Genomic DNA, 72089 nt, shown 5'->3' with positions numbered 1-72089 from the left:
AGTGTTTGGTCTTCTAATTCTTTGCGGTGGATGGAGGGAACCAGGCGCTTGATGGTGTGCCATGAGACCATGGAGATGGAGGACCCAGAGTCCACCTCCATGTCGCATGGCTGGTCTTCAATCCACACCGTCACGTATACCTTTCTGGCGTCTCTTGTGGAGGAATGGCCGACGATGACGGTCTGGTGTGTTTCCTCCCTTTGCCTTGCCTCGTTGAGCCGCCTGTTCCGACCCTCTTGGCTCCAGAGGCTCTCCGTTTGGCGGTCTTGGTATCTGGTGGGGGTGTTCTCTTGCCTGCGAGGGCTGCCATCTTGTCGCCGCGGGCTGTAGTGTTTTTTATTTCTGCATACCTTGGCGATGTGCCCCCGTTTCTCACACTGTTGGCAAATGGCATCGAGGAACCGGCAGTCCGAACGGGGGTGATCGCCTCCGCAGCCGGCGCACTGGAACCTTGACTTACGACCTTGGGTTTCCCGTCGCCCTCGTGCGGCTTGCAAACGGTGTATTTCCTCCTCCTCGTCCTCGGTTCCTGAGAAGGAGTCGATGTCGCCGTGGTGTGTGGTTGCATCCCGGTGGTCGATCTCGGGTCGCTTTTCGGGGTTTGGTGTCGTCTCGCCGGTTGCTGCTCGTGGCGTGATGCTCGATTGCCGCATCCGAGCTGCTGATTTCTTGGCCGCTTCAGCCGCGGCTACCTCCGTGAGTGCATTGGCAAGGGAGATGTCGCCCTTCGCCATGATGCGGCTCTGGAGAATGGGGTCTCGGAGTCCCAGGACGACGCGGTCTCGCAGGGCCTCATCCAGGTCGGCGAACTCGCACAGGCCGCCCAAATCTCATAGTGCCGCTATGAAGTCGCCAAGCCCCTCACCCTCGCGCTGGTCCCGCCTGTAGAATTCGTGCCGCCGGATGAGGATGGGCACGACGGGGGCATAGTGGCTTCGTAGCAGGGGCTCGAGGTCGCCCCACTCCATGGTCTTGACGTCCTCCGGCTTGGCCAAGGCTTTGGCCATCTTAAATACTGCCGGCCCGCAGTGTGCGAGGAATACGGCCCGTTTCTTGTGACCGTTGGCATCTTTAAGATTGCTACACTCGAGGAACATCTGGAACCTATCGGTATAGGATTCCCAGTCCTCGGTAGCGGGATTGAAGGGTGCGGGTGGCGAGTTGATGCCGGCCATTCTGCTTGCTGTTGTGTGCCGCCTCGCCACGTGCAGGGTGGTCTCTTTGTCTCACGATCCCACCTTCGTCGCCAGTGTTAGATCTGAGGTGGATCGGGTCGAAGGAGACGCGAGACCATTCTAGTGAGTTCAGCTCTTTATTTAGAATAGGAATAGTCTGGAGAATACAAGCCGCGGCAGCCCTTCATATAGGGCTGGCTCGCGGCTCGGCGGCCAATGGCAGCGCTTTGAATCTCCGCGATCGGCACAGCCAATCGCGGTAGATTCTTAGCGCTCCAATCACGGCCGGAGTTTCGACCAATCAGGTCGCTGTCCGTCTGGACCAATCAGTTGCGAGGGTTTGGAGTATGCTAATACAGCACACCAGCATTGCTGGTTCAAATCCTACCTGGGTCATGAAGCTTACTGATTGACATAAAACCAGTTATATCTCAGCCAAACTTTGCTTATATTGCCTGGGTTTATATGCTACAATAAACTACAGCGTACTTTCCTTGGGCTTGTCATGATATGTTATGTAAAGCCTCATAACGTGCTATGTCATGTTAAAACATAATTAAACAAACCATGATTAGTCTAATGCAAACCCATTCAGAATTATTATAGGGTGTTGGTAAAATAACCATTTTCTTCAAAGGAGAAAGGTCTAAACTCACATGGAATAACTAATAATTAAGAATATGTTCTGTAATGTGATCTAAATTCAAACAGTACAGTGGTGGGATTCAAATTGTTTTGCAACCGGTTCTGTGGGTGTGGCTTGGTGGGCGTGGCAGGGGAAGGTTACTGCATAATCCCCATTCCCTTCCTACCCCTCTAACCTGCTTTCCAGCTTCGTTCTCCTGTGCAGGGCAACAAAAGAAGACCCAGCCAATCAGCTGGGACTCGAGAGGCAGAGAATAGATGGGAGCGGGGCCAATCAGAGGTGGTATTTGCCGGTTCTTGGAACGACTCAAAATTTCCGCTACCGGTTCTCCAGAACTGGTCAGAACCTGCTGAATACCACCTCTGAAACAGTAGTATTATATTGAGAATAATCCACAGAATTGCCAAGAAAATCTTCAACAAACCTTGATGTCAATTGTATGTGTTGGTCTCTTTTCTCTTATTTTATAAACACAACCCTTCAGTTTTTTTCTACTGCATTTCTCTGTATTTTTCCAATAGATTTCTTTTCTGCTTTTGCACCATAATAAAGTAGAAAAGTCCTTTATTGTAATATACCTGTTACCATAGTAACTAGCTATACATTGCTTCCAGAACATAAAGCCTGATGCCTGCAGTTTGTTGCTCTACTAAGTCTTTTGAAAGTACTGGGTTACAAGTGCTTAAGTCGATATAAAGCAGAATTGATAGACACTCAGAGGTGAAATTTTGCGTAATTGGTCACATAACAGAAGGACACTTCTGTTACTATAAGTGCTATAGCTTTTTCTCAGTCATGGAAATGCATGTCTATGTTAGCCTCAAAATTCAATACGTTTATCACAATTACATCTTTTTTCTTTATTTGTTCACTAGAAGAAATACAGAAGAGACAAAACATGATAGGGTTCCTGAAAACATTTTGTACATTCACCATTACACTCAGAATAGCACAAAATAATAGAGGTTTCAAAAGACTGTTGTTAGGGTAATTTGCCCTCCCTTCCTATAACTCATTAAAGAGGTGTGAAGTTGTAACAGCAACCAATTCAGAAACAAGATAATTGCACAAGCATTTGTCATTGTAAAATTTAACTCCCCTTCTGTTGTTACTTTTCCAATAATAGCTATGTCTGTACAGTACACTAAGTCAAAATTAAACAAAACACATTTGCTACCCTCATGTTATTTTAATTGTATCAACTGTGGTTTATTCAATAAGCCACGTGTAACTAAATTATAGCTTAGCATGACATATGAATCCGCTTGTTTCTAGCTGTCTGTGTTCTACATTTATTATCTTATATTTGCTTTTTATTATAAAGGAAATACATAACCTTATATTTTTAATAATTTCAGACATCATAGCTTCCTGAAACTAAGAACAAGCATGCCAAATGCTGGGGCCCATCACAGTGAGAACATTTGCAATATTTGTGACAAATTGCAGGTCTAATGCTGATGCCAGGATTTTCAATCAACCAGAATAGAGCTGGAGGGACCTTGGACGTCGTCTAGTCCAACTTCCTGTTCAAATGGGAGTCCCTATACCAGGGGTGTCAAAATCGCAGCCCAGAAACATCACACACTGGCCACGCCCACCCCCAGTTTAGCAAAGGGGAAAAAGTCATGACGACATGACACTGCAAATTTGACACCCCTGCCCTATACTATTCCAGACAAGTGATGGTTCAGTCTCTTCTTAAAAACCTCCAGTGACGAAGCACTTTAGAAGCAACTCCTAAAGACAAGCTATTCCACAGATTAATTGTTAGGAAATTTCAGGTTGATTCTCTTCTTGATTAATTTCCATTTTTTTTGGTTCTGCCCCTCAAATACTGGAATACTGCTATCATGTCACCCGTCCTTCTTTTCTCAAGAATAGCCATACCCAATTCCTGCAACCATTCTTCATATAATTTAGTCTCCAGGCCTTTAATCAGCTTGCTTTTCTCTGCACTTTTACCAAAGATTCAATATATTTTTTGTAACGTGGTGACCAAAACTGGGTGCAGTATTCCAGGTGCGGTCTTACTATGGTTTTATAAGGAGAATGGAGCTTCTGGGAGTTTGGGTTATCCTCCCAAACTGGCACAACTTCTTTCCAATAAATCTGCTAATGATTCCTAACTGGCCAAATGGGAATTCATAATGTTCACAGCCTGGGTTTTTAGAAAATCATATATCTGGGAATGTCTCTTTAATTTTAACCAAAAATACACCTGCCTTTTGTGAAAATTTTCTTAAAGCTTGTACCATCTTTGTACACATCACCAGGTTCATACACTTTGCTTAACCAGGGTTTATTAACTAAGCCACAATTGAATAAACTCGCACAACACTACCGTGACTATACATCCTTTATTATATAGGCTAGTCCTTTATTTTAGAAAGCTTTACTTTGTACTTTAGAAAGCTAAATCTTTTAGATTTAATTTTGGAGTTTTTTACCTTTTACAATAAAAATGGTATAATATAGCCTTTTGCATTCCTGTGAAAAATATGGCAATTGAATTGTCTTTTAAAAATAAATTTACATATACTTTTTGATTTTAAATAATTATATTAGAATATGCATTTTTGCAATTTTCCTAGTTTGTAAAGCAAAGGCATAGATTTTCTGGATTGGGGGGCCTTGTTCAGAGTCACTCATGCCTTGGTCAGTTCCAGTTTGGACTACTCAAACACCCTCTATATGGATTGCCTTGAAGACCACCCAAAGTTATAACTGGTTCAGAATGCAACGGCGTGCAGAGTGATGGGTGCTCCTAGGTTTACCCATGTTAGACCCAGTTGTGCAAGCTCAAGTGGCTCCCAGTTTCCTTCTGGGTGAAATTCAAGGTCCTGGTTATTATTTTTAAAGCCCTATATGGATCAGGCTATCTGTGGAATCATCTCTCCGTAAGCACATTTACTGATCCTACCAGATCAGACAGGGTGAGCACACTTCGTGTCCCTCCCCTTCAACATTGCCATCTTATGGGACCTAGGAAGTATTCCTTTTCTGTGGCAGGCCCCTATCTTTTTAGCCTTCTGAAAAACACTTGATCTGGCTCCCCACCCCCACGGATTGGGATAGGGTGAAATTGATAGAGGACTTAGCGGTGCACTGCATTTGAAAATTTAATGATTGTGCAACCCAGAATTTGGTACAGTATGTACAGAACCATAAGCCAAACAAAAGACATTATAGCTCTGAGCAGAGGTCAAACTCCTGCAAATAATTATCTTTGGGTCACAATACTTGGTAAGTGCTGAAGTTGCTTCCTAGCAAAACTAGGGCACTGTTCACTATAATGACAAAAAGATTGGGCCACCAGGAGGTATTACAGAGGAATAGTATGGCTGCAGTGATATAATATAGGCCAGTGATGGCTAACCTTTTCCACATTGCGTGCCAAAAGTGTGCGTGCATGCCTGCACCCATGATCAATGCGCATGCAACTCCCCCCACCCTGTGCACCGCAGTGACTCCCGTACCCTGTATGCCTCTGCCCATGCAGATGCAGCTCCCGCGCATGTGTCTCCCCAGGCGCATGTGCAGCAGATACCCGACAATCAGCTGGCTGGTGGGGGGCATGCACATGCGCAGTGGGGCTCTTCCGGGCAACCTCTCGCGTGCCGGCAGAAGTGGCTCTGCATGCCACTTCTGGCACATGTGCCATAGGTTCGCCATCATGGATATAGGTTGACATGGCAGGTTGCCTGACAAATACAGGGCCTCATTAGTTGAACTGTGCATTAATATCTCAATGCCTCTTGCACTTAACAGTATAACTATTCAACCTTGCACTTAGTGGTGCGGATTGCTGCTGAGGCAGCGCTGGCTTTGTAGGCAATGGAAAGGTGAGGCTTGGCTAGAGGAAACAGTTTGGGCCTACTTGAGGAAAGGAAATAGATGGTCAAGGAGGAAGATTGTGTCTGAATGTTGCTTTGCTGGGTGAAAAAGGGATGAACTTTGCAGGGAAAAGAGAAGGGGAAACGATTAAGAAAAAACCCAAAGGAGATCTCTGCTCAGCAAGGAGAAGAAAGCCAGTTTTGGCCAGCTAGCTCTTAATGACATAGGCCTCCTAGCTCATACCAACCTAGATCAAATCAAATCAAACATTTATTGTCAATGCACAACATGCGTACAATGAAATAGAAATACAGTAGATACAATATATTGAAGAAACAATATTATGAACCTGGTGATAAAACCAAATATTAAATGAAATGGGTGCTCTGTAATTCTGTTTTGGAACTCTGTTTTCACAGTACAATATTTTAATATAATACATTTAATATGTTTAATAGCATACTTGGGTAGTCAAAGTTTTTGACTTGATATATCATTATATGGAAATATTTCTGCATTGTTGTCCTTGGGCGAATTACTCCTGACAATTTCAATTTGAAATCCCTGGTCTATGGATCCAATCCTGAGACATTTGTTCCTAACCAGAATGAAGCCCAAATGACAGTATGTTATATCTCCCCACCAATTCTATCCTTTTGTATTTGTGTCACCTTGTTCACAAGTGCAAAAGGGGTATAGTTTGATTATGTTACAATGCATATTTCATCACCTCCTTCCTCCCCATGATTTTGCCTTTATAAGTATCTGGGTGTGTATTTTGCCAACCGGTAATATTTTATCCAACTTTTGATTGTTGGTATTGGGGAAATCCCTTGAGAATAACATAGATGAATCAAGAGATTATTTAACAAATCAGTCCAGAGTTCTCAGTCAATGCACAAATGAGCAGGCTGAAATGTCGGGGACATTATGTAAAGACTCAGCTTTCTGGATAAATGTATGTTGCTGGAAAAGGTGGAAGTAAACTGGATAAAGCAACAGAAAGTGGATGGATTCAGTTAACAAAGCCACTGGGTGATAAGATTTGAAGTGCAATTTTGGGACAGGTCATCCTGGGGAATAATCTAAGCAGTTGCTAAAAACTGACCCCAATTTGATGGCCCATAATCAATATTTTCTTCATTTGAAAAAGTACAAGTTATTTTTTAAAATCACCAGCCCTTTTTTTCTTTTTCTTTTTACAGCAACACACATACACATATCTAAGTTTGCCACCTTCTGCTGAAAACTCCATCATTCACCCAAGGCAGCGAGCACCTGTGGGTCTGGGAAATTCAAATACTTTAAAATGTGGAATAGTGCATCCAAGCATTCACCCAGATAGGCCAGGTTTTATTCCAGAGTGCAAAGGATTGCAGCTTCTGGCTCCAGACTTAGTCGCGTTCAAAAGGAAGCCCCTTTCCATTCCTCGAGAGTTTCCTTCGGGATGAACGCGGCAGAAGAGCCGCCTAAATGCCGCAGAGAAGCGCGAGGACCACCTCGCGCCCCTCACACCTTTCTCCCCCTCCCCCGATTTTCCCAATGCCATGGCAACCCTCCCGAAGCCAGCGTAGCCTCCCCCTCCCCTCTCGCTTTCCTCCGGCTCTTTTTTTTTTTTCCCCCCTTTGGGTGATGATGCAACCACGCCGCTACGTGGGGATTCCGCCGGATTATCCGGCGTGCCCCGCGGCAAAATGGCGGCCTGAGCTGAGCGGGAGGGTCCGGGCCGAGAGGGGCAGCGGGCGGTGGGTGGGAGGGGGGAAAAAAAAAACAGGCAAAGTTTGCCGAAGATATGAAATGATCCGCCTCGGGCCGGAGCGACGAAGCAGGAATCCGATCCTCCGGCTCGACTGAGCGGGCGGGAGCCGCCTCCCCGTCGCCGAGAGAGCCGCAAACTCCTCAGAGTTAGATGAACTGCGTGGGTCTCCGCTGCGGGTCGGAGGCGGCTCATCCTCGCCTCAGGACCCCTGATCCCGTGGAGGTAATAATAATCAGCTCTACCCCCTCGGAGCTGCCTGCTTATGAACCGCCCGGGTGGGAGTGGAAAGGGGCGGGAACTAAGCGCCGTCTCGCCTTCGCCTCCCGGTCCCGCAGACGGTGTGGCTTTGTGGCTGGTAACCGCAAAGGCTGCAGTTGAAGTTCGCCCTCCCAGGCAAGGTACAAAATCCCGAAGCAGCCTGCGCTCACATATAGCCCGCACCGAGATTTTGGGGGGAGGCGGGGAGAGAGAACTGACGTAGCCCAATCACTGGGGTAGACTTCGTGCCAGCCTTCGTGCCAGCCGTTCAGACTTGGCGCCAGCCTTTGCCCCCGTGTCTTCCTGCGAGCGAGAGCGGCGGGCAGGGTGGTTTCTGCAGGCATTTGGGTTGGCTTTGTGAATACGCGAGGGCAGTTGGGGGTGAGGTACAATGAGGAGGACGGTACGACGAGGACGAGCGGTGTATTGCAATGCAGGTTCATTGTGGAGAAGGCTTTAGAAACGGGTAAAGGAGCAAAGGTCCTGTCACGGTGAATTATTTTTTTAAAAAATTGGGCTGCAAATCCTCGCATGGTTATCTTAACGCCGACATGTTGCAGAGGATATTTTTCTTTTTTCTTTTTACAAATTGCATTTACGTTCTGCCAAACTTTAAAGACGCTTGAAATAGCACGCTTTCCTTTCTCCATCGTTCATTGGTAGCAGTCCTCAAGGTAGATAGGGGAAGGAGAAGGAGAGCAACTGATCCAAAATCCTTCAGCGAACTTTGTAGTTTAGATTATTTTGAGCTGCGATTTCTCAGGATTAAGCTAATAATGAAACTGCATTCGTGGTGTGTAGAAAGACTGCTTACATGCATGGCCCTTAGCAAACTTCAAGCATCTGGGTTAAATATATTTTCATCTCTGGGTCCTTTGGGTTCTCTCCAGTTCTATTGTATTTGTGCTATGCAAGAATATGATTTGTTATCTTGCAGCTTGTGGGCTGTGCAAACTCAGAAAGTTGGAGTAACTTTCTGGTTCAGTTTATGAACTGATCATATGAACCCAATTGGGTTTATTCAATAAAAATCTGATTTAGTTAAACGTGAGTTCTGAACATGTAGGTTTAGTCTTACCAAAAAATAAAATTGTTTATTTCCTTTTGTGAAGTAAAAAATGAAGCAGACATAAAATAAAAGCTGTATTTGCCCAACATGTCTATTCATGGGTTACAGTACTTATATTGTCTAGGTTTACACTATGCACTGAAATACAATCCAGATAGCTATATTTACTTCATTAACTTACTTCATTAACATGAATTAGCATAGCAACAGCAATAGCACTTATATACAGTTTTGTAGTGCTTTACAACACTAAGCAGTTTATAATGTCAGCATATTGCCTCCAACAGTTTGGATCCTCATTTTACCAAGCTCAGAAGGATGGAAGGCTGAGTCAACCTTGAGCCAGTCAGGATCGAACTCCTGTCAGTGGGCAGAGTTAGCCTGAAATACTGCATTATAATCACTGCACCACCGAGGCTCCATATTATGCAGCTGCCAAACATATGTATTGTGGAAATAAATAAACCTTCTCGCAATAAAATTGAATCGAAAATAGCGTGGAATGTGGTGTGAAGTAAAATGGTGATATATCTGGATTTGGGAATATACGTCTGAATTAACTGAAAAGCCAACTTTTTTTAATTCAGAAAATAACTCATTAGCCAACATGCTGAAAATAGTCCATTCCTCTGAATGTGCTCCTTTGTTTATAATTTGACATTTAGATTCAACTTTTCTATTCATCTGCACATTGTATTTAGTTTGTCATGTATGATTTATTATTTTGCAGGATGGTTTTCTGTATATTATTGGAAAGTTAAGACTTAGGAAACTTTGATCTTGTTATTCTCTTTCACTTGCTATTTTTAAATATATATATTTGAATGAATTATGGAACACAAAGTTAAGAAAATGTGTAGCCTCAGTTATAAGTGATATATTGTTTATTTAAACTACTTGTTTTAAAGAAAAACTTAATATCTACCACCTAATTTATACATACCCTTAGAATCTGAATTTTCACACCACATATCAAAAGATATTTGTGGTGTGCTATGCTGTGAGTATATTCAGGCACTATGGATATAATACTTGAACAAACAATGACTATGCTGTATGACATAGTCATATTATTACATAGGAAATAGGTTCATTTCCACAAATAATAATATGGAAATTAGTAAACAAATGTAAACATGTATACAAAACTTGGTCACAACCAAGAGCCAAGATATAGTTAATTAATAATGGTACATATTAAGGTAAGAGTTGAAGAAAATACTATAGAAACATTCAGAGAGGAGTTTTACATAAATCTTACGTTACTTTTATTTTAATTATTATAAAAATACTTTTTCTGATGATAAACACATAAAGGCGATTTCATATCTTTTCTATTTTCAAAGAAATTCCACTTAATGAGCAAACTGTCACTTGGAAATGTTTGAAAAGGTAGGAATTAACATAGTCCGAATAATCTGAAGAGGGACTAAATCAGAACCAGTCTATCCTTTGCCAAGATTAAAAAGCACCTATAATTGGGGATATTACAGAATCTACTCTCAGCCAAGATAGCAGCAATAGATAAGGTAAGGTTCTACAAGTCTAGAACAGATGCACTTAAATTGTAGAAAACGAGAAAGTGCCTTTCTGCTTTTCTTTGGTGTATACAGTGGCTCTAATATGAAGCAACTCCCTGTTTATAAATTGCATAGTATTTGGAGATGAACTGCAGTGCAATGTGGATTGGGAATACAAATAAGGGATTTATGAAGGTGGGAGGGACATAGATTTATTTCTGAGGCAGAATTAAAGGATCAGTTCCTTAAACAGAAATATAATCTATTTCCAAAGACAAACACCATGAGTTTAATCCTGATGTTGATGAATTGAAAAACAATGATACTTTACATAGTTTCAGCTGAAAGTCACAGTGACTTAAAAATTAATTTTAGCTGTGTTAGCCATAATAAACTTAATCTATAGAGGCCAATTTATTTTACGCCAAATGAAATGTTACAAAACCATTGCTACTTTGCAAGTTTCCACATTGAATAAAATAGGAAAAAGGGGGACAGGAGAGGGAAAAATGTAATCAGTATAGATTACATTGTCCCATTTTTCTCCCCTTTCCTTCCCTTTGTTTCCTTAACTATTTTTTAATGAAGAGATATAGCAACTCATAATCTTGCATCATTTTGGAAAATTCAGGTGGCTTTATGTAGTGTGAATTGCTATATTTTACCACCCATTAATTATATATTATAATACGGGTGGCTGGAATGGGGAGATGCTTGATTCTTCATGTACCAGATACTATGAATGATACAGACTTTAGAAATATATAGCAGTAATTATGAATATAATTATTTGGGATTAATGTAATCCAAATAAAAATATGAAATTGTGAATGCTGTCTTAACCAATATGTTGTGAATAAAATAGCTGGCAAGGGAAGTTGTTGATTGAAGATATGAAAGGGGAAAAAGTCATATGAGGTTAAACTGATGGGCAATAATGTCTAATCTCGGTTTCACCGAGAGGAAATGAGAAAGGCTTATTTAGAGCTGTGGTTTTAAACTTAGACTGCATATTTATCTTTTGAGAGAGGTAAGTTGTTATACTGATAATACCAGCACATGAAAGATGCACCTTTCATGATAGTAAAGTAATCTTAGATGTGGTGATTGAGATGTTGTTCATGTTCAGTTGACTGTTGTTTCTGCTTTGCTTGAAAATAGTGCATGTAATCCAAATTAATTTCTTCATTTGAAAATTTTATATGGTTCTGTGTGAGAGCCAGTTTGGTGTAACAGTTAAGGCATCAGGCCAGAAACTGAGAGACTGTGAGTTCCAGTCTCACCTTAGCTGGTTGACTTAGTGCCAGTCCTTGTCTCTCAGCTCTAGGAAATAGGCAACAAGCTGCCATGAAAACTGAGAATTCCCCAGGGAATGGAGTATTTGGTGTTCTCTTAACTTGGCTGTTTGCTTGCGAATGTTGTGTTACCAAAGTAAGTAACATTTGCAGTGCTAGAGGAGGTGGGGTATGCTCTCTGTTTATATATAGTAGCTTAGCTAGCCCTGTCAGTATTGAAGAGGGGGTTTTCTTCTTGGTCGTTCCTTGATTAAGGTATTGTTTAATGCAGCTTTGGTATAAATTCTGGTGTTAATCCCTGTTTATCTGTGTGTTGATTGTTGGTGAGGAGTAGTTCATTTTTTTTCCTTTTTAACTTTGTTTAGGTCTCTTTTGAATAGCAATAGCAATAGTACTTAGACTTATATACCGCTTTATAGTGCTTTATAGCCCTCTCTAAGCGGTTTACAGAGTCAGCATATTGCCCCAACTATCTGGGTCCTCATTTTACCCACCTCAGAAGGATGGAAGGCTGAGTCAACCTTGAGCCTGGTGGGATTCGATCTGCCAAATTGCAGTAGGAGTTGTTTGCAGTACTGCACTCTAACCACTGCACCACCGAGGCTCGGTGAATGGTGTATAAATATTGTTTATTTCTATGTGCCTGTTGCTGGCTCATTTGTCTGAGTGCCAAGCTTATAGGATTTCCCTAGTGTTCTTGGATTTTACTTGCTCTAGATGTTCAGTTTCCCAGTTGTAACTGGTTGAGTCTGAGTTGTGAGATTAAGGAGTATTTTATTGTGTTTTCTGACTTAGTTGGTGTTCATAGTTGTGCTCTGCTAGTCTTCTGCCTATTTGTCCTACATATTGGTTGTTACAGTCTTTATATGTTGTAGACGATCCCTGGTTTTTCTTTTTTGGCTCATGGGTCTTCTGATGTATTTAAGATGTTTTGGAGGGCTTTAGTTATTTTTTTAAAATAAATTGATATATTCAAATGTACAGAATACTGAAGACAGAATCATTGGAATTCTTCCCCTTTGTCCTTTAATATGACCCTATAAATGAACGCTATAAATTATATTTTGTTCTGTTATTTATTATTTTACATAGTCATAATTTTGTCCAAGCCTTTTATGCTCAATTTGAGATCTCAATTTTTGATTATGGCAATTGATGTTTGACAGTATTTCTTTTGGATCTGGAATAAATGACATCTCTATTTTTCTACCACTTTTTATTATGTTTTATTTAAAACATAATAATAAAAACCTATTGCATAAAAAAATCTAAATTTTATCTTTTATTGGAGTGACCAAGTTTCACAATACAGGATTTAGACATTGGCACTTAATATTGCTTATTTCTTCATTTTACAAGGACTGTTTTATTCTATTGATATGCTAGTCCTTTTGTTTCATGCTTTGTATTTCTGTAGGAATTTGTAGTACAGATTCAGAGTCTGAATTTGCTTCTTCTCTTTAAGCAGAACTTGGCATGACTTGATCTCCATAGTTAACAAAAGTAAGCAATGACAGTTTTCTAGATAGATCATTTTTAAAGAGGCTGATGTCTCCTAATAAAGTAACTCAAATAAGAAATCTGTATAGGACATAGATCTAATTTTGGCTTTTTCCTTTCTTCCTCTGGAAAGGAAGAGTTCATTATACAGTGCTCTATATTTTAACTTTACAAAGGGATTTTTCCATCAGAGAAAAATTGAGAATAGTTATTAAATTGACCTACAATACACGTCATCTATAGAAGAATTAACTATAGAAATATATTGCAACTTGCCCAGTTGAAGGAAATAATACTTTCAATCAGTTTTCTTTTAACTTCTTTAATCATGAATGGTACTATTAAAAAAAAAATCTGTCTTCCATTATTATGCCGCCTCTGTATTTTATATATATATATTTTCTCCCACTATTCATATGCTCTCACATTTATGTTCCCTTTTGACGTATTATTTATCACTGCCTGTTCTTTTTAAAGACTCAAACCATTTTTTGTTCTGTGCCCATTCAGATAATCTATTCTGTGGCTGATTTGCAGATGATACTCTGGAAACACTTTAACATGCAAAGTAGAGGAAAACTTCAAGTGATTATAATTGTTTCATGGTGCAAATATATTAAAAGATAAGCTGCTTGATTGACAGAAAATTCTACTGGTTGCAAAGGTGCTATTTCAGGGTGTTGAGAAATAGGGAACAGATGCCCAAAGAGCCTCTTGTTTAATGTGTTTCCTCTTGAGGTGGCGGTAAGATTTAGAGAGATTTCTCAACTGAGGCTCTTTGTCTAGAATGGGTTCATTAAGAAGTGCCATGAACCTCAGTTTTTTTCCTGACTGAAATAATTTTGCTATCATATTGTTCATTCTGATCAATATTGATTTCACTTAACCAAATGAATAATGAAACATTAAAAAAAATTTAACTTATGATTTGTTAGCCACTACTGGTGAGGGGAATTTTTGCAGAGGTAAAATTAGATTACAACTTAATTTTTACATTAAAGGCCACCAGAGTTACTTTAAGCTCTAGGTATTTAATGCTGCTCTTTTTCTTTGTGTGCAGTGCTTAATCAGATTCAAGAGCTCAGATAATCACAGCTTGCTGAAGTTCCACTGTGGCTGTATGAAGTGACAAAAATCACCACTTGAAAGGATTTGCAGGTTGATTTATCAAAGTTCACCTTTTGAATTAAGTCTGCCACTGTCAAAAAAGCTTTGGGGATGGGTCTCCATGATGTGATAAATTCACTCTTCAGAGGTGAAGCAATTTTACCTACATTGAGTAAAGCAATCATGTTCCCCATCTTTAAGAAGCCATCAAGCTCATTTCTCTACTTGGAAGCTCTCCAGGTTCAAGCAGTAAGGAAATTCTTTTACTTACTCTCAAAGCACAGAAGCATGTGGAATTTGATCTTTCCATCCGTCTCTCCATGTCGCAGGCTTGAGTGAACTTTAGTTGGCATTTATCTTGAAACTCTGCTGTCTTGGGGGCTGAGAAAATCAGGAGAGTGCACTAGTTTGACATAATCCCTCTTTGTCTAATTTATACTAAAACAAATGCCCTAATTATGATTTGAAGGCTGTTAGATTTCTACCATGGAGACGTTGTGGGGCCATTGGGACAAAAGAAGATAATAAAGGAGGAACTCCTTTAAGTAAGTATGCAATTGAATAAAATAAGCATTATAGTACAAGGAAAAACGAAACTGGCGGTGCAGCTATCCCCTTAATTGCTGTTTTGAATCAGAAAATATCCAGTGTTTGTAGAAAGGTTGCAACCATTTTGTTGTATGTCGAGTTTGAGGACCTGAAGGATGTATATTCTTGTTCTTAGACTTTGTAACAAATGCATAATTTAATTTTTTAAATTTTTTTATTATTTTACTGCTTTTTAAAATAATGACCAAAAACATGGAAAAAAAAATAAAACACAAAAAAGCATGAATGTTTTATATGTATATCAGTGGTGAAATTCAAATTTTTTTACTACTGGTTCTGTGGGCATGGCTTGATGGGTGTGGCAGGGGAAGGATACTGTAAAATTTCCAGTCAGAGGTGGTATTTGCCGGTTCTCCGAACTACTCAAAATTTCTGCTACCGGTTCTCCAGATCTGGTCAGAACCTGCTGAATATAACCTCTGATGTATATGTATTAGAAACATATATGTACTTGAATAATAATTCAATTAGATAATTATATATAGAATTGTAACTATGTATTTTGAAATAATAATAATATACCTTTCTTTTTTTGTGGTATTTATTTTTTACTTTTTTATTTTCTTGACAAAGCATTGTTTAATTTCGTCAAGGTTATGGACATTTGAGGACGTATTTATGCAGTGAGTTCAGGGTGACTAAAGTTCTTGAAATCACAACTTGAAGCAGGGATAGGTAAGGTACTTCACCATTTTTCTGCAGCCACCAAAACCTTGATGGCGGACATGGGAAACTGAACTACAAAAATGTGTTCTAGAAATGCACCTACCAAGCTACATTTTTTTAATCGTTCTGAAATTCCTGGATTTTGAAAGGCAGCTAGAGAGCATTTGATTATGTATATGTATGAATGTGGAAAGGTACTGAATTTGTAGAAGTTTACTTTGCCTTGCATTTGCTTACCTGCGTCAAAGGGAGACAGCTAATTGGTAATTCAGTAACCTACCAAATGTATGTACAATTGCTCTTATTATTGGCTTCAGTTGCAATAGGTATAAATAGTTCTTTATTTAAAAACTTTTTTAAAGATTTGGCTATGTTTCTGCAATATCACAGTACAACAGGTAGTTAAATGATGTATACCTCAGTTCTATTAGATAGTTTTATATTTTTAATGAGAACTGATTAAAAGTTCTACCTTCCCTATTTTATCAAAAGATAATCCAAGCAAGTAATCCAGGATACTTCCAAGTCTGTTTTTCTAACACAATTGAATGGGAGATTAGTGGATTTTATATTAATGAATCTAGGGTACCAAATATTGGAGGAAGTCTTATTTATTTTTGTTTAATGTTTTGGTTTATTCCAAAATCAATTCTTGATTTTTAAAGAGTTTCTGCTACTTTGGGGTACAGGAATATCTTGTGTGAATGTTTTAAAAGTAGTCATATATTTCTTTTATACAGTGCTTTAATTTTGTCCTGCTAATCAAGGATAATTTTCCAGCTTTTCTGTAATTCAACTTGGACTCTTTCCTCATTGGCCTACAGAAAAAGTGACAATCAGGCCAGAAACATTTTAACAAGAGAGATCAGAGCAGCAAAAAGAAGCTAATCTGAAAAGTTAAGGAATTAGTTCTCAACAAATGAACCAGCAAATATGTGGAAAACTCTTAAAAACCTCACTGGCTACAGCAAACCTTCCCAGGCAGAAAGAAATCAACAACTAGCAGATGACCTGAATGTGTTTTACTGCAGGTTTGAAAGGAAACTGCAGCCACTTTTCTCCACAACCCCCATCTCAAACACACCAAACAACAGCCAAGCCTCCTACAACTGACCTCAACCCATAGGGTTCACAATCTCTGGTGATCACTGAAAAAGAAGTGCAAGATCTATTTCACAGACAAAAGCCAGGAAAAGCACCAGGGCCAGACAAGATAACTCCTTCTTGCTTAATAGTCTGTACTGACCAGTTGGCCTCCATCTTCACCCAAATCTTTAATAAATCACTAGAGATGTGCTGTGTTCCTTCTTGCTTCATGTGCTCTACTATCATCTCAGTGCCACAGAAGCCTCCATCAAGGAACTGAATGACTACAGACAGTTGCTCTAACATCAGTAGTTATGAAAATCTTTGAAAGGCTAGTGCTGTCCCACCTGAAAATCATCACGGATCCGCTTTTAGATCCCATGCAGTTTGCATACCGAGCAAATAGATCGACAGATGATGCTGTTAATATGGCTCTGCACTACATCCTACAACACCTTGAATCTCCAAATACCTACGCAAGGGTCCTCTTTGTAGACTTCAGTACAGCATTCAATACCATCATTCCAGACATTCTTCTAACTAAATTAAACCAGCTAGTGGTACCTGAACACACTTGTAAGTGGATGATAAGCTTCCTAACAGACAGGAAGCAGCAGGTGAAGCTAGGCAGAATCACACTTTTTTCATTCGAGACAATGACGAATCCGCATACAGACAGGAAGTTGTGCAATTTGCCTTGTGATGTAACCGGAACAATCTGGAACTGAACACACACAAAACTGTAGAAATGGTGGTAGACTTTAGAAGAAACCTCCCATACTACCATTTCTTACAATACTAGACAACAGTAGAGACCTTCAAATTTCTAGGTTCTATTATATCACAAGACCTAAAATGGACGCCTCACATCAAAAACGTCATCAAAAAAGCATAATAAAGAATGTTTTTTCTGCGCCAACTCAGAAAGCTCAAACTGCCCAAGGAGCTGCTGAAACAGTTCTACAGAGGAATTATTGAGTCTGTCATCTGCACCTCTATAACTGTCTGGTTTGATTCTGCAACCCAATAGGACAGACACAGACTTCAGAGGATAATTAGGACTGCAGAAAAAACAATTACTACCAACCTGCCTTCAGTCGAGGACCTGTATACTGCATGAGTCAAAAAGAGGGCTGTGAAATTATTTACAGACCCCTCACATCCCGGACATAAACTGTTTCAACTCCTTCCCTCAAAACGACGCTATAGAGCACTGCACACCAGAACAACTAGACACAAGAACAGTTTTTCCCCGAATGCCATCACTCTGCTAAACAAATAATTCCCTCAACACTGTCCAACTATTTACAAAATCTGCACTACTATTAGTATTAATCTTCTCATCACTCCTTATCGCCCATCCCCTCCGACTTGTGACTGTATGACTGTAAGTTTGTCGCTTGTATCCTTACGATTTATATGGACTGTTTCCTAGTGTGATTTGATTGCTTATTGTACCCTATGACTCATTAAGTGTTGTACCTTATGATTCTTGACGAATGTATCTTTTATGTATACAGAGAGCATTTGCACCAAGACAAATTCCTTGTGTGTCCAATCATACTTGGCCAATAAAAGAATTCTATTATATTCTATACAGTACATCTGTTTTAATAATTTCGTGTTAAGTTACACATTTACAGTTGAATTTGTAGCTGGCTGACCAAACATACTCAACATGTAGTGCTTAATGGAATTGCAACTACATGGAGGGAAATGTGCAGCAAGGCTCTGTTTTGGCCCAGTACTCTTCTATATTTTCATCAGTTATTTAGACGAGGGGATAAATGCTCTCACCAAGCTGAGAGAAATAGCCAACACTCCAGAAGAAAAGCTTAAGATACAGAAGGATCTTGACAGATTTGAACACCTGCTCTGTCAAACAAAACAAAATTTAGTGATGAGAAAAATTAGGTTCTATAGTTAGGCAAGAAAAAACAAATGCACATGTATAGGTGGTACCTTGCTCAATAGTAGTAACTGTGAGAGAGATCTTGGAATCCTAGTGGACAATCACTTAAATATAAGTCAGCAGCTTACAACTTGCCTCCAGAATTTGTAAGTGCTCCAACACTGGACGTTTTTAAGATGAGATTGGACAACCATTTGTCTGAAATGGTATAAGTTTTTCTGCTTGAGCAGGGGGTTAGACTAGAAGACCTCCAAGGTCTCTTTTAACTCTGTTATTCTAATATTCTGCCATTGTATGCATTCTAATACAAGTTTCCTCAATCCCTGTTTTTTGTAAAAAGTATCTTTTTCACTTTGCATTTTAATATTTTATGTTTATTTCATTTTTGTATGTAAAAATCAAGTGAAGTTTCATTCTAAGAGGCTTAGAACTTTAAATCCTTTGGGTCTGATCCAGAATGAAAATTTGAATTTTTAAAAAATGTTAATGCAAAGATTACATATGGAGTTCTATGTATACACACAGACATGTTTGCAATCACTTATTATCCTTGACACATATCTGGGATATGTAATCTTCTAAGTATATTTTACACATGGTTCTTTTAAATTAAACTGAAGAAGAATGACAAGAGAATAGGAAGATGTTTAACAATTGAAGATTTTTTGGTTGTAGTTTAGTCTCGCTTTACCAGTAAAAAATGAACAAGGACTTGGGAAAACAAAATTAAAATGAATTTTGTTAGGAATTGTTTATATACCAAAACAGAGTTAATCCTTTTCTGTAGAGCAGGGATCCCCAACCTTTTCGACGCCGCGCCCGGTTCCGGCATCAGCTGGGCGCCGCGGCCCGGTACGGCGTCAACTGGGCGCCGCCATCTTTTATGACGAAAAAGCGCTTCCGGTGACGTCACCGGAGCGCTTTCAAAAGATGGCGGCGCCAGCGCTTCCAGTGAGCTTTTGGGTAGAAATGGCTTTCTACCCGAAAAAGCTCACCGAAGCGTGGCGCTGCCATCTTTTTGACGAAAAGCGCTCCGGTGAGCTTTCTACCCGGAAAGCTCACCGGAAGCGCTTTTTACCAAAAAGATGGCGGCGCCCAGCAACCAGCGGCCCGGTAAGGCTTGTTCCGCTGCCCGGTACGGTCCGCGGACCGGCGGTTGGGGACCCTGCTGTAGAGTATAAAAATTTGTTTAAGTACCTAATTTTCAGGCCTCATTAAGTGTCTTTTAAGTGGAAAAGTGGAATAAATATTTGCAATAAATACATTCGCCTAAATTGACTTAAGTAGGTGACATTAAAGAGAAGTTTGTTGAAAGGGTATTGTCTTGGAGTATGACCTATAACTACAGTATTTCATTTATTGGATTACAACTTCGCTTTAATGTAACTGCGATGGTAAGTTAAGACACTGTTAATTATTACTTTAAACAAATTGAGATTAATGGTCAGAAGTTTGCATCTAGCAAAGACAATATTTTATTCTTATCATACTAAATAGGATTTACCAGTATTTGCTCCTGAAATTGCATTGAACATGTTTGGTTTGTATGTTCCTCCAGTTGTTGCTTTAACATCCTTCAGTTAGCAACAGCACTAGAACATAAGATGTTATCAAATAGTTGCTATAACTAAAGTTCCAATAGAGGAAAGTATATGTTGCTCAGGGTTGTACTCTCAAGGTTGGTGCTCTCTAGCTTGGTTATTTGTTTGCAGAAGTTTCATTACCCAACTAGGTAACATCAGTGCTTGTGAGTGTGAGATTTGCTTTCTATTTATGTACAGCAGCTTGTCTCATGTGCTTTAATATGTTCCTATAAATGAACACCATTAAAATGTATTGTGTTTTATTTATTAATTACTTTCCATGATCATATTTATTTTAACCCTTTATGCTAAATTTAAGATCACAATTTTTTGACTATGCAATTGATAATTTGAGAGTATTTTGGAGGGATAAGGAATAAATCACATGCATAACATCTCTATTCTATTTCTTTTCTTGTTTTTAATTTTTTAAAAGCTTTAAAATATTATTCACAACATTCTAAATTGCCCCTTTTGTTAAAAAGGGAATAAATATGCTTTCTTATAATATAAGTCAGTTTTCTTTTATGGTGTGGGAAGAAAAATCTAGTCTGGTTCCAAGTCAGGAGAAAGGTGCTAGAAATAAAATGGAGGCTGACTGCAAGGAAAGAAGGTTTATTTGGTTTCCAAAAACTTCAGGGACAGCAGCAATGTTTCTGGGGTGGCTGACAAAATGACTGAGTGAAAGGATGGATTTTTTTATAGGGTTCTGAGATACTCCAGGAGATTGTGCAATGTAGTGAGCCTTGTGTCTTTTGCTGTTCTAATGGTGGTGGGTAAATCCTTTTATGTCTTAAAGGTCATGTCCTGTCCTTAGAATTTGGTAGGGGGGACGCAAATTCTTAATCCCATCAGTTCCAGAGCTGTGGCTGAAGGTGTTTTGTTTATGAATAGATTGGCCCAGCCTTTCTGAATGGATACAAAATCTGTATTCCTAAAGCTTTTTAGTTTGAAGCTGTTTTCCAATGGCAGAAAGACTGGGGCTGCTTTCTGCCTTTGTTAAGGTTTTTCTCTATTTCTCCTTTGGGGAAATATTCTATCCTGCCTCTTTTTAATATTAAGAATAAAGAATATTTTAACCTGAGAGGCGGGGCTTCCTACAATGGTACCGTTTAAAGTGAGATATTGTGACTGTCTTAATTTCGTTGAATCTCTACTGCCTTGACTTATGTATTGTCCCGAATCTGAAACACCGTAAACTGAACTACTGAACTTAACTATTTAATCTCCGTTTTAGTTTGCAGTGCCCCATTTTCAAGTAATTTCAGTTTGGTTAATCTTAGGACATGCATCACCATGTCATTCTGGAAAATGGCTTGATGGGTTTTGGAAGTGAATCCTTTGAGACTTTCTTGACATAAGATGCCAGTGAAACATTTTTATTTTGCAGCAAGATCGGCACTGGCTCTACTGAAACTGCTTCCAATTCAGAAATTTTACTTTTGGATACCACCAGACATCTTCCTGGAACAGTGTGGTTGGAAGAAATTTTGGCATGATCCAGATGGAAACAGAATGTTCTGAAATTATTCAGAACAGTTTGTTCCTGGATTGATGAATTTTACACATCTCTAAATAAATGTAATATTTCATATATAAAAACTTGTGTCATAATTACTGAGATTTGGAAATATTTACTTTGGCTTTAGCAGTTTTTCAGCAGTTGTAATTGCCCCTCTATAATCATACCTGAACGAAGATTAGGAATGACCCTTGGTTTCATATAACCTTTCCTTCAGTGCAAAGAGAAAAGATTAAATGCTTTCATTTGTTCATTTTATCTCACAAACAAGTACAGACAAAAAGTGGATGTCAACAAATTCTTAGCATTAGTTAATTGTACAGCCTTATATCAGATAACTCTTTTAAATATCTTGGAATAAGTATTCAAAGAAAAAAGAATTCAGCAATGTAAATATTTAAACAGTTTATCTCATGTTACTATTGATAGAAATAGATGGTAAAATTCCACTGAGTTTATTAGGGAAATATATATATATGTTCAAAGTGAATTCCCATGTTAACACCTTAGAGATATTTCAAGCAGGTTAAGAAATTATTAAGAAGGTTTTTATTTGAAGGGCAATGCTTTTATCTCAATGATAGTTATCAAAAATGATGGGTGTTTTAACCATGAAACATGTATATCGACTTCTATTTCTCCATGGGATTCTGGTAATAAAATCCAAAACCATTAATTAAAAGTTATTACATCATCATTAGATCCTTCTTACATTATGGCAGGGGCTTGGTTCCTCTATTGTCACAATTCTACTTCATTTCAAGCATTAACCTCTGTGAGGCTTATTTGGAAATTATTGGGACAGAAGGGTAATTTGATAATCCCAGTCTGTGAATTGAAGGTAAAAATAATTAATAGGCTAATAGGAATTTTAATGTTTTACCTAATTACAGATTTTTAAATCATTTAAATTACTGTAAGGGGAATTTGGAATATTTAAAACAAAGGAATGACAATATATTTAATTAAAATATCTTTTGATTCCACAGCTTGGTTATGTTTATAGTCATTTTCCAAGTTTGATTGCCAGTTTCATTGTTCATTTATTTAACATCACAACCATCTCTATAAACAATTTATGCTAGAAATATAAAGTGATGGGGAGCTCATGCACCTGGTGAGTAGCTGCCCTGCTGTTGTTCTATTTTGGTTTAATAACTATAATTATGGTTATTTTGGGAAGTTATGTTCCCAATAATTTTGGAAAGAGTAAGGTTTAAAAATGTGAACATGACTTCAAATTGAATATGAAAAACGGAATATATCATTTATGTTTTTATGGAATTTATAAATGTTATGAATCTCTGAGTTTATCAAGCAATACATTCAAAACTTTGTTAATAGCTTTAAAAGACTTGCAGTTTTAATTAATAAACAGTATAATCTAAATCTCCTTCTCACCAATATTTAGTTATTGTTGAAAGAGTTCTTCTATCATTGAGTGCAGTCAGAGGCCCCCAGCTGATACAGTGAGTATTTTGCATCTAGTGTTTGCAGCTTGATTGACAACATGTAATATAAACATTAGTCCAAACATGATCTTAAAGTGAAACTCCACCCATGGGAGAAGCCAACAGTCCTTCTGCCACGCGCCATAAATCGTTTACAGTTTGCTCATGCCAGTGCACTTGAGAAACAGCTGCACCCTGGGATTAGCGGTTTGTAGAAGGCCTCTGATGAGCTAAATAAGGGCCTTCTGCTCTGGTTCTAAATGCTGGTAATGGAGAGAGTGCAATAACAGAAGTATTTTCTCTGCAATAAAAAGCAGTTAGTTTAGTCAATGAGATAGGGGATTTGCATAAGATAGGATAGTGAGTAGTATTATTCCGTGCTATAAGAGTAACTTATGATCATGTTGCTTACTGTTGAATTGGTAATCGGTATTTTACAAATAGAAGCCAGTATTCAGGTAAACGTTATATTCTAATACATTGGGTACTGGTAGAGGAAGAAACGTTTCTTTCGTGATGATTAGTATTTGTGAGCAATGAATATATTGTCATATGTTCCAGATATTGGGGAGGAGACTTTTATCTCATGTTATAAAACACTGTGGTACAATTGTCATTGGAACCAGAATCAATATATTATTTAAATTACTTAATACAGTACACTCAAGGAGCACCTATGACCATTTGATGTTTCCTATGTTTAGCAGAGGAGGTCCTGATTTCAGATTTCATTGTATGTAGGGATTTATTGGTCTTTTATCAGGCTGTAGATTTGTGGTGTGGAACATCTTTTCATAGAATGCTTAATATTTTTCAAATTGCTTAAAATATTTTCAGTAACTACACTGGGTATTTTTCAGGGTATTGTTCTCTAGTTTTCCATTGTGTTTTTCTGTTGAATGCTTTAAGAGCTGTGGTGGTGCAGTGGTTAGATTGCAGTACTGCAGACTACTTCTGCTTGGCAGTTCAGCAGTTCGATTCTCACTGTTTCAAGACTCAGCCTTCCATCCTTGCAAGGTCGATAAAATGAGACCCAGATTGTTGGGGGCAATATGCTGGCTCTGTAACCTGCTTAGAGAGGGCTGTAAAGCACTGTGAAGTGGTATATAAGTCTTAAGTGCTATTGCTATAGCTAATAATTGTATTTTTAGATGATTCAGAATCACTTAGAAATTCAACACATTTGTAATTGATAGCATTCTGAATGCTCCAAAGCATGTCTTTCTGAAAACTGCTAAGTCAAAGATTATACAGAGCCTGCCTCTGGACTAAACCTGTTTTAACTTTTATTGAATTCAGGTAGCTGGAAACTGCAGTATAGCATGTCTTACACCGAAAGAACTAAAGATGAGTTTTGAAAAAATTGTACAACATTCAGCTCCTTTGGGATTTCCTCTTTAATGTTTCAACTTTGGCATTCTTAATCACAAGCCGTACATCCTGCTTGCATTTTCCATCAATTTCAAATTGAAGTTAATCATAAAACTCATTCATCTCTTCTACATGGGTGTTTGGATCATAAACTTCAATTACCATCAGATTAGATGGTTGTCCACAAAATCTAATTGATATTATTTGATCATCAATTGCATTGCAGCCAAGTATTGTTCTTACATCATTTTATTATAAAAGTAACCCCTAATTTTTATTTTCATATCCTCAGTTATAAATATGGTGATTTTCTGACTAAAAGTTTCAGTCAGTATGATGTTAATGCATCTTAGCTTGCTGATGCCAAAATGACAATTTTTAGTAGTATTATTTCATCTTTTATCGTGTTGAACTCTCCCGAGTTCATGCTTGTTTTCCATGTTTTTTACTGTAATTATTTTTGCTTCTACAGTTTCTGTAGAAATGCCCCACTTTCTGGGAATATTAGCAGGTAGATATCCCAATGGCTTTAATTCATCCATATCATAAACACCTTTAGTACCCTGGAACAGCGGTCCCCAACCGGTGGGCCGTGAGAAAATTTTGGTGGGCCGCAGAGAAATCTCACCCCCCAGAGCACCCCCTCCAAAGCAATTAATCCAGGCTGTGCAGAAACACAAGGCTGCACCGCCCAGATGGCCCGTGGGAACCCACCCCGCCTGCTCATTCCTTACCCGGTAAACTTGCCTGCTAAATTGCTTTTTTTTTTTTCCCGGCCATCAGCTGTTCCGCTGTGCTGGGAGATTTAGATTAGCTAGGAAGCAGAAAATGGTTGGATTTCTTGCTTTCTAGCTAGTCTTTAGATCTTCGTCTCTGCTTTTAAGTACAGCTGAACCTCCCCTAGGACTGAAGGTTTGCTTGCAAGCAAATTCAGTGCAGACTAACGGCAAGCAAATTTGAGAGACTGAGCTAGCCGATGGCAGATATATAGATCATTGAATGATTCTGTGAGCAACTCAGTCTGCCTGCTTTGCCTGAGTTTGGGTAAAAGTTGCTCTTTTTTAATAAAAAAATTAATATTTATATAAAAATTTATAATATTTACATACAAGCCATGCCCAGCCAGTCACACCCACAAATTAGGCTACACCCACAGAACCAGTTTGTGGTCCCTGGGATCTAAAATTATGAGTTTGGTGGTCCCTGAGGTCCAAAAGGTTCCCCTGCCCTGGAAGATCCTAAATAATATGTTGAATGTCATCTGACTAGAGATGCCCAACATTGGGCATTATATTGTGAGTCACTTTTTCTTTTCTATCCATGTGGTTTTCTTGGTAAAAATACTGAAGTGGTGTACCATTGCCTTCTCCTATGCAGCATGAATAGCTTTGCCATTGTCATTAAAATGATTGTCTGTCTCCAGCATCTTTCTATATTGGTGCTGCCCAATATAGATGCCGGCTTGCTTTAGCTGGGCAGCTGGGATGACCTTCACATCTTTGGTGACCCTGCTGGGAATATACTATATACTACTGTACTATATATACTGTTGGCACATAGTCCCAATTTTCTTTGCTCATCATCCCAGGAACATATTCTGCCACAATAAGGCAGCACAGCACAGAAATAGGCGAAAGGGGTTCAAGAAGACATGTCCAGCAGTGTGAATGGAATTAAAAGTGGTGAAATATTGTGGGATGAAACTGAAGTGAGGAAAATCTGTAAGTTCAATACTGAATAGAGCAAGAGAGGTATGCACAATTATACTTTTATTATTTCTTGAACTTAGAAATGAATGTATAAGGAATATTTATGATTACACTTCAGGTATGTTGGCTTGGGGCATCAATGTGCTGTATTTTTACATTCAGATGATTCTATCACTTCTTTGTAATATTTCTGAGAAAGTGGTTGTTATTCAGATGCAAAGGACTCTGAATAAGAATGATTATGTGGGGTCCTTTTAGTTGGGTTTTAAACCTAGGCCTGGTAAGAAGACTACATTGATGTTCTTCAAGATTATCTGTAGAGGAACTTGGAGACAGAAGGGCACTCTTCTTATCCTTTTAAATCTGTCAGAAACATTCATAACCTTTTAATAGAATGTGTGAAGGTTGGAAATTGGGGATACCATTCTGAGGTAATTCTATGCTTTCCTGAGTGGCTGATGCCATTTTGTGTTGTTGGGAAAGGAGGGATCAAGTAATTGGGGATACCAGTGTGGATTGCATCAGAGAAAATTATTTCTCATCCTGTTTAATGTCTACTTGAAATGACTAGGTCTTTTTGAAAACTTTTTAAAAAAACCATAATTATTACATAATAATTTCTTAATGTAAATTTCAGTATCATTTGTGTTTTCATGTTATAGCTGTCTTTAGATTGTACATTGTAAGGTGCCTCAAGTTGTCGAGTTAGATGGCATGCAAATGCAGTAAAATATGTTACATATTAAATAGTGACTTATTAAAGGAAATACTGAGAATGATTTAGGTACCTTGGTATGATATTTATTAGACAGACGAATATGGATGGAGAAAATTTAAGGTGGGCAAGTACTGGTAGAAGAGAAGTGGATAGTATGATCTATTATGAGGAACGGATATTTGTTGAAAGAGGTGCAAATGATTTTATAAAACCATATTTCTGTCTGCTTTGTTATATTGAAGTGCGAGTTGGGTATGTCAGGAGAAACAAAAGTAAATTGACCAGGATTGGAATAGATGCTTAATAAGTGTGCATAATAAAAAAAGAAAATTTAGATTGAATGACGTGGACTGGATATCATTAAGAAAGAAGTTCATTGAGATGGTTTGGTTATGTAGAAAGGATAAATGATATATAGTTATGCAATATCTTTAACTTAGTTTTCCATTTTTTACTTTTCGCTCTATATAACATAGTTTACTGAAAGGAAATAGAGTCATGAGTATACAATATACCTTATTCAGATATGTTAATACATTTGAAAGATGTAACATTTTATTCCTGATCACTGTAATTTATCTATCATTCTAATTTCAAAAGCTGATTAACAAGACAGAAACAATGAAGTTTTCTCCTGAATGCAACTTCATGTCCATTGAGGACAGGCTGGGATGTAGCAATGTTCTGAAAACTTTGATTACTTTTTAAAAAAAGATTTCTAGTCTAGCTTTATGGGCCAAAGTCCTGCAACAACAGCTGTTTAAAAGCATAATGATCACAGATTAGTGAACAAACCCAGAAAGCCTATAATTAAACAAAAACTGCCAAATTAAGCTAATTAAAATGGAGAAAACTCTAACCAATAGATTTCTCTGAGAGACTAGAAAAAGAGATTTTTAAAAGAGCTTGCAGTCACAAGCCATTTCAGAGCTGTGGTGTCATTGTACAAAATATCCTGTTGAATTTAAATTTGTAATTTTTACGATGGCAAGTAAGACATGCCTCTTTACTGATTTGAATAATTACATGGCATGCGTTATTGTACTAATACTAACCACTTAATGTTTCCAAGTTTACATTGTATAAATTATTGACTGTTAAAGTTGTTGTTTTACTCTTTAGTGAAACACTAATGAGGACTAGAAACTTTCATAATAAGTGGGAGAAAGCTACATTATGCCCTGAAATGAAACAAGAACCTACATGCTGTTTGCTGCCTGCCCCCAGGTTAACCCAATGAGTCAGACAAGCCTTTACTTTTATTTGTTTAGCAGGCAAGGCATGGCTTACATGAGATAGATTTCTAACTCACTCTTTCCTGCTTCTGGGTGTTTGCTACTATTGAAAGTGATGACATCTCCCCCCCCCCCCCATTAAAATTTAGTTTTAATGTTGCATCATGTTGGTTATCTGTCTGAATTAAATTAATCATATATTAGCCGAAGACTGTGATCTCCTGTTTTAACTAATATTTCATGCATCAGCATCTCTTTTTTTTTCTTAATGGAAGACAATGCTTTCTCAGACGCAGGACTTCTTAGTCTTATCCCTGCCTATTTCTTCGTGAAAAACATTCAAAGGCTCTGTAAGCAATGAAGAAAGATGTGGGTGGGTTAGGAGGAATGAAAGAAATAGTGGGCATACAATTGAGTTTCGTTCTTCTTGTCTTACTCTTTGCCCAGCTGTATATAGTAAGTTAGTAGTACGTGTCTCTTCTTATTCCTATGAAAGTAGACTTTGTTCTCTGGAGACTGCTAATCATGCCCCATGGGGGTGTAATCAGTTATAAGGTATTTAATATGTGCAGGCAGGAACAGGCTGCCTGGCCAGGCTGGCAGATTGCAACACTACAATTATAAAGGGCCCCTTTTCTCTAGCTCTGCCCGCCCACCAGTGGCAGGATGAGGGCCATGCCCTGAGATGCTGTAAAACACACAAAGAATAAATGTGGGTGGGAGTAGGTGAGCTGTAGAAACACCTCCTCTGGGTCCATTGCTTTCCTGATCATCTGAATTCCGGGTGAATTGCAGCCTTCATAGACAAGACAGCCGAGGCTTGTCAATCAGGAAGTGGATTACTGGTAGAAGGGCTTCTCCCTTTCCTTCTGGTTTTTCCCCTCTGACATGTGCTTGTACTTAGTTGCTTTTGGGTCACTTGGGAAATGAATGTGACCACCCTACAAACTTCTTGTTCCCGGCCTTAATACATTGGGAAAAAAGTGTTTTCCAGAGTGGTTGGTGAAGAATGTGAAGTAGTTGTCTTGGAATATACAAAGTCATGAACTGGATTGTATTTACCTTGTCAATGTGTTCCAGCCTGCTCCTACTCTTTACAGCATTCCAGTTTAGGTTTCTTGTCTGTAAAAGGAGTTGTGTAATTTACTACAGGGTCATTTCAAGTCAGTCCTATATTAAACACAGGGTCTTTGATGAAAAAACAATAACCCACAATCAGTATTTCAAACCCACAGGCTTAAAAGTAGAACATGTATGAGGAAAATAGAGGGGTGTGTGTGCTGTTCAGCTTTATCTGAGTTTGTCAGAAAGATAGGCAGTAGCTCTTCCTGAAAGAAAGTTTACTGTTTCAGTAATGCCCTTTTATTGTGTATTATTAGTGCAGCACACTTACATTATTCTGTGTATTGTGGACAGCTGTTTGTACTTGGAAAAAAATGGTTACCATTCATTTGTAATGGAGTTATAAGGCTTCCTGTTCATTGTCTAGTCACTGCTATTATTATATGAGGGCACTAATATGTCAAAGTAATACAGTTGGTTTTTCAGTCATGCTACTTGCCCTGATAAAAAAATAATGAAGGAAATCATTCAATTTTATAACTAGGTAAAGGATGGGGGTATTTGGGGGACCACCACTCTCTGAGACTATCTGCCTGCTACATTAGACTAGATAGAGTAGGCACTTTCTGGGGTCTTGTCCTTTAAGTAAGTGATCCCCAACCTTTTTTATGCCGCGGCCCGGTATCCCCAACCTTTTTATGGCGCGGCCCAGTACCGGCATCAGCTGGCGCCGCCATCTTGTTTTGATGAAAAGTGCTTCCGTGAGCTTTCTACCGGAAAAGCTCACCGGAAGCACTTTTTCATCAAAACAAGATGGCGGCGCCTCAGCAAACCAGCGCCCGGTAGGACTTGTTCCACGGACCGGTACGTCCGCGGACCGGTGGTTGGGGACCCCTGCTTTAAGTGTTGCTATCTAGTGAGACTCGCTATCAGCCCTTGACTGTGGAACTCCCTTCCCCCTGGGATCCATCCCTTTTAGCCTTCTGGAAAACTGTAAAGGGCTGGCTTCTCCCCCAGCCATGGGGATCAGGTAAGGTTGGAACTTAAGGATTGTATGGATTGATGGTGCTGATTTTTGGTTTTATTGCTGTGAGCTGCCCAGAGGTGTATTTTAGAATATGGGCTATCTTATAAGTCAAAACAATCGTCTGAGACACAGTAGAGCCACACAAAGAACTTCATAATTCAACTAGAATTTTGGACTTTTACTCCACTCCCTCAATTTTTAGATGTGTTTTTTACATATACTTTAACTTTTAGCTGTTTTAAAAAATTAAATTTTGATGTATATTCTGGGAATCATCACCACTGCCCTTCTATATAAATTTTTTTTTAAAGTATATTAGAGACTTCTCTTGAAACTTGTCTTGATAATGAATACATGAATCAAATATTTATTGTCATAGGCCAGGATAAGGAGACTGGGATACAAACAATTAGTTTAAAAAACCCTAAAGGATATTAAAAGTATGTATAACAAAAATATACCATCATAGGGAGAGTGAGGTACACAGGATTATAAACAGCATAAAAGATACATCAAAATTTATTTTTTTAAAACAGCTAAAAGTTAAAGTATATGTAAAAAACACATCTAAAAATTGAGGGAGTGGAGTAAAAAAAGTTAGCATATGGCAAACTAAGTCTATCACAACATAAAGCACTTTTAAATAATGAACTAAATGCTTATTAAAACTAGTTTATGGATTGGATAGATCAACATCTTATGGATTTTAAGTACTGCTGCATAGAACCTGGCAACATAGAACAACAGAGTTAGAAGGGACCTTGGAGATCATCTAGTCCAACCCCCTGCTCATGCAGGAGAGTCTATTCCAAATATTAGCCTTTACCTAGGATCAAACTCTCAGCCTCCTAATTGTGAGGCGAGAGCTCCTATCTTGTAGCCAGATTAGTATCTGCAATCATCAAGGAGGCATAGAATTGTCCTGTGTGCTCTGGGATTGATTGATTCATCCATTCATTTATTTCCTGCCTTTGTTATATTTACAAATAACTCAAGGTAGCAAACATATCCATCTTCCTCCTCCTATTTTCCTCAGAACAACAACCCTGTGAGGTGGGTTGGGCTGAGAGAGAATGACTGGACCAAAGTCACCTAGTTAGCTTCCATAGTTAAGACAGAACTTGAACTTATGGTCTTCCACTTTTTTGAAGTACCACATGGCTCTGCTGTTTTGGTGTGTCTATGGTCATAGATTCATAGAATAACAGAGTTGGAAGGGAGGTTATTTAGTCCAACCTCCTGCTCGAGCAGGAGAGTCTATTCCAAATATTAGCCTCTACCTAGGACAAAGGGAAATTGTCTCTGTGGATAGGGAATGTTCCTGTATTGGCCCTTTAAGGACAGCTAAGTGGAGGGTGTGACATTGTGCAAGAATAAAGGCCCTCCAGTGGTTAGGTATTTGAGGTTAGTTAGGTATGCCACGGGGGACAGCATGCTTGAGTTCACTGGCAATAAATGTTGGGGACCTGGCTGGCTCAAAATGTTAAATTCCTTCAGCATCCTTTTTTTGTTCCTTTTAAATTAAATTATCCTTTCATCTTCTTTATTTTATGCCAAAGCAGATGTTGGTAGCTCCTGTGCTTTCTCCAGTGCATGACTGAGGAAGTTGTGGACGTCTATAGCTGGTGTATTTCAAGGTGGTATGGAGGACACGTGGGCTTGGCTGCTTGTTTTTGTTCTGTGCCTTTCGTGGAATGCAGTGTGTTTGCCTTTCTTGGCCTGTGGTTTAAGCCTGCATTCCTGTGTATAGAGTCAGCATGGCGGCAGGCGGCGTGCTGTTCATGCCCTACAGCTACATGGTTTCAGCTCCACATCAAAGGTGTGTTCAATGTGTAGCTTGTGCCATTCCTGGCCACACCTGGTGGCCTGCAGGCACATAAGTAGGAGGGCTCAGAGATGCAATTGCAGACTACTATGTTTAAACTCGGGCTTCTCCATACTTGTGAAATCAGAGGAATTGAATTTACGTTAAACAACCAAAACAGGTCAAACTCTGCAGGAAGAAACAGTCTTTCCAAAGGCCAGCCCAATGAGCAATATCACCTAACTACTTCTAGCTCAAAAAGAAATAGTGTTTCCTCCCCTTTAATAGACTTAAGATCATTTGAGGAGACTTTTCTTCCATGCATCTGTCATATTATTAGTCAGGTACCTGCTGATGGGTTATCTGCTACATTTCTCAAATGGTACCCTGTACAAAATGATGTTGAAATAGGATGCATTTTGATGGTAGGAATATTTTGCATATCAAGAAAATGACATAATTCCTTCGTTCAGATATTTGGGTCTCGTCAGGCTACATAATAAAGGAAGATCATGACAGCCCAAGGAACTGTTTGGGAATGGGAGAGGGGGTTGTCTTTTCCTGAAATGTTATTCTCAGCTAAGTTTCTTTCATTTTATTTTTGTTTTAATAGATTGATATACCAAACATGATTTACTGAACTTAAAATCAAATACATTATCTAAAATTAAACACATCAATTTTAACATTTTGGAAGTGCTAGCTTTCTCTAAAATAGGTGAAAAGATGGCCCCTTTCTTCTCTTCACAAGGGCCTTTTTGTATTTTGTATAGAATGGTAGACCACATAACTGTGATCAAGATTAATATCTGTGTCAAGATTCACAGAGACTGTAACCTAATAATTTCTACTAAGATCCACCAGTGTTCATTGTGCCACGGTGAATTTAAAGTGATGGAAGGTTAGGATCATTGTTTAATATAAATAGCTTGTGTGGGATTATAATGTAATTTGATATAAGAAATATTTTTGAAGCTGTGTCTAGAACTGTGTATAAGATGCCTGCTGGTTAATACCTGAAACAGTGGATCCAGGGTTTTTACTGATTTTTGGATATCCTTATAGACTGTTTTGTATTTTAATGCATAACAAAATAAAATGGTATCTCTGTGTTCTCTACTTGATATTCTCTGTTTTGCTTGGGATGATGATAAATTATGCAGAAATTCATGAAACCATCTTTTTAGGTTGATTTATTAATAATAAGTGGCTAGGGGCTTGATCTATTTAAAACTACCTTCATACGCATGAATCCATATGACAATAGCATTGCTTTTTTGCTTGTACTAAAGCACCCTCTCCTGGAGAAAAATGAATATGACAGATTTATTTCATTGCCAGCACAAATTGGTAAACATGGGATCAAACTACATATTATGGGCAGTTTTGTGTGCTTCTGTGTCTTTTTAAAAAAACTGCAAAATTGCCACTGAAGCTGTCATCAGGCCACATAGCACCCTCCAGCTCATCATAGATAAATAATCATCTTTTTTTCTCTTAAGGAAGTTTACTATCTTCTGTTTCTTATTACTGCTTCAAATACTACTTTTAAGGTTAAGAAATAGTTGGAAACAAGCAGGCAGCTGCCTGCAATTTAAGTGGATTTTCATATGTTTAGCAAAGTTGGTCTTCACTAGCTGAAAAAAAAATAGTTATCATAATCATAGTTTGATTTTTGTCATGTGCTATATTGTAAAGTCAAGTTCTATAGCTAGTGTAAGTATTGGAATTATAGTGTAAGTGCCATTATTGCATCTTGCCTTATAAAGTATGTCCAGGATTCACAGGGTTGTCTTGTACCACCTTATGTCAACTTTGGGCTGACATATAAACAATCTACTTTTTTCTTCTTCTAGGCTGTGAGTTCTTTGTGTGAAGACTATTAAAATCAGTAAGTACAGGCTAATTTACTTACTCAACAATTTAGTGAATCTTAAATTTATCTGTTTGTGGTTTTTGTATGTTACACAGCATTACTACTGTCAAGATGGTCTCTTAGGAAATTTTTTCAGGAGTAGAGAATCATTTACCTAATTTTCACATAACTATAAAGAGTTTTGTTTTGCCAAATTTTGTTAAGATATTCGTGACTAAAGCTTTGGGATTTAAGCCATTTTGGGAATTTATTACTGATAGAACAGTGTTTCTCAATCTTGGCAACCTTAAGATATGTGGATATCAACTCCCAGAATTCCCCAGCCAGCATGCAGTGAGATGAAAGAAAATGGAATCATGGCTTGCATAGTTTTTTTGCTCTGTAGACTGAGAATTGAACTTTTGAGGGTTCCTTCCTTTATCATAGTTTTTCTCAACCTTAGCAACTTTTAAGATATGTGAACTTCAACTGATAACTTGCCAACTTACTTTATAGGAATGTTTTGAAAAAAACAACTGTAAACTGAACTGTAAACTGAAAAAACTGAACTTTTGCTTCTCAAGATGGCCCTAATTAAATTGGGTAACATCTTTCATAAACTTCAGCTGTAAAGATTGCTGCTGTTTGTAACCGGTTAGCCAGCTGTGTAACTTCCTGTTGTTGCATGTTTCCCCCCCATAGTTTTGCAGCAACATGATGAACCTTTTTTGGAGGCACATATGTTGTTTTTGGAAACAGAGTGCATGTGCTTGTACATGTGTTCTTAGCATTTATAAAGGGCTTCAGGATGGAGAGTGCTGAAGAAATCTTAAACAATAATTCTTAGGGAAATAAAATGCTTTTTAGAAATGGGAAGAACCAAAGATGGGAGACAAAAAAGCTGGGCGGCATATAAATTTAACAAATAAACAGGCAGTTCAGAAATGCTTTTAAAACAATCTTCATTTGCAAGCAGCTTTGTATAGGTTCTTTTAAATGATAAATTTAATAACTATTTCATAAGAGTTAGGAAATTTCTATTTGGTTATTCTCTTTTTAATAGTCTCATCTCTTTAGCTAGGCTCCCCTAGGTAACTAATTATTTAAATGTGTAATGATTATTAAATATTCTGAAATGTTGTCATAATTCCCAGAAAGCAGTCTAATTGGAGTTAAATCTAGAAGAGAGGAAAATCTATATAGTAGACCTCAGCACCTGTATTTTATCTATTTGCAGTGTGCAGCTAAGAGTATGAAAAGGCTACAAGCAATTAAAGTAGTTCTTAAAATTTGATTTTTAATCTGAAGTTTAAACTATATACTAAAGTTTACATTATATTTTGAAAAGGCAGCCCCCTTTATAGTATTAACTGTGTCTTCTGTAATCTTTAGCCTGAACTAATGCAATTATTTGTGCAAATCAATTACAATTTTAAGCTTCATGAACTTGTTTTGAAATCTATTCATGTGGCAAGAATTAGCCCCATTCTGAAAGTTTGTGCTCATTTTATTGCAAATCAAGTTGAACTGCCATGAGTATTGCCAGAATCATGAGGTAGTAAACTGATGAAAATATTTGCATAATTGTTATTTATTTATTATAAATAAAATATTCTAGGCAGCTTATAACATCCTACCTATAGCTTAAAACAATTAAAAACATAATCACAAAATATATAATAGCTTGGAGGCAAGCAGCCATTAACAGTTAAAAAAAAAGCTCCACTAACACACCAAACCCAGGCCTGGAAACAATGATATTTGGATGGCTTTTGTCCCAAGGCTAAAATTTATTCCAGGGAAACAGGCTATAAAAGAAATCTAAGATTCTTGCCAGTAGCATGGTCATCAAGTTTCAGGTCTACCTGGATTTTTTTTTAAATTGTGGATGATAATTTCAGAATTCCAATACCCTGTCAAATTGTAGCTTGCAGGTTCTGTTTAGCTCTCCTTAGAAAATGTGAATTAGAGTAGTCCTAATTCCTGCAAGTTATTATAATTGTTTGTGTGTCAGGCTGATTAGTAACTCATGCAGAATTTCATTTCTCAAGTTTCAGGAGCCTTCAGCCAAATTCTGTTGGATGCAGTTAGGAGACTACTTTCGAAGTCATGTGGACAAACATGTTTGGACAGGACATCACTTTAGGTCTGTAAATATCTTTATTTTACGAGAGACCTATTTGGGGATTTTATAACTTTTTGTACTGAACTTACCATTGTGCCTCAAAAGCTTTATTTTGGATGGGATTGATGAAGTAGAACTAAAGCAAAAAATTGTTTAGTGTAACAAGCAAGATTAGCTCAATCAAATGATAGATAAGCAATTTCCAGGAAGTTGATGAGAGTTTATTACTCCAGCTCTCAGTAAACATAGACCAGATCTTTGTAGTACAGTAGAGCAATTTAATTTAAAGGGATTAATACAAAACTTTTAAAAAGATAATATCAAAGATTGCTAGTGAATAGGGTCTTTGAGGTTTTTTATTGTTGCTATTGTCGATTTAGGTCCATAACTTGAGAATCCTTTGCCAAATGAGAAAAATTTGGAATTACTTAACAAATTTTTTTCTCATTATTTTATATACATATATACAAACATATACATACATGTATGTATGTATGCATGTATGCAGGTATGTATGTACATGCATAACTTCCAGCATTTGTTGCTATAACATAATGTAATCCAGAAAGAAGGAAAAGAGTTATGCAGGGCTTGATAATTGGAAATAATAACATCATCCCTTGGGCTTCCAGGAATCCTTTTTAGGAATCCAAACTTTGTCCCTTATCTTCAATAACACGATCTTAGGCAAGGTATTTACAAACACATTAAAACTGATTGCAGAGAAATTCAACAAATGAATAAGACAACAGCAACAATGTTACAGGGAAACACCAGCACTAGAGAAGAAACTAGCACAATTCAATGTTTTGCACTATTTGGGAACATAGCGAGTCCTTTGCCAGGGACTGAAATGACAGATGAAACCAGAGAAGCACTAGCAGAAAGTTCTTTTCTGTGATTGCTTATTCCCTAAATCCAGAAGGGGAAAGCATCCCCCAAAGGGCCTGCAATTAAAATATTTTTAAATGTTTAATTTTATATATATGTACTTACAGTAACAGTAAAAAAAGATAAATTGTTCTACATGAACACTTCCATGTTTCTTATGGGAACTGATACAAAGATCCTCCTGTTCTGTTTATCAAAGGTCTGCCTAAAGATATATATTAGAAAGGATTTTTATAATCCCCCAAAATGTCGCTTTGATATGTTGACAAAAGTAGTAACTTTCTTTCAGTTAATTTTATTCTCTCAGTGCAATTCCTTAATGGAACAATTCACCTCATAGTATTTCCAATACATAGCAGTTTTTATATATGCTGCTCTTAGCATAAAATACACTGTTCATACACATTATAAAAGTGTTAAAACATCAAGGGGGGAGTGATAAAGCTGTAATTCTCCGGTGTATAATGCCTGAGATTACTTTCTTTACTAGATCCCCAGATTGCTATATTTCAGGACATTTAAGCCACGTATGTAAATAAAAATCCCTTCTCCAGTGGAAGAGAAACATGATAGAATGTATAGTGTAATAGTGGAGGCGATATCATTGACTAATATTTTTGATTGCCTTATTCTTCCTGGGTTGTTTTATTTGGATTTATAAGGTAGGTGGGTATCGAACGATATATTTTCCCAAAGGTGAATTTAAATGTCCCTGCCCTAATTTATTTCCCATATGCTTTTAGATTAGGTACTATTCTGTACTCTTGTATATTATAAATACCTGGACTTTGGTTCCTTTTGAAAGAAAGATGCAACAAATCTCAAAGATATTTGATATTTTATGCAAAGTTTTGTCCTGAATGATTATTTTTAAGGAAAATTTGTTCATACTTCTGTTGAATCAGGCTACTTGTTTGTAGCAGGTTCTTCAGTTTTTCCCCACTGACAAATGTGTGATACTCATTTGAGTCATCAGAAAAGGCTGCTCTAAAGATGCAGTCATGTATAAGTAAGGTGAACAAATATTTTTGCCCATGGGCACCAAGCCTATGGAAAAGCCATATAAAGTGGACTGTGAATTATGACCTATTTATCTGATGGAAACAAATTGTTTTGTAAGAAGCTGTTCTCAAACAAAATTAGAGATTTTTAATTCCTTAGTTTTAATAGCTTAATGTCATTTTTGCTTTTTATTTTTCGAAAGCTATATTTTTTGTTATTATCATGGCTACATTTTTTATTATTATTTTCCATTTTATTAAGTTAGGGTGTTTGACAGCATTTGAAATAAGACAACAGGTGGTGATTTAGAGGACAGTGTCTAATCAAGAAATAGTGACTTAATTTTTTTTCTAGTTCCTTATTGTTTTAATTCTTTGAATTAAATGATGTTTTCGCATTTCAGATTTATTTTTAAATCAATGCATCCAAAATTCTTAAGATTAAAAAGTCTAAATTGTGTAAAGTCTTAAATATGAAAAGCAATTTATGTGTATGGTTAATTTGTTTTTGTGTTGATTATTTTTTTATCTTATTTCTTTTATTTTGACTGCTGCTTTTATTAATCTAGCTAGTGATTCAATTGGGAAGAAAAAAATCCCTTTCTTTATTCCCCTAAACAGGCTAAGCTTTTTGATGTCATGTTATTTCCCTAAACAATGGCTTTTGATCTGCTTATGTTTGAATTATGCGCAATCATAAAGGATTTTCAGAACGTAGCTTTTTATAGCAATAACATCAGCTTAAGTAATCAAAAGCTTTGAAAGCATACAGTACTAACAAGAGTACAAACATTTTGTTTTGACTACAAAAGTAAATTGTATTTAATGTTCTTTTTGCAAAAATTATATGATGAATCCTGACATGACCTTTATATATAATTTGTGATTATTCTCTTTGCATTATAAAGTCATTGCCATTTTAGTTCAACAAAACTATTTTTTCTAGTTTAACAAGACTGTTGACATATATAGGAATTATACCTCTATACCTTTTTGGTACATCTCTGCTGAGCTGTAAAATTAATTGGCAATATTTTGATTGGCAGATATCAAGGACTGGCTTGAATTATTGTATAAACAAGCAAACAAATACACCTTATTTAAAAGAAAATAAAGATCACGTTTCAGTAAAATAAATTCCCTGTCTATCACATACTGTAGAATATAGGGTAGTCCTTCAGCAATCTAATTTAAATTAGCAAAATAGGAAAATGGTGCCATGTGTTGCTATTTTCCTTAAACGATAATAATGAAAGATAGTATGTTACCTTGCATGAAATGATAATAGAATAACCAAGATCATATTTTTTCTTCTAGAACCAATTTATGTAGGATTAAATCCATTGCATTAAATTTAAAGTAAAAAGAAAAACAAAATATGCCAAATGCATTAATTGACCAATCATTTTGTTATTTGTACAATAAAAACCATACAACTAGCCCTACTATCAACCTATTTAGTATATATTTAAAATAAACTTCAGTGGGGGCTAATTTGTTTCCCTATGATAGATAGGCTGGAAAATCCACCAGTTATTAGGAGAGGCTCCACTGCGCAGTGCAGCTATAATGGTAGTAAGTAATATAACATTAGAGGAAATAATCTCTTGGAGCACAGGTTTGATAATAAACTTCAACACATTGGCTTTCCCTTGGGATTTTCCTACCAGTTGCAATTAGTTTGTTTCCAAACATTTCCATAATAAATCAATGAATTAATAATCATCCTCATAAAATGGCTTTTCACAATATTTTTAAGATATGCTGATAAATAATTAAGAATTATTTATATTCTATTAATCTTGGGGGCTATTCACAGCAGGAAGTACAGAAAATCCTGGTAGATATAAACTGAGATTTAGGAAAGGAATTAACCAGGACAGATCTTATACCTGCTTTCCTCCTCATACATAAGATTATTTTTTTTTAAAAAAAAAAGATGTTCAGAAAGTTTTTCTTTACTTGTATGGAATTGCAAAACATCATGAGTCCTTTTTTGAGCTGCTTTTTCCCCAGCTGTGCTATTGTGAGATTGTTTATTCTGTATTCATTGAGGCCCAAAGAAAACACTGTAGTAAGGAAAGGGGCCAACAAACTTGTTGGGGCAAGGCCAATAGCAGGGCATCTATAAGACTTGTTTCAGCAGCTTATACAAGCCTTGCTGACTTCCTGCTCTATTAATTTTGAAGCTTGAGGTCTTTCTACTTAATCTTTTCAGTGTCATTTGCAAATTAACCATATTTAAGTTTAGGTCAAATGTTAAAGTATGGCAGTTCTAAGTTACTATTTGTACAGGTTGCTTTTTAGGCCTTTGGATATACAGCACGGAAGATGGGAGGATTGTACCTCAGAACCTCATTTTTTTTAAAATGGGAAATGGCATCACAGGTGGTCTTTGATGGGAAACCAGCCTTTAAAACTTGGTTTTATACAATAAAATGCTTGAACACTAGCACATTGTACAAAAAAATTTCACAAACAAAAAAGTTTGAAAATGAAATCTTTATTTAGGCATCTCAGAATAGAATTTTCCTTTATCCTCTTGTTGATGTAAAAGCTTATTTTCCATTCTGGTCATATTCATGACTGAATATAATTTGGTCTCAATCACAGCTTAATTTTTAAAGATTCTATCTTCCAGTTGTAACAAACAGTAAAGTTTGTAAACTGAAAGAATCCTTATAGTCCTATTTGGATCACAGAATATTTTCAATCGTGGATAAAGTACTTTACTTCAGTAGGTGTTCTGCAACTTCAGTGTTGGGAGTGCTTTAAAACAACAGAAATTGCAGGTTCCTCAAGCTGAAACATTTGAGATAGAGGAGGTATTCATGATAAGCTGGATGTCTTTTTCTCCCCCCAACTCTTAGATCCTTGGATTGAGTGCCTTTTTCAGACTTCAGATCAGAACCCAGATTGGTAAGTATTTCAGTATATCCATTACATAACTGTGAGCATTGCCTATAAGTTTCATGTAGCCTGAGGACTGCACCTCTCTCTATAAGATTCCATTTCAGTTATTTCTTCAAGGAGGCTTCATGTTGTTCCTGATATGGGGGAGATGAACCAAAGAAGCTACGTTATGCTAGATCAGAGTATTTGTTCAGCTAACTCAGAGCTGTCTTGTCTCCAGTATTGTCTATACTAATTTCAGCTATTCCAGTACTGTATTTCCTATCATGGGCAGCTGATCCTTTAAACTGGTGAGTGTGATAGACTAAAAGTATGTGATCTTATTACTGAACCAGGATCCTTCCTACTATGCGAAATATTGACATAGAGAAAGGCTTTCTGAGGATAGGCTTCCGATACCAAGAGTCATCACTTTTGTGACTCCTATAATGCAAATTGTTGCTAAGTTTTAGAAAAATTATATGTGTAAGACACGTTTTCTCAATGATACTTTAAGGAGTGAATTTATAGCCATTTTAATTCTATGAAATTTCTAACAACTGGTGAATAAAATAAAATCTTTGTTTTTTTTAAATAGTGGAATTAAAAGATGGGAGAAATAGCCCAACGATTTTGCATTCTACTGGAATTTTTATGGATCATCAGCTTACTAGTTCTCTCTCAGAGGTTGTTGCTAAGTCCAGTTTTCCTATGATTGTATGGTTACAGTAAAATATTGTTTCTAATATACAGTAGCATACCTCCATTTATACAGCAGGATATTTATTGAATCAGGGACAGAAGAAATAATATGGCTTCATTCACATTTCTGTTTAATTTGGAAGAGTGACTCTGAGTGCTACACAGAATGAAATTCCTTGGAGATTCTGTGTTTCTCCCTATATTCTTCTTTACCTTTTGGTCTGCTTTAACCAAGCATTGCAACATGCTAGTTCTTGAGGATTGCAAAGCCCCTTATGACTATGAGTACTAGATCTTATTGCATTGTTGGCTCAAGGACATGCATTCCTTGTACAGGAGGAAATAGACAAGAAACTGCTTGCTTGCAAAGGAGATAAGCTCCTTTCTGCAAAGTGTTGTCTGATTTACAATATTTCTTTTTTTTTTTTCAGCCTCTTCTGACCTTACCGATCTTTGCTATGAGCATTCTTTGTCAGTTTCTTACAATGTTTTGCATTGTTTTTACAAGATAGGTATGTCAATCTTATTAATTATATTCGTGCTATATTTCTACCTTAGTATGAACTGAAGTAAGTGAGTTCTGCTTGCAGTTATTGTCAATAGACAATTCTGTATTGATCCTGAATGATGATAGCATGCATAATAGCATACTATGTACAGTACTCTTTAAATGCAATATAGATATGCTGTAGATAGAGATAGAGATAGGCTACAACACCATCGAATACTCTGGGGAGATTATCATGGCCATACTGGTTTGAAGCCAGCCTGCCTGGTTTCCAAAAGGGGTCAGACGCACCTCGTCTTTGCTGACAGGCTCGTTGTGCCATCTGATAGTAACTTATATGCTGTGTTTGCTATATCACAGATAATGAAAGCCTAATCTAGCAGAACATATAAGCTTTAGCTATTTATCCCTATTAGAAACTGCATAGTATGTCTGGTATATATATAGTTATGCAATATATATATTGGGGAAGAACGGGGAAATTGATTTATCATTTGTGGATGAACTGTACTGCTGTGTAGGTGAAGCCTATCCTGTATGTTTTCTGCTTTTTAAATATTTGCTATATGATAATACTTATTTTTAGTGCATTTTATGGATATTAGACTATTTTTATGATATTTGTTGGTCACTACTCTGATATTTATTGTATGAATAGCCACCTTCAGTTTTGAAAATGCTTGCATTTTCTATTTAGGATCTGTCTTTGGCTTTGCCCTTGGCTTTTGAGGAAGAATTAACAGCAGATGTTTCTTTGGGCTGTTTGTGTCCTTCTCTCATTCAAAAATAATTTACCTTTAATTGATTCAAGCATACAACTATTCCAGCTTGTCTTATATTTCATATCTGCATCTTATTCTCTGTTCATTGTTGGCTCTGACAGCATTAGATCAAGAGCTCCTGTCTAGTTTGTCACTGTTGTCTGGAACGTTTTTGGCCTTTCCTAAAGAGCCCAATCAATATTTTGCTCCAAGGTTTGTTCTCATATGCTATATATAATCTGGACACATGCCGCGTGTGTGTGTGTGTGTGTGTGTGTGTGTGTGTGTGTATACATCACACGCAGTGAAAGGATGAACTTGCTTTTGCTCTCACTAGCTGGGCTGACACCGCTGTGTTTTTTCTTCTGCTCTTTCTTTATACTGCAGTTACTATTCCCACACTCTGGCCTGCAGCTTTCCTCTGTTCTCGGATTATATGGCTATTGTGAGTCAGCAGATTTTTGATTGTCTCATGAAAACATGCTTGCCTTTTGGGGGCATCGATGACTCTTTTTTTGTAATTTCTGCTATTGGCAGGTGACCTGTGGTGAAAATCAAGCAAGAAAGACAATGACAAGCACAGTACCTTCCAAGAAGCCTTACCGTAAGGCTCCACCACAACATCGTGAGATTCATCATGAGCTGCCCATTCTGTGTGATGAATATGATGGCGTGATTTTGGCAGAGCAGAATCAGGTAACTGACATCAAGGCAGTTAAGGATCTGGTGTATCTGCAAAAGGGGTTCAGCTGTATCAGGACAGATAACCTTAAACGGCAGGTGGATGGGTATGAGGAGGTTTGCAATTTTAACTTTCCTTCCTTGTCTTTGGAGTCAAGTAGTGACAAGAAAGTAGCACTATGCCAAGGAGAGCTAAACCTGAAGAGTTGGAATCTATCTTCTGCTGTACTTCCCAGCTGGAAAGTAGAGAAACAGAGTATGAAGTACTCTCAGTATCCTAGCCAAAAGTGGCTCAGTAAGTTCATGAGCCATAGTGTAGAGACGCTAATGGCTTCTGGAGATGAAGGCCAAAAGCCAATCTGCTCCTTCAAAAGTAGAAGTTCTCTTATGTTCAAAGAACCTGCTGAGGTATTGGCACCAAGGAAATTCCATATTCCAACCACTCACCTACCTCTCAAAGGCATCTTGAAGCAGACAAAGATGCTGAATGTGCAGCCTCAAAGCTTGGGAACATCCAACTCAGTAGAAACCCTGACCCAAAGCCACCAATCACAACAGTATAATGACCTTCAACCTTGCCTCAAGAGACGTGACAGGCATGCATCTGAATGTCACAATGTTAGCTCTTCAGAGTTTGTTCAACGAAATGACAAAAAAAGACAGGAGAAGCTCCAGTTCTCAAAGTTCCTGGATGAGATCACCCACAGAGTCCTGAGTCCTGTCTATTTGCATTCTTTGGGTGAAGTTAGTGGAGAAGAAAGAATCCAGAAGTCTTTCGTGGTTTCCAAATGTTCCACACGAAAAGGGCAGAAGGAAAGCCTGCTTGAGGGCACTAAGCAGATTGCTAAGAAAAGCCCTTGTCTAGCTAAGAGAAGAGAAGAATGGAGGCGAGGGGGCCTTGAAATAATATTCTGCCATAGGAAGACTCCAGAGGAGATGGACAGGACATCTAGACAAAGGAGAAAGCTTGCTCTAGTGAGGAAGGTCAGCACAGAGAAGCTTTGGTCTTTGGAGAAACAGGTGGTGGATTTGTCTCAATATCAGTTGCAGTACCTAGTGGAATTGAGTTTGTCAATGTATCTTTTAAGCAACAGCATCTACCTTCAGGGAAAATAACTACCCTCATGGAAAATAAGCAGGTGGGAGGAAATGATACAAGGCAGGACCAAAATGAATACTCGGTATGTACTTGCAATCCACCTGGCCACATGTCACTTTGGTGTGAGGCTATCTGGAGGAGAAAAAGAGCTCCTATCCTCCCTTGTGTTGGAAACAAGGGAATGGTAGTATATCACTTAGAATTTCTTTCTTTCAGCTTAGCTATTAACAAGGTAGGTGCTTAGAAAGAGGGGATAAGTAACCAATCTTTCACTTAAAATACATTTCTGTTGTAGCAATAAGCATAGGAAGGGAGCTTTTCCCTCATTCCTCAGTTGAGGATTTAATATAAAGCTTTTTAGCCTTGTTTTCTTTGGAAAGAGTTTATTATGTAATAAGTAAACTCAGCCCATTTCTTAAATGGGAACTTTTCAAGCATTCTGGTAATTTATATCCCTTTATATTCAAATGTGGATTGCTTTCGTTTGTTTCTTCAAGGCATTTTTTCAACACCTTTATTGTGTGGTCAGTTTAGAGCACCTCTTTTGCATTAATTTGAATAGTAACACAGTAAATCCTGCTGCTGTTGTTATCTGATTGCAAGATTGCAAAGTTGTAGCTTAAAAGATTAAATGCATTTACTGCAATTTACTTACTGGGTCAGACAGGCTAATAAATGCACATTTTCATCTAAGCACTGTTCTTGAGATCTTTCATTCCTTTATCCAAGGAAAATAATTCTTAAGTTAAATGCTCTAACAGAAGATTCTGTAATTTCTGATATCAGATTTAAGAAGATATTGGGTCTTCTAAATGATTTTTTTTCCTTCTGTTGTCATGGTTTCGTATGCCTGCTCTTCCTCTTCCTTGCTATCTGATCAGTCACCTTTCCCTCTGATTCAAATGCTGTGTGAAAGCAAATAATAAAAAGTGTGGAATATCTTGTTTGACAATTCTATATGTGACAAATATGCTGAAAGTAGCAATGAGCAAGAAGAGAAGGAGCAATTATTCCAAAGGTGCTTTTTCAAAAGTAACTAGACTTGATTTTGAGGATGTTTCATTTCTTAATGAATGGTGGAGGATGGAAGGATTTATATTTACATCCTTCACTATTCAGTCAGAATTGAAGAAGCTTCTTGGATGAGAAGTGAAACTTCAAGGAAAAACGAAGCAAGTCCAGTTGCCTTTTGAAAAAGCACCTTTAGGACAACAATCACCTGGATGACTGAGAATCTCCTCCATAGACAAAGGGAACAATTGAAAACTATCATAGTTAAAAGTTTGGACCACTGAGGATTTCTGATTCAAAGCTTCCCAAACCTTGAAAGATAATTATGAAGTAAAAGTAAATAGAAATACTAAGCAATAGTAAGTTTTAACACTTGACCGATTGAGGACATCTGGATTCAAATTCCTATCAAACCATAACATTTAGAGGATGAATTTAGATAGTTTCATTTTTGTTGGCCTAAAATATCTTAGTTTGTTGTGAGTCTACCCTTTCTGTAAAAAGGAGTTGGTAAAGAATGTTCTAGGTCCTTGATAGCAATATCATTTATCTTATTTTTTTATTGATAGGATTGCTAGAGTAATTGATTTAATACTGATTTATGGCACAATATAGCATTTTGCTAACATCCCAAAACAACAGTGCTACATTGAATGTAGAATAGTTTGTGGTGATAGAAGGGAATAAATAAATGTCTGGAAAGGCTTAAGTCAACCTAAGTTTTGACTGAAAGAATATACACTGCTCAAAAAAATAAAGGGAACACTTAAATAACACAATGTAACTCCAAGTCAATCACACTTCTGTGAAATCAAACTGTCCACTTAGGTAGCAACACTGATTGACAATCAATTTCACATGCTATTGTGCAAATGGAATAGACAACAGGTGGAAAGCATAGGCAGTTAGCAAGACACCCCCAATAAAGGAGTGGTTCTGCAGGTGGTGACCACAGACCACTTCTCAGTTCCTATGCTTTCTGGCTGATGGTTTGGTCACTTTTGAATGCTGGCGGTGCTTTCACTCTAGTGGTAGCATGAGACGGAGTCTACAACCCACACAAGTGGCTCAGGTAGTGCAGCTCATCCAGGATGGCACATCAATGCGAGCTGTGGCAAGAAGGTTTGCTGTGTCTGTCAGCATAGTGTCCAGAGCATGGAGGCACTACCAGGAGAGAGGCCAGTACATCAGGAGACGTGGAGGAGGCCGTAGGAGGGCAACAACCCAGGATCAGGACCGCTACCTCCGCCTTTGTGCAAGGAGGGACAGGAGGAGCAATGCCAGAACAATGCAAAATGACCTCCAGCGGGCCACAAATGTGCATGTGGCTGCTCAAACGATCAGAAACAGACTCCATGAGGGTGGTATGAGGACCCGACGCCTACAGGTGGGGTTTGTGCTTACAGCCCAACACTGTGCAGGATGTTTGGCATTTGTCAGAGAACACCAAGATTGGCAAATTTGCCACTGGTAGGCACCCTGTGCTCTTCACAGATGAAAGCAGGTTCACACTGAGCACATGTGACAGACGTGACAGGGTCTGGAGACGCCGTGGAGAACGTTCTGCTGCCTGCAACATCCTTCAGCATGACTGGTTTGGCAGTGGATCAGTAATGGTGTGGGGTGGCATTTCTTTAGGAGGGCACACAGCCCTCCATGTGCTCACCAGAGGTAGCCTGACTGCCATTAGGTACCAAGATGAGATCCTCAGACCCCTTGTGAGACCATATGCTGGTGTGGTTGGCCCTGGGTTCCTCCTAATGCAAGACAGTGCTAGACCTCATGTGGCTGGAGTGTGTCAGCAGTTCCTGCAAGACGAAGGCATTGATGCTATGGACTGGCCCGCCCGTTCCCCAGACCTGAATCCAATTGAGCACATCTGGGACATCATGTCTTGCTCCATCCACCAACACCACATTGTACCACAGACTGTCCAGGAGTTGGGGGATGCTTTAGTCCAGGTGTGGGAGGAGATCCCTTAGGAGATTATCCGCCACCTCATCAGGAGCATGCCCAGGCGCTGTAGGGAGGTCATACAGGCACGTGGAGGCCACACACACTACTGAGCCTCATTTTGACTTGTTTTAAGGACATTACATCAAAGTTGGATCAGCCTGTAGTGTTTTTTTCCACTTTAATTTTGAGTGTAACTCCAAATCCAGACCTCCATGGGTTGCTAAATTTGATTTCCATTGATAATTTTTGTGTGATTTTGTTGTCAGCACATTCAGCTATGTAATGAACAAAGTATTTAATAAGAATATTTTATTCATTCAGATCTAGGATGTCTTATTTTTGTGTTCCCTTTATTTTTTTGAGCAGTGTATTTGCCATAAAACAAATCCTAAATACTTTTTGTGTAATAAGCCTTGTGACTGAGAGATTTGTTCAGAATAATCTGTGTTCTTAATATAAATTGTCCTCTCTTCATAACCACAGTTGTGGCCTAGCATAGGCAGTTTCTCGAAAATGTTTGTGGCTTCCCCAGAAATCTGATTTTCAGGTTGGTCTTGTCCTCTGGCATCTGCTTGCACAAGTCCCTGCAGTTTTCTTGGCAAGATTTCAAATGTAGTTTGCCATTGCCTGTTTCCTAGGGCTGAGAGAGTGATTGGCCCAACTGAGTTCAGGCAGGAGTAGAATGCAGAGTCTCCTGGTTTCAAGACATGATACAAACCACTATCCAAACTTGCCCTTATTTTTTCCATTTAGCATTTGTATGGTTTAGTTTGCTATTCTGATAACTAGTTCCTACTTTTAATTAAACCTTAATTCTGTTTCCTTTTCTTTTCTGTAGGAGCCCTTGACAGATGCAGAAAGGATAAAGTAAGTATCCCGGACCTTGTTTTGTTTCATAGCTGTTTGTAGTACTTCTGGTTTCACGTTATATTATCTGTGCTTATTTCCTGATGTTGTGAATTAAGTTTTCCTCTGTTAACTTTTCAATATGCTTAAAAAGAACTAATGTATAACTTTTAAGTCTGTCAAAGCTGATCATTGTTGAGCTGATAATGGCTGACTTGAGCTTAAACTGCCAAGGATGCTCTTCACAGAAACCCAGCTGAAGAATTATTAAATTAAAACTCCAGTGTTATCTTTGTCTTAGTGCTGCTGTAACAGCTTAATTTAAGAACAATATCCATTGTAAGTTTGATCATCTATTTATGTATCTTGAAAATATTATTTTATGTTTTTGGAAGATTGGGTAAAATATTTGCAGATGATAACCCTGTGAAGAACAGAATTATTGAATCTTTGGGAGAATTACATAGATGTAAATGTATGGATATGGCAATATAATCCTTATGCATCAGTATTTCCAAAGCCAATATGTGAATCTTCACCTAGAAAATTATTTGGTGACTTAGAAGTGGATAGTTCTCTTAATATGAATATTGAAATCAAGGTAAAAATGGGGTGGTTATTTTCCTTCCTGCAATGTTATTAGTTTTCCCTGGAACACATACATTATTGAGTAACTTTCAACTTTCAGGGGAAGATACCTGAGCTATTTAGCTCCATCTGGTTGCTGTGCTTAATTTAAAGGCTGTAAACTAAGAAGGAACTGTTTGCATAGATAGGTGACCTACTTTTTAGAATTAAACTCCCTGTCTGTAGAGTAGTAAAGAAATGATCAAGGACAGGGGTGGGATCCGACCGGTATAACTACCGGTTCGGTGATTTTACGTTTTGCTGCACACGCGTGTATATCGTCAATGAGCTGCCTGGACAGCTGAGCAGCACTGCATGCGGGTGCGCAGCAGTTGAAAAAGCACTTTTTTCCTGCTTTTTCAACCGCAACTGTGTCGCGCAAAGCAGCTATGGTTGAAAAAGCAGGAAATAAAGGTCAGGTAAGAGCCCGGGCAGGTGAGTGGGCCAAAACAGCAGCAGACATAGAACCAGTTCTATGTATGCTCTCTGTCTGTTGGTCTTCAGAGCTACCGGTTCTACAGAGGTGGTCAAGAACCGGTAGAATCCCACCCCTGATCAAGCATGGAATTTTCCTTCCCTGACCAAAGCAAGTTGCTCACATTTACTGATGTTGGTGCCCAGATGGGCTTGCTCCTTAAAACAGTCTTAAGGCCATCTTCATTCTGTGCATAAGATTTACCTGGTCTTGCATGCTCTTTTTGATCCCAAATTCCTTTCATCTTAACGTTCTCATCTGATAACATGCTAGTAATTTTGAAAAACTATCATTAATACTATCCAAATAGCAATAGCAATAGCGCTTAGTCTTATATATCACCCCTTAGTGCTTTACAGCTCTAAGCAATTTACAGAGTCAGCATATTGTCCCCAAAAATATGGATCCTCATTTTACCGGCACCTTGAAAGGATGGAAGGCTGAATCAGCCTACCCAAAGGGCTCCTGTAGCAAATAAAACCAGTCACAAAAATCTGACTAGAAAAGCAATATATATATACTAAATAAAGCTATATACTTTTGTATTTCACAAGTAACATTTTAGGAATTCCCTCCCCCCAATACACCCCTACATCTTTAACCATCACAGGCATACCAATATAGTATTCGACTGACTACTTGCCTTCTGATTTTTTTAGATTAAATAAGCCTAACATCAGTACCTGGAAAAATGTTTGGGCAACATAGTGAAGGAGGTCATTTGTAACCGTTTTGAACACAATGCTGCAATTGCTAAGCCAAGCTTTTTATAAAAATAGGTCATGTGATACAGAACTCATCTCCTTTGCAAGTCAATTATTTTACTATCCATGCTGTGGATATAGCTGGCCTCAATTCCAGCAAAGCTTTTGACAAGATTCCACATGGCATTCTCGACAAGTATTGAAGTATAATTTGGATAGCACCACAGTAAGATTGGTCTGCAGCAGATGGTCAACTGTGCTCAGGCAATCAGCATGAATGGTTCTACATCGTGTTACAAAGCAGTAACTATTGGAATCTATTTTACAGCCAGTATTAATCTGCATTTTTATAAAAAAATCTGGATAACGAGATTGATGAGCTGCTTACTAAATTTGTACAGGACACAAAATTGGAAGATCTGGCTAAAATCCTAGGTGGCAGAACAAGATTGCAGACTAATTTGAACTATTTAGAAGGCTGGACTGAAAAGAAGCAAGTCGTTCTTCAAAAGGGAAAAAATGTAGGTTGTTATATTTAGGGAGGAAAAATGCATGATATGCCTAAAAGATGAGTATTCTTGGCTTGAAAGCACCATCATGGAGAATGACTTGCGTGTATTCATTGTCAACAAGCTAACATAAGTTAGTGTGAGATAATTGTTAGAGGAATATTGTATCAAAGATGTGTGAAGCCCTTATTCCCCTCTACTACACATTGGTGAGTCCACATATATAATTCTGGGATGACATTTCCGTAAAGATGTAGGGGCTTCATCGCTGGAGGTTTTAAGAAAAGACTAGACAGCCACCTATGTGAAATGGTATAGGGTCTCCTGCTTGAGCAGGGGGTTGGACTAGAAGACCTCCAAGGTCCCTTCCAGCTCTATTCTGATTGATTGATTGATTGATAATTTAGAACTGGTTCAGAGGAGGGTGACGATGATATAGAGACTAGAGCACAGACTGAAGGAACCTTGGATGTTCAACTCGAAAGAAAAAAGACTGAAATTCTCTGTCCACAGGACTTGTGGATATTATGCGGAAGTGATGGTGTTTTGGGTGCCTATGTGTGTGAGTTATAATTAGCCAATTGTTTTAAGCAACTTTTCAATTTATAAAGCTCATTTGTTCACTTGGCAGCTAAATTAGGTGACAATTGAAGCTATGTTTTTTATGTATTTATCTTGTTTTAACTTTCCAGATTCCAGAAATGCAATTGAACTTTGTTCAGAGGCACATTGCTATATTGGCAGCAAAGTTTCCTGTAGTTTAATTGGAAATAAGTTTCTGCTTTTTGTACCTTAGGTTGCTGCAGCATGACAATGAGGAGCTGCGTCGACGTCTGACCTATGTCACCAATAAAATGGAAGCAATGGAGAGGGAGTTGGAGTCTGGGCAAGACTACCTGGAGATGGAGTTGGGCCAAAATCGAGAAGAGCTAGAAAAATTTAAAGACAAATTCCGTAGGTATGTGTCTTTTAGAACATCAGGTGGGGGAGGAGGAGAGGAGACAAAGCAGTCCAGTTCCTTAGTTGGTAGTGTTTAGCTTATTCTGCAATATATTTTAGCATACTCTGCCATTTAGAGAAATACTGCAAATGAAATCATGGAAACCTTTGGCTTTCCAGGTGTTGTTCAATTACAATTCCCAATAGCTTCTGGCTGTTATTCTTCATAGTAGTTGTTTGATAGCATATGGAAAGTCACAGGCTTCTATATTCTCTTGTAGATCATTATGTACAGGGAAATTGTTCTATGTGAAATGTGTGTCCTGAGGCATGCAGACACCACTTACAAAGCTGGATTTTTTCCCCCCTTTAGCATTTGGCTTGCTATTGGATAGCTTAATGTTATGTAAGACCCATAGACTTACAGAGCTGTATTGTAATTACATAGAGGCTCTTTGGTCAGGCTTTTTAATACCTTGGTTAATAACTGAAGACAGTTATAGGGAGCTGGAAACAGAGAAAGAAATGAGCTTTACTGAATATTGTGAAAGGCATGTGTCCAATCCAAATGTCTCTCCATGACTCCCTAATATGATGGCTACATTGTCTCAATTGGAGTTGAATCTTGAAATCAGTGATACCTGTTGGGATATATCACATTTTATTTCCATCATCTAGATCACTGTACCTCCACCTTGGCAACTTGGAGGTGTGTGAACTTCAACTCCCAGAATTCCCCAGCCAGAACCCCTTCTAGGGGTTGAAGTCCACACATCTTCAAGCTGCCAAGATTGAGAAATACTAATCTAGGGCTTTGTTACGTTTGGGAAAGTTGTTGACATGAGTGATGCCTTACTGTTGTAGGGGGAAGGTGTCCTTTCTCATTGCTTATCAATATTTATTTATTATATGTTTATTAGATGTAGCCAGGCCTGGATACCGTAGTTTAAACCAAGCTGAGAGTCCACTTCTTAGTAAACACACATGGATCATCAGCTTAGAAACTGGGGCAATAGAGACAAATGTGCAATCATTAGTATAGCAACTTCACAGGTGGAGGGGAATATGAGATGGTGAAGTAAGAGACAGAGATTAACCTTTACTGATAACTGTATTCTACCATACAGGATTGGGAGTTTTATCTGAAAGCTTGATCATAATCTTCAACATTTCTGCTCTTTTACTGGAGTGAATTTTAATAATTTCTCCTTTTCAAGCTTGTTCTCTATTCCTTCTTACACCCTCTCCCCAATTTTTTACCTCCTTTCTCAAGCTTCCTGCAGCTTAGTGCAGAAGGAGATGAAATACCTAAACATGGCAGAGTTTAAGGCATGCCATAAATACAATACCACAGTCCATTGTATAATATGTCATATCTGGTGTTCACCCCGGGGAAACTTCTGTGCCTATTCGGTAACATGGGTACTCTTCTATATCTTAGATTGCAAAATAGTTACACAGCTTCACAAAGAACAAATCAGGATTTGGAGGAGAAGCTGCATGCCCTGGTAAGTGATTGTATGGCCCTATAATGAGTAGAATGGGCAGGTCTAACTATTTTAAAATCTTAAAGAGTAATAGTACTGTATAGTAATATCAAAATGCAATGCATCAAGAATTGGAGTAGAATTTCAGTTTAGAGTTGATGAAAATGGGCATTGCTTCCAAGTCTTGTGTTTTGTGTAATAGTGTTTTGGGTTCTCCTGCAATGCAGCTATTTGTAGTTTTGTCTTGTAGCTTTTTAAGAGTCTTTGGTGTCATTATGTGCTGCTTATTGTAGAATCCGGGTGGGATGGTTTTGTCATGAATTGTGGGGTGTCAGAGTGGAGCCAACATTTGTATATTATGTGCATTCATAACACTCATGGCTTTTTTTCTCTCCTCTCTCTCTCTTTCTCTCTCTCTCTGTTTCTTTCCTTCCTACGCTGCTGCTGGCACATGCTGGGTGTGCTCACCTCTCAGGCCTCTCTCAGTCAAAACTGGATTTTTGCAGTTGCGTCTTTTCGTTTGTGTGTTTTTCTTTTCCTCTTCACATGTTTCAGCCTTTCCAGTTTCATTGTTGTCCATGCATTACTCAGCCCCACTTGCACTGTCTTTGAAGGGATCCAGAAAAGCTGGATTTGATGGGATCCAGAAAATCAGCCAGCAACTTGGGTTTGAATGAAATAGCTGATCCTTTCCTAGCATGACTTGCTCCATTCTATATTATGGGATGTCATAGTTTAGGGGGGCTGGATGCCATTTGTCTACCCAAAAAATTAATCCATAAACTGACATGAAATACAGTACTTTTCCTTATCATTGCAGAACTAGGAGTTGGGTAGTATAGTTCTCAGAAGCTTCAATCACCATAACCAAAACTAAGGATTTCTCATTCTAGTACAAATGCAGTATTAAATCATTATCATTTTAATCCAATATCAACATTCATGCTTCACAAGACAGAATGGAGTGGGAACAAGTTCATGTTTTTCAAATTCAGTAAAATGTTTTTTATGCTGAAGCAATTTCTGGCATAAAAGTGCCAGTAATCTTTGTGTTACTATGAAAGATATATGATTTGTCACTTGAACTGAGAGATGGGTGGCAAATAAAGTTGAAAATAAAATAAATGTGATCAGGTGAAATAACAGAAAGCCTCTGATCCTGCTCATTTTATATCACAGGTTGTATAACTTGAGCTGGAAAAAGAAACAAAATATATATTTCAACAAGGTTATAGGAATTCTGCTTTTCTGAGTGGGCTTTAACACAATAAGGCATTACTTTAAATGCAAAATGAATACTCTGAGAATCAATTTTCGTGGAAAGCACAAGTGGACAACTTTCAGTTGTATATTTTCCTGGTCCTTGAATCCCATCCTGACCAATACTCCTTTACTATGAGTGCTTTGCTGGGTGGGATTGCAATTGAGGCAGGAAATATATAGTGCGAGCAGTAAAGTAGCCTTAAAATAATAGACAGATCTCAACATTCATTCCTCAAACTCGGGCCAGATCTCAGCCCCAACCACTTGCCTCATCAACCTACCCATTGCCTTCATTTTGCTCCAAAGGGTGGGTCTCAGCTGCTGGAAGGTTGCTCACCCATTGAAAGAGCCTATATCTAGTATTTAAAGGCTGTTGTGCACTTATTTGAAAGCGAACCCTATTAGACTGAGTGAGGCACACATGACCTGTGTGATACTGTGCTGTTTTTCTGTGGAAAAGGTAAGGTACTTTTGTAGGGCTTGAAAATGAAAGGCAAATGCCTATTGAAATTTCATAGCAGAATTTTCCCTTCCTAGGATACATAATTAAGATGCTTACGTTTTGCTACTTTAGCAAAATATCTTAATTTGGAAGAAGTTGGGATAAAAGGATGGTCTGGGAGACTCAAGAAATAATTGAAGGCTAGGATGCACAGATCAGTTTAAAGTCTATTTCTTATCAATATGGCATGCATTTAAACATTACTTTTTGCCCCTCAGACAGTCTCTGAATTACCTGTTTTTTAAAAACTATCCAGTTTTTAAACACTATCCAGTTTTGTCTAGTGATTAAGGCACAAGCTAGAAACCAAGGAGACTAGGAGTTCTAGGCCTGATTTAGGCATGAAAGCCAGCGTGCGATACTTTGGGCTAGTCAATCTCTCTCAGCCCAATTCACCTCATAGGGTGATTGTTGTGGGAAAATAGTACGAAGAAGAAATATTAGGTATTGGTATGTTTGCCGCTTGAATTATTTATAAAAAATAATAAAGATGGAATAGAAATAAATAAATAAACCCTCAATCATTGTTATGTATTGTACCTGCCCTATGCACCTTGCTCAAAGTATGTATTTTTGTTTGAATTCATTCCAAGATGTATTTCATTTTTGGTTGATCGCATCACTTTTATTATAAATTTTTTATTATAAAGAATATATATATATATATATGTGTGTGTGTGTGTGTGTGTGTGTGACACACACACACACACACACACACGTATATGTATGTATGTATGTATGTATGGCCTTCAGCTTTGTTTGGGTATTTTCCACGCCATAGTAGTGGTGCTTTTAAAGTTGTAGCAACGTTTCAGCAGAATCTCATCTGCCATCATCAGGCTTCTGTATTGTGTCCGTCTGTGAGTCAGACTTTTACAGTGGTTTCAGATTTAAATTTGGGGCAGCCTATTGCTGTGCCAGAATGCTATAGCACCCCAAAAATCCCCACAGAATCCATCATATGTGCAGTAGAATCCAGCCTAACTAAATTAAATACAGATGAAGCTGATAAAATAAGACACCAAGTTACCAACATCCTATGCACAAGCAAACCACCCAAAAGCAACTTGCAGCAAAATGAAATTAAAGCGCTACAAACCCTGAAAAGAGACAGCAGCATAATCATCCTCCCAGCAGATAAAGGGAATGCCACTGTAGTAATGGACAGAAAAGACTACGAAACAAAATTGACAGACCTACTCCAAGACTCCACATACAAACCCATAAACACAGACCCAACCACATATCTGGAAAAATTAACCAAGAAGAAAATTATAACCAGCCACATAAGCAAAGAGATCCAACACACGATTATACCCAGAGAGAAATCTTCCAGATGCCCCAAACTATACGGCCTCCCAAAAATACACAAAGAAGGCATACCTCTCAGACTCCATAGTCAGCTCCAGAGGAGCACCACTACAAAACCTAGCCAAATACCTAGCAAAGCAGCTACAGCCCCATGCTGAAACAGCAGCTTCACATGTACAAAACTCATACCACTTCTTGGAAATGATCAAAGATCTACACGTGGAGCAAGAAGATCTGCTTGTAAGTTTTGACGTGGTTTCACTATTCACTCAAGTCCCGATAAAAGAGACCCTTGAAATCATCAAAAATAAATACCAACCAGCTAAACACCTCATGGAACTAACAGAACACTGCTTAACCAACACATATTTCATATACAAAGGACAAAGATACAAACAAATAGAAGGAGCTCCCATGGGATCACCACTCACCTGTCATTGCAAACCTGTTCATGGAAGAATTCGAATCCAGAGCCCTGGCCAATGCCATCCTCAAACCCAAACTATGGTTAAGATACATCGATGACACATTCGTGATTTGGCCCCATGGACAAGAAAACCTAAACAATTTCCTAACACACCTAAACAGCACACACCCCAAAATCAAGTTCACCATGGAAACAGAAACAAACAAACAACTACCATTCCTAGATGTACTAATCTACAAAAAACAGATGGCACACTAGGACACACCATATACCAGAAGAAAACACACACCAACCGCTACCTCAACGCCCAATCCCACCACCACCCAGCACAGATAAACTACGTGGCTAAAACACTAATTACCAGAACCAAACGCCTGGCAGACAAGACACACATTAAGACTGAACTATGCACCCTGACTAAAATATTGACAGCCAACGGCTTCCACAAAAGCAAAATCACCAACTTGATCTACAAAAACACACTGAGACATAATAGAGACCCAGAAGATGAACAGACCCATGGAACAGCTGTCCTGCCCTACATAAGAGGCACTACAGACAAAATTAGTAAGATACTATACAGACACCACATCAAGACTGCCTTCAAAACAGACAGAAAAATAGCAGCCATCCTCAGAAACCCCAAAGACAAAATTGACCTGGAAAACCAAGGCATATACGAAGTCCCCTGTGCATCATGCCCGGCCACATACATTGGACAGACCAATAGAAGAATAAGCACCCGCCTGGATGAACACAAAAATGCAGTCAAAAAGCTGGAACACACTTCCTCACTAGTCCAACACATGGAAGCCACAGGTCATAGCATCAACTTCAATGGCACCAAAACCCTAGCCACTATAGAAAACCCTAACCACAGAATCATCAGAGAAGCCATAGAGATTGAAAAAGACCAGAAAGCATGAATAGAAGAGATGATTCCACCAGGCTGTCAATCATTTGGAAGCCTGCACTCACAAACAAAAAAATCTCCACACCACAAGCCAGGCAAACACCTGGGCACAAACAGATCCCCTGATACTTCCAGCTCAAACACATCCCAACCAGGCACCCAGATGCAACCCAGCTTCCTAACTATTGATAGCCGTCCATTTACCCGAAGCCAAGCTGCACTAAAGGCCTCCAACAAAACAACACAATGCTGCCAGCCAATCAAGATACAAAAAGAGCCAAAAACAGACAGAAGATATTAGAGACACCAATCAAGCAGAACACAGCAAACTCCGAGACCAATAAACACAGACCAAGACTCCCAACCAATCAGGATGAAGAAAAACCATTCTGGCACAGCAATAGGCTGCCCCAAATTTAAATCTGAAACCACTGTAAAAGTCTGACTCACAGACGGAAACAATACAGAAGCCTGATGATGGCAGATGAGATTCTGCTGAAACGTTGCTACAACTTTAAAAGCACCACTACTATGACGTGGGAAAATACCGAACAAAGCTGAAGGCCATACATGTAAGTACCGCGAAAACTTAAGAATATATATATATATATATATATATATATATATATATATATATATATATATATATATATATATATATATATATATATATATATATATATATATATATATATTCTTTATAATAAAGTGATGATATATATATATATATATCGTGTTTCTCCAACAATAGCCCCCCCCAATAGGAAGACCCAGCATGTTTTCTAGGCATAAAATGAAATTAAGCCCCTCCCCCCAAATTTAGGCCTAGTTTAAAACATTCGAAATTGGGGGGGGGGAAGGTGGGGGGGAACTTGCCACTAAGAGTGCCCCGTGGGCAGCTACGCCTCACCATCAGCCGCTCCTAACAGCCAATCATGGTGGAGCACAGAGGGCTCCCTTACCCCACCTTTACCCGGGTCAGCAGGCGGGCGGCGTCGGCGTGGATGTCTGGCAGCGTTTCTGCCGCTTCTCAGGCGTCCCTAGCTTCCACGGTTCCCACCGGTGGTGGCACCTCTCTCGCCAGCGCCGTCTCCAACAACAGTGCCTGAGTCGCTCCCACTTTTCCCCTGTCCCCGTAACAACAGGAAAAAAAAACATTTTGAGGTACCTGGGAGCGCCGTGTGCTGCGTTTTGGTTTAATCCCGAGCGGCTGGGTGGGCGTGAGAAGAGCCGAGCGAGCGTCTCTGCTGCTGCTACCCTTGATGCTCCAACCTCGGGCTCTGCAAGTTTGCAAAAGTCCCGGTGCGCAGCCCGTTCCTGCATTCCAAGCGCCCAGGCCGAGCTGCAGCTATCCCTCTCTCGCCAGCGCCTTCTCCAACAACAGCGGCAGCAGCGGTGGGAACCGTGGAAGCGTTTCAGCCGCTTCTCGGGTGGGGGAGCCGCCTCCGTAACTTCCACAGTTCCCGCCGCTGCTGCCGCTGTTATTGGAGACGGCGCTGGCGAGAGAGGGACAGCTGCAGCTCGGCCTGGGCGCTTGGAATGCAGGAACGGGCAGCGCACCGGGACTTTTGCAAACTTGCAGAGCCCGAGGCTGGAGCATCAAGGGTAGCAGCAGCAGAGACGCTCGCTCGGCTCTTCTCACGCCCACCCAGCCTCTCGGGATTAAACCAAAACGCAGCACGTGGTGCTCCCAGGTACCTCAAAAAAATTTTTTCCTGTTGTTACGGGGACAGGGGGAAAAGCTGGAGCGACTCAGATGCTTTTGTTGGAGACGGGGCTTGTGCGTGGGGGGGAAGAAATTAATTCACCCCCGAAAAGCTTACACACACACACACACACACACAGAGAGAGAGTATTCAGCTTTGTTTGGGTATTTTCCCACGTCATTATAGTTGTGCTTTTAAAGTTGTAGCAACGTTTCGGCAGAATCTTCTGATGAAGCCTGATGATGGCAGATGAGATTCTGCCGAAACATTGCTACAACTTTAAAAGCACAACTATAATGACGTGGGAAAATACCCGAACAAAGCTGAATACCATATATATACATACCCGTGAAAACTTAAGAATATATACATACATATACATACATACATACATACATACATACATACATACATACATACATACATACATATTAGTCTGCAATGCTAGGTAAGTGTAGGAGTGTATAATATTAAAATCTCATGGTGCAGGAACTTTTTCTTTCCAATGATAAGCTCTAGATATTGATTTGATATGTTTTTAAAGAGTACAATATCTGCTTGTTTCCAAGATTTTCTCCTACCATTCTCCCATGTCTAGACTAAAATTTTCCTCTTTTATTCAATAAAAATTGAGATTTTTGTTAATGAACAAGGAATATTGTGAAATTAAAGGCCATGTGTAAAGGTAAGGTTCAAACAAATAAGTTACTGTTCCGCTGCCCTACAATTAGATGATTAATTTGAAGAAAACCTGGGTATGTGCAGAATTGCGGAAAACCTGAGTAGAAGATATAAGTACAGTTGCTTTTGATATTTTATGTGCTCCTATTACTTTTCTTTAGATACACACAAACAGCTTTTCATAGTTTCCCCAAGCATAATTTCTTTCTTGCTCAAATGTGTCTATTCAAACCAAAATGATTAAAGTCTGAGCTTACTTGCTTTCCAAGATGTTCTTGGATTTCAATTCTTATAATGCCTGACAATAATTAACGCTAGCTAGAAATGATATGAATTGGAACACAGCAGAAGCTCAGGTTTGCCAGTACCTGATTTAAAGAGTATTCTTCATGTTTGCATGATGTTTTTGCAAACAGTTATGAAGAAGTCAATGAACACTTAAACATAGTTTGCGTTCCTAAGTAATGCCTTCCTAAGACACACACAAAAAATTACCCTGGTTACGTAAACTTCCTCTCTTCTTTTGCTAAAGAAACAAAAGGAGTTTGATTTTTAGAGTTGGGTAGGGTGTGGAAGAGAAGAGGGCAAAGATATGAAGGCAGCCCAGTTGTTGACTAATATGACTCATCACCTGTATATTGCTATTCTCTAGATTAAAAAAGCTGAAATGGATCGGAAAACTCTTGATTGGGAAATTGTGGAGCTTACCAATAAGCTTCTGGATGCCAAAACAACTATCAATAAACTAGAAGAGCTTAATGTAAGCAATCTTTTTTTTAAAGCATTGATCTTGTGTAAGAAATAGAAATAATTAATAGGCTTATCCTTACTTAAGTATATTAGTGTTTAAAGTTCTGTGAGGAGGAGCTGTTGAGGTAATTCCCCATTAGGAGAATGAGCACATACAGGGAGACGTATTGAGAGAACTGTTTGAATAATACACACACAGCACACAGATACACTGTACAGTAAATGTAGGTTTTTTACTTTCAATAAAGGTTTAAGCAAAATTCAAAATAAGCAGTCCAAAGTCATTCACAGGTAAGATCAGTCAGTTTTCAGTCCAGGGATAATCCAATAACAAAGTCCAGTATCAAAAAACAGTTCAGTATCAGACTTACATCAAATTCAAGAATAACAGTCAATTAGGAGGAACGGCAAAACTCTCCAACAGAAGGAAAACAGACTCACTGAGACACACTCTCTTCTGAGACTCTTTTGAGACTAAGACTAAAACAACCCATGTTTCTGGCTCCACCTTATGGCCGTTTGAGAAACTACACCCAATTACAGTTTTTGCATTTTCTTAAAGATACAGTATTAAAATGTCTATCCTGGTTTATATATTTCCAACCCAAATAGCTGTTAGGTGACTTACATTCCTAACAGCAGCACATGACAGTCTGCTAAAGATCAATAAACACCATTATTAAAAAAAAAGACCAGCAGTGTATAAGAGAGTCCAATTGCTATCCAAGCAACATATTGATGCTAAACGTTTTCAAGAAGATGGATTGTGAAAATTGGGATGCTTTATCAGTGTTTCGTTTAGAACAGCTTTTCTCAAATGTACAAAAATTATGAATATGGGCTTTGCCACTTGATATGATTCATATGCCAGCATATCTTGAGGACCTAGGTATGGAAATGCAGTGCATTAACTGACAGCCATATAACTCGGGTTATTCTAATCAGACTTTTACCAAGGATTCTGAAACATTTTTTTGTCCAGTGAGTTGTTTTTTAATTTATTTTTTTAATTTTTATTATTTTTCCTTTTAGCTTTGTACACTGATGCACCAGCCTGGCCTACATATCACTTCTATATGGTCCTATCTCTAAATATGGTCTAGGCTGGAGGGGTCAAACTCAAGGCCCGCAGGCCAGATCTGGCCCTTGGGATGCTTAGATCTCACCCACGGGGTTGTCCTGGAAACAGCAAATGACTGGCCCGTGGTGCCCCTGCCAGTAAAAACAGAACTCAGGAGCCCATTTTCACTGTCAGAGCTCTCAGGTCACCATAGGCGCCCCTGACACGAGTGACATCAAGCTGCCCTCCCCCAAGGTCAAATACAACCCTGATGTGGCGCTCAATGAAATTGTGTTTGACACCCCTGGTCTAGGCCTTTTCTTAGGCCTTATTTACTGACTTCTGTTTGTAAAGCTATAAAGTTCTCCGTTTACAGTAGTTTTCTTTCATAAAGCCTGTTTTAAAAATAACTATTCTTGTTTGTGAATGAACTTGTCAAATTGCAAAAGTTTTAATCAGCCCCAATGGAGAAGAGGCTAGTAGCTAGAACAGGTAGTAGACAATAGTAGCTGTACATTTTAATGCATTTTTATTTTTCTAAAATGTTCATTGGGACTTGTGAGGGAAATTGATATGATCAAGACTGGTTCTGCCCTTAGCCTTCAGCTGCCAGATTCTGGGTTGCTGTAAACTGTTGCAAGTTCTCAGTTGTTTCGTTTTCATCATTATGGAATACTTCTGTAGTTTTGCCTGGGATATCACATTGTTGTGAACCATTTCAAGCTATGTCTCTTCAATTATGATGTGTTGTCTTGACAGGAGCGATACCGGCTAGACTGTAACTTAGCAGTGCAGCTCTTGAAGTGCAACAAATCTCACTTTCGAAACCACAAATTTGCTGATGTGAGTAAAAACCTGAATGGGTTTGAGGACTGGTGAATCACTTTAATGGCCTGGGATGAACTGCATGTCCTTATTTTTCTGTGATTTCTGTTTCCTACAAAACAGTTAATGACAGTCATTTTGTACATGTTGTTTCTCGTTCTCATTGCCTGATTGGCTTTAAATTCAGTAGGTTCCTGAAAAGAGTTTCATGAATTGCAGGTTTCCTGCTTCATTCTAACTTTACTCTTTTTGTTTCAGCTATCCATTTCTGTGTGAATCCTCAGCACAATGAGTTATTTATAAGTGAACTAGTAATCCAGTACAAGTATCTGTTTACTACAGGGGTTTTTAACTAAAGTGAGGAGGCGATTTAGTAGCAGGACAGAAAATAAGGAAACTAGTTAGACTAGGAAGTTTAAATATCTGGTAGATTTCCAGATTTCATAAATATCACAAATCTGTTCCAAAGTTCAGTATGTTCTTACTACTGCTTTTACCATTACGGTGAGTATATTTTTGCTGGTTTTCAGGCTTGCAGAATGGTATACAAATACAATCATGGTCAACTAGAAGTCCTAACAGCTTTTGTAAAAAAAAAAAAAAAAAAGGATACATAGTTCAAATCTGCTTTCAAGGTAAAAATCTGTGAGTTAAACTGATGGCAATCTTAAACAGAAAGCTATATACAAAATATATGAAAGGAAAGGACTTACTGTCTCTTGACAGTGTTTCTAAAGTATTGTTATCACCACAGAAGAATTCCTTACTTATCCAACAGATCTTTATAGTGTTAGATTTGTTCCCAAGGTAGATGTTGAAAGTCTTCTGGTACTGGTGTATCATTGGACTCGCAGTTGAATTGGGACCAAGATTTAACATCAAATACAGTTGAAACATTTATACTTTGTTTATACATATACTTATATTTATTGCAGCTTTTTAAAATAGGAACAAGATTAATAGATGATGTTTGCATAATACGTTTTAAAATATTTGAAAATCAGTATATGAAATCTACCCTTTCTTTATTGGAAGAGATAAATTCATCTTCAGTTATACTATATTATTCCATAATTAAATGGCACCTCTACAATTATATAAGTATATAGAACACATTTATACATTAAAACTATTTTTAAACACTTGCTTTCTCCCATTTCAATATTGCAATAACACACCAGTAGAATCAATTATATCATGAATTTTTCAACTAACCTGTATATATTCTGATGTCTAGAATCAGCTGCTGCTGACATCTTCAAACCTCCCACTCTATCTCAAGAATTTCATATTATTTTAGTTAAAATGAGATGCTTTCAGTTCAGGCTAATGGAGACCAGACCAAGATGCTATTAATTCCTATAGATATTGAATATGCTATGAGTTCTAGTGATGTCATTGTGCTTCTTTGTGTTCTTTATGTACCACACAGATAGGCCTTACACATGAACAGAATATTCTTCAAAATACTGTAGAATTGAACACCTGATTCATTCCTGTGCTTGAGGATTTGAGCTTATGCTCAAACGACATGGCCGCTGCTTTCCTGCAGTTTATTGCCACAGTGGCATCAACAGCATCAAAAGATTATTTGAACCTTCTGCCTTGGAGATTTAGATTAAGTGACTTTTCTTGGGCTTTCTTTTTGCATATTAATTTTCCTAAGTACAGTATTTATTTAGTAAAGTAGTACTTTTATTTTTAGTGCTTCTTTGGAGCCTGGGTTTTTTTCCCCCAGCTGCATAAGAAAATTGCTCCATTGTATTGAAATTGTGCCTTGATGAAAGCCATCACATTCTTGCTTTAATATTAAGAGATTCATGCACATGCTGGTTTTCAACATTTAAAAAAATGGATTATTTCAAATATAGACTGCCAAACTACTCACCCTATGGATAACTTGTGGGCATCCCTTTAGGATATAGACTTATCTATTATTTATACAAGGGTGTTTTTTTCATTTATATTTGCAAGCCTGGTACATCATGTTCTCAGGTATCATTGTTTACACATTTCTACTGTTGGATATTTATGTTAACACAATGCTTGTCGTTGCAATCCTAACGCATCTGGCCCATCACCAGGGCATTTTGTCAGGGACAAAGACTATGTCACCTCTGCATTCACCCTATTCTATCTCTGCCATTGGTGCTGGTTTTCATGTTCCCAGTCATTCTTCTTTTCATGGTTTACAGGAATTGTTGCAGTATTTATTGAGAAAAGAACAAGAGCTGAGTCCGGCAGGAAGGCATCTTAAGAGAGCAGGGAAGGATCATGTTCTGCTAAAAACTCAGCTCTAGAATGTTCTGCACAGAATCTATTTGTGTGACTGCACAGTTGAAAGCTGATGAAAATGTTATACCCCCTTACTTATAATTTGCTTGATAGACTGTCTATGAAAATACTCCCAGGGAGTGCAAAGTGGTTCTGTTGCCAAAATCAGTTGAACTAATTCTAGGGCAGTTTGGCCAAGATAGCGGCCTATAATTACTAGATGCTTCCTGGCAGATGTAGTTTATAACAAGGGCAGGGAGGGATTTGGTCATTCAATTCAGTGTGACAATCAGCTTTTTTCCCCCACCAATCAATAGTATTGTGTTGGCCTAACACAAGCAAGGAATGCAAGATATTAGAAATATTTCTATTTCTTCTAAATGTACATTGGAAACACAATATTTCCCCTGATTCCGGGATAGAAATAGAAGAATTTTGAATGTGGGTGTAACATATTTGAAAAACTCTTCAGTTATATTTAGTTATAACAAGCAATTTAGATGGGTTTTGCAGAAATCTCTGCAGACACCTTGGTGCATTTGTCCATCCCATTTACCCTGTTTCCTATATGCTATTTTAATTCCAGACTACTCTTGTCTTTTTCTTATTAGCTTCCATCTGAGCTTCAAGATATGGTCAACAAGCACTTGCAAAACACTCAGGATTCTGTAGGCCCTGACCAGGAGGAACTGCACACCTTGGCTCCCTCTGATGTTGTGCCCACCTCAGTCATTGCTAGAGTGTTGGAGAAGCCAGAATCACTTGTGCTGAACTCAGCCAAATCCAGCAGTGGAAGTTGCTCTATGGCTGAAGATGTTTTTGTGCACGTAGATATGAGTGGCACTCTTCCTGAAACTTGTGTGAGTTCGGGGCAAGGAGAAAGCAAGGGGAAGGAGGGATCTAGACAGCAAAATGGGAGCTACAAGTCACAGAACTGCTTGGAGAGCCTGCCAAAGGAGGTGCCTACTTTTGAGAAACTAAGCCCATATCCCACCCCTCCCCCTCCCCACCCCATGTATCCAGGGCGCAAAGTCATTGAGTTTTCCGAGGACAAGGTGCGGATTCCAAAGAACAGCCCGCTGCCCAATTGTACTTATGCTACCCGCCAAGCTATCTCTTTGAGCTTAGTCCAGGGAGAGGATGAGAACTGTGACAGGCAGCGCCCCTTTCCCAGCAGCCCAGCCTCAGGTCAACGCTCTGCCTCCAGCTGCTCCTACCAACCTTCCCCCAAGTTGAGCCGGGTTCCTGGATCTTCTCAAAGCAGCCCCTTCAGCAGCCCCCCACAGGTTCCCAGCACATTTGCCAGCTCTGCCAGCTCCGAGGAGGATTTACTGGCCAACTGGCAACGGGTGTTTGTAGATAAGGCTCCTCCTACCACAGAGCAGGTGCTAGTAAACCGGACTGCATTTAGCCGTGACACGGCACAGGAGCTCCAGAAACGTTTCAGCCGCTCCATGCAAGAGTTAGGTCGGGTAGCTTCCGCCTACTCAGATGGCGAAGAATCTGTGCAGAGCTGCAGCTGGACTGTAAGCAGGGACTCAAGCGTGGACATTGACAGCACAGAGTTTCGGAGTCGCCGGAACCACTTCTCTTCTGACTACAGCACAGATTTCTCCCAGGACGAAAGCTGCAAATTACTGCAAGGGTCCGGTACTGAGGGGATGGCAGAGCCTGTCATTTCTTCGCCAGAGAAGTCCAAAGATTACCCAGACTACCCATCTGGGAGCCCAGCTGAAGAACAGGAATTGCTGTTCCAGGACAGGAAGGTGAACAGCCAGGAGGGGGTTTCTGAGCAGAGCAAGGATGCCAAGAGCAAGCCACCTCCTGGGCGCCCACATCGCAGCCCCAAAAGAATGGGGGTTCATCATTTACATCGGAAGGACAGCTTAACCCACGCTCAGGAGCAAGGCAACTTACTTACTTGAGAATGGAGAAGAAGAATTGTCTTGGCTACCCAGGTTGAGTGTTGCATTCTCTTCCCAGGGTTGCCCTTCAAGCCCCGAGGCTCAAAGGATTGCCATCTCGGTTTTTTTGCCAGGAATTCTAGGCAATGTTTAAGTATTTACTGTCTTTTTAATACATGGGAAAGGGGGAAACAGCTCTAACACCAGGATGCACTTGGGTGTATGCTGGCAACTCTTTTGTGCTTATGTTGACTGTTCAAGCACTCCTCAGGTGTGGATAAGAGATAGAATTGTGCTCTCTGTGCCTACCGTCTTCAACCTGTTCTCCTTGTCTAGAAGGCCAAGATCTAGAAAATAGTTACACTGAGTCCAATTATAATAATATATATGATTGGAAAACCAGCACAATTTTAGATCTACACAAGCACTCTAACTATGTGAAATTGAATCTGGTGGTAATTACCTCACAGGCTTTCCCTCTTAAAAGGTAAAGAACAATGGAGCAGTTAAAACAAAGATATGCTTTCTATCTCCCCTCCATGCATCCTTTCTCAAAATGCATGGTGCGGGATTCCACCTGACTTCATTTCTTCAAAAATTCTGCCTTCACACTTACTGATCAGTTCCAATTGATTCAAATTAAGTCCTGAGACACCTGAAGCCTGTCTTTCTACCTTTTTGGCTCATGGCCCAGGATAGGAATGTTTAGTCCCTATTTCCTTGCCTCAATCTCCCACCAAGCCATCAGGCGAAGAAGATGAATGAAGTGAGAAGCCTTCTGTGAGTGAACAGAAGTTCTGTAAGCTTTTGGTGAATTCTGTAACATTTGGACGAGTTCCTGTTTGTTTCTCCAAGACTTCCTGTGGCTGTATGCATTGGTCAACAGGGCAGATGAGGCACAGGAATCACCTCTACCATTTCTTTACATGTTGCATATGAGGAGTGGGGCTCTATATTTGGGAACTTGGGGTTTTCGGCCAAACTAGACCTCAGACTCCCTGCCATAGTCTCCCAACTTGGGCTAGATTGTTTGCCATAATGAACTGAGTAGCTGTCTGTTTAGCTATCACTTGGATACTTTGGATCGTGTCTTGGTGATAGTATACTATCTATGTTTTCCTTTGGATTAGTCTTCCTCACTCTTATTCTTTAGATGTGTAGGGGCTAAAATTCTCAGCAAGCGTGACTGTATAGGCTTGTGTGGTTTCAACACTTCTGAGGGGATGCCAAATTGAGGAAGGCTGCTTCAGGTCTTCAGCTGTTAATATGTACTTATCTCTCCATTTTTGGGTGAGCAGAAAGGTGTGGTGGAGTGGGGTGGTACATGCTGTAGAAGAGATAGCTCAGCTTTTTGATTTTGAGTCATCTTAATCTAAGACTAAACCATACAGCCAGATTGCCTCTTGATGACTCTTCTTGGCACAAAATTAGATACTTCTTGTTTGCCCCCTTGGAGATGGCTGATGAAGATGGGCATCCCCATATGGGGTCCAAATTGACACTAGTGCCTTTCCAAGGCCTTATCCAAGGTCTTTTATTCCCTTTCCCCCTTTTTTTGTTTCCTATTTGTATTCAGTATTTTGTTCTTCCTTTCTGGCTATGTTTTTGTGTGTTATTTGCGCATCAGAGGGGAGGGACTAATTTCATAGTGTTAAGAATTTTTCATCAAAGAATCAAACTTCCATATTTGAATTCATTAGCCTGCCATGCTATTCATGCAACCAGAGAAACTTCTTGGCTACTTCCCTTAATTGTTTGCCAGTTATTTGTTTGAATGAGACTTTGGTAATTTTCTGTTAGAGAATATTACGGCCTTTCTTTTCAAATACAGCAATCTGGTCATACCTGACCTTTTGGATATGGTCATGTTTAAATTCTTATTAATGGACCATTCCTTTAGTTAAGCTGCTAGCTACTACATTGTATTAGTGAGATGTAACACAGTATTTTTTGCTAATAAACTGGCGCTAAATATATTATTCCTTTAGCTTACATAATACTTAGTGGTCTGATTTCTTCAGCTGATATTTATTTACTTCTTTGTTCATTCTCCTGATTTAGCTTGTGAATTCCTTGAATTTTCTCTGCACTACATGGAAGAGGACAAAGGTCACTATTTTTTTCTGTTCCAGTCCTCCTGTATTCTTTTAAATCAGGTTACTGATGGAGATAGGGCAGCTTGGTGACCTTTTATTTAAACCAGTATTGGTTGAATCTTATCTAGTTGAAATGAAATAATTCTCATGAGCTAATTGGGTCAATGGAATCGATTTGAGACCATTTCGGTTACAATATGTTAAATCCAGATTCAGTTCTCCTTTCTGTGTTTGGCTGCATAAAACATTCCGAAAGTGACAGAAGTATAGCTGATAACCAGATGATTAAAAATAAAATCCTCCTCTCCTTAGGTACATTGAGCTAAAGAAGGAACCCCATAAAATATCATCTCAGGGTCGCTACCATCCCTCTTTTGGCCCTCACAGCCCTCCAAGTGGGTGGGATTTAAACTTTTGGATTTTTTTACATTTAAAAAAAAAAGTTGGATGTGGTTTAAGAGCCAAAAATGGATAATGTAAACCTTGCAGAGGTTATGGGTACCCATTTATCCCCTTAAGCTAACCCCTTCTATAAGTGACCTTTGAAGTGCTGTTGACATGCCGCCCAAGCACTTGGGTAGTCCTGTAGGTAATAACTTAATGGGCTAAAGGCTGGGGGAAGAAAGCCAGAAGAAAATAAATATTTTTTTTTATTATTATAAAGGAATAGTATAATTTATCAGGTGAATTGTGCAGTCTGGCTTCTTAGTCCTTCACCTCTGGCAGTATTTTGTTGGAGAACTTGAATTGACTCATTTTAGCTGTTCCCACACTTCAACTCAAGACTGTTAACCTACAACTAAAATGTTTTGGTGGTGGTGGTGTGTGTTTTGTTTTGGGTTTTTTTGGATTTTTTTTTGGTTTTGTTTTGAGATTTTCAAACTGATAATGTATATTTTAAAGGCAGAAATAAAACTATTTTAAAAATACGTCTCCGCAGTTGGTTCTTTATTTTGTGGCTTGAATCAGAAACAGACCATAGAAATCTTCTGCTAAAATTCTAAAGATGCAATCACAGGTATTTTTCAAAACTTGCTAAATGATGTTAACCAGAAATGCACGGGATCTAATCTGGAACCACCTTAATGCAAAAGATTGCTTTACCACTGAGATACAACTCTACCTGTAAATTACACCAAGATTAACTTTCCTTTATGATTGTATTCAAATTGCATTTTTCCCCTAGAATTATCAGTTAGGTAACAATTGACCTTTGGTCTTTAGCAGGATGCTGAAGACCTTCGTGTAGCATGAGGCACCCTTACTAAAGTAGAAGCATATATTCTTTTTTTTTTTAATTTTCAGCATTTGGTTTTTAGATCCCTTCAAATTCTTGATATACATTTATACCAGCCTTTCCCAACATGAGTCCTTCTAGATATTCTGCTCTCTAATATCCACCTCAATCTCACCTTCAACCACTTTGAAGGTTGTATTTGAAATCCAAAACATCTCTGGTTGGAAGTCGACTATAAACCATGCAAGGGTTTACTGAAAAAATCCTAATTAGAAAATGCAGACACTGCTGCCTCCTATTGGTTTTCAAGGTCTTCGTGTTTTATTTGCAAAGGAGATATATAATTTTCTAGAACGGTAATACTGTACAATAATATACTGTAGTTGTTGGACCAAAGTGAATGTATACATAGAAGTAAGGCCAATATATAAAAATTAGTAGAGATAATGAGCTGTAATCACAACTGATCTCTAATATGCTTTTCCATCTTCACTCAAACTGAAAGTGTGATGGTCTATTGCAGTGGTGGCGAACCTTTTTGGCACCGAGTGCCAAAACGGGAGCGCACACGCACCAAAAACCAAAAGAGCAGCTCCCTGGCGTGGCATGCAGGAGCACCACAAAACAGAACCTCAGCTTCCCAGTGCGCACATGTATGCCAGCCACCTGGTCTTCCTGTTTCTAATGTGTATGTGTGCGCGAAGACCAGCTGGCCAACACACGCATGCACACCAGGGAGATACTCTTCCCGTTTCTGGGGCTCCCGCACACGCAAGGACCAGCTGGCCAGCGCAGATGCGTGCGCTGGAACCCAGAAGAGCAACGAGCGACAGCTGACATGCCCAGAGAGATGGCTCTGTGTGCCATTTGTGGCATGCATGCCATAGGTTCACCATCACGGGTCTATTGTAATGTTATCCCTTTGGTTTTGAATTAGTTGTTGATACATTCCTAGGGGAATGAAGGTTTTGAAAGTTTTTTTAATTGATCCATTTATGTGTGCTTTAATATAATTGCTTTGGATTTTATTTTTAATCAAGAAAAAGTTGGTTCATTGGACTTATTACAGATATGGGCAGAGGATTTTGTAGTGTGGTATCTTCTTCCTACTCACACCCAGGGCAGAACCACAAGATTCTCACGCTTTTTGTGGGAAGATACTTCTCCACCACCAGCTTTGGTATGATAAATCCCAGGATTACCTAAAGAAAACATGCTTCGAAAAATATAGTGTGTGTGTAGTTTTAAACTATATAGAATTACAGTAGTTACTGAAATTGATATGTATCAACACCTAGACAAGCTAGATGCCACTTCTGCTGTAAAAAAAAACTTCGTGTAAGTCAAATGTAGTTGTCATCTTTAGCAAAATCAGGGCATTTTATGGTATATCAGAGCTGTCCCTGACAGTGGAATTTTACATCTGGAGAGTTTATAGCCATTGCTGTTAGAAACTACCTTCTGCTCTGCCAAAGAATGCTTCATCCAATCATTGTAATAGTTATGCTCACAGGGTTTTTATAAAGGAGGACCCAGAGTACTGCATGGCAATTCTACAGATGTGTCCCAAGGAATTCATAGTGAGTCTTTAGGACTCACACACATGAAGTTACAAGGGGTCCACAGGAAGGCAAATTCTATTAGACTCCGCTTATCTGGAAATAGCGGTTGGTGCTTATTTCTTCCCTTTTGCCAGTGGGAGAAACTATTTCCCCGGCTGGAGCCAAGGCTAATACAACACATTTGGGGTTTCTGTGCCTCCCCCAAATAATTTGCATCCCTTCTCGCCATTTGCTGCTTTGGGTGTGGTAGGAGCCGAAGGAATAGGAAAGTCTTATGCCCTCGTTCCTTTGCCTTTTTGTTGTTGGTGATTAGGGATAGGCGTATATGCTGGTTGGTTGGTCAGGAGTTTCTTTTTTCAATCTCAGTAAGATCCATTTCTCTAGAAGCGCTTTCTAAATAGATTACCTTGTTTGAAAAGTCCCAATATGAGGACTGATTTTATTACTTTGCTTTCCTGTAGTCTACCTGTATTGTCATTTGGTGTCTACATTAGAACTCATGCCTTCAACCGAAAACTATAATTTAGGTTAATATATGCCATAAAGCCAGGCTGGCTATTATGATTATGCCTTCTCCTGCCTTGGCCA

At 38.6% G+C, this 72089-nt stretch overlaps 2 protein-coding genes across 7 annotated transcripts; both read left to right on the top strand.

The window, feature by feature from the left end:
* The first annotated feature begins 35827 nt into the window (after nt 1–35827).
* Nucleotides 35828–69631, top strand: TJAP1 (tight junction associated protein 1). 6 transcript variants are annotated; one of them, XM_087966191.1, is made up of 12 exons: nt 35828–35922; nt 40664–40712; nt 41819–41899; nt 43044–43101; nt 43194–43352; nt 48242–48270; nt 51361–51522; nt 52945–53011; nt 53466–53495; nt 60446–60553; nt 62363–62446; nt 65314–69631. In XM_087966191.1, the coding sequence occupies exons 4-12, from the start codon at nt 43093–43095 to the stop codon at nt 66625–66627; spliced, it is 1962 nt and encodes a 653-aa protein (XP_087822317.1). In that variant the 5' UTR covers nt 35828–35922; nt 40664–40712; nt 41819–41899; nt 43044–43092; the 3' UTR covers nt 66628–69631. The 6 variants fall into 6 exon arrangements, with proteins under 6 accessions (XP_087822317.1, XP_087822328.1, XP_087822323.1 ...); XM_087966202.1 differs by lacking the exon at nt 43044–43101; XM_087966197.1 differs by lacking the exon at nt 53466–53495.
* LOC148132831 (uncharacterized) lies at nt 43364–44515 on the top strand. Its single transcript, XM_087966290.1, has one exon. It carries the CDS (start codon nt 43596–43598, stop codon nt 44451–44453), a length of 858 nt encoding a protein of 285 aa, XP_087822416.1. The 5' UTR covers nt 43364–43595; the 3' UTR covers nt 44454–44515.
* Nucleotides 69632–72089: the final 2458 nt, after the last annotated feature.

The sequence above is a fragment of the Notechis scutatus genome, chromosome 1, assembly GCF_049901735.1.
Source record: "Notechis scutatus isolate UNSWTSFEM ecotype Mainland chromosome 1, rNotScu1.2, whole genome shotgun sequence".
NCBI lineage: Eukaryota > Metazoa > Chordata > Lepidosauria > Squamata > Elapidae > Notechis > Notechis scutatus.
This window is presented reverse-complemented; position numbering and strand designations above follow the sequence as displayed.

Coding starts and splice junctions, on each gene's coding strand:
- LOC148132831 (XM_087966290.1), top strand. CDS start 43,596: ATGAAGTACTCTCAGTATCCTAGCCAAAAGTGGCTCAGTAAGTTCATG.
- TJAP1 (XM_087966191.1), top strand. Junction 51,523..52,944: donor TTTAAAGACAAATTCCGTAG/GTATGTGTCTTT, acceptor TCTATATCTTAG/ATTGCAAAATAGTTACACAG. Junction 62,447..65,313: donor GAAACCACAAATTTGCTGAT/GTGAGTAAAAAC, acceptor TTTTCTTATTAG/CTTCCATCTGAGCTTCAAGA.